Raw genomic sequence first — 72,089 nt, forward strand, 5'->3', positions numbered from 1 at the left:
TATGTGTGTATCTGTGTTAATGTGACTGTATATATGTGTAAGTATGTATGTATGTGGAAGTGTATGTGTGTATGGGCATACATCCAAGCAAGCAATAGATGAACTAAAACATAACTAATTTGATTTTGTTCTCCAATTTGATTATTTTGACATTAAATTTGACATTCATTTTGAGTTCACAGCAATTCCCACTTTAGTGATTAAGCCTTTTAAAACAACATAACACTGGACTTGACAGAAGTACACTTAAGTAAAATAAACATAAAGCACATTTCTCTTAAGCATTCACTGTTAAGTCATTACATTTATTAAGCAGATACTGTGAAGCAGATGCCTCATGTTGTAGAAGTATTTTCCAGGTCATACAGTTTATAATTTGTATTTACAATATTAATTAAGTTAAATTACTCATTATGTGAGACTTTGAAAAGCTGTTTTTTATCTCACGCAGAGAGAAATGTCTAGGGTTTTACTATAATATCTCTTCTACCAGCTTATTAAAGAATGCATAATAACTTAAAATGTTAGTGCAGTGAAACATTTTCAGTCTTAAATGAATATATCAGTGCAACCTTCTTCTAGCAACATACAGTTCTTAAATAATCATCCCTTTTTACATGAAATTTAAAGCTGATAATGCTTAAAGGGATACTATAAGCACCAGGTCAAGTTTACCTCGATGAAGTGGTATGGGTGCCATGTCCTAAACCCTGGTGCTTGAAAAAAAATTGCTATTCTGTAGAATTCAACCCATTCAACTCATACTCCAACTTGTAATTTTCTTCTAGAATAACTGATTTGTCCGCAAGTTATAAATATTTCAACACTCTAGAAGGTGGACTCAGCATGCAGGTTGGTGGAACCCAAATAATGACGTTTGTAGGTAAGCATGCTACTATTTCTTGCCTCCAGGAGCTGTATACAATGAACTATGTGTTGATTTATTTATTTTTATATTATTGTCTAAGGTTTCATAGATCGTTTACACCTTCTCTGCCTGTTCTAATTACTGCAGATTTAGGAGACAGAGAGGATCAATAGGTGAATGTACCTTCACCAGGTTATGCCCTCTGCCAATGCTGCTATTCTCCATCAGTGAAACTACTCCAAAAATTATGAGTTTAATCACTCGTAAACAAAACAAAATTATATATTGCTTGATTGAGTCTCAGACAAAATAGTGCTTTTTGCTTCTTTTTTTTTTCAGGTGGTCTATTAATGTTCTCTACTATTGAAAAGGTTACTGTCAAACTGAATTACTGACTGTAAAATGTTCTTTTATTAAAGTACATGTAGATTATACAGTTATATGACTCAAAAATTACTTGTCCGCCATTACTGTAACTGTAAAATACAAACTGCAACATACGTTTTAGAAATCACTCTTATCAGTCAAGGTATTTTTTATTTTTATTTTTTATCAATGTTGGTTTTATCTCAATTTGAATGTGTGATTTTAATGGTTAATATTGATGTTATGTACAGTTTTATGATCTATAATTATACTGATGATTTTAAGCTAAACTGCTTAAAAATGTTTTCTTGCCCTTTGAACCCATGGTTATGTGCTAACTTTTTGTATTAAAGTGGTTCAGAAATGGGCTCTCCTTATTTTTATTTTTTTATATTCTCAGTAAAATATACTCTGTTCTAAATGCCCTACCCATTTATTATTTTCTTAATTCTGAGCCTTTTTTGCCTTTTTTCTACAGTTCGATTGCTGCTCTAGATTTCAGTCAGAGCCGGTGCCATGGTAAGGATCCAGGCAATGAATGTAGCCTCTTTTTGTGTCTTTTCTCCAGTGATATGGAATTGATGTGAATGCTTTGTGCACATGCCCAGAAATCCAGAACCAATGCCAATTGTACTGGTCATGCACATCATTCGAGGAAAGACACTCGAGGGTGGAGATTATAGATAATACAACATTAAGGTAAGTACTGTGGGAATGTGTGAGTCCAGCACACTTCGTTACAAATGATGAGCGTTCCTTATGGAATTCCATTTTGGGGTGAAATGTTTTTCTTTGTATTTTGTTTAGTGCTATCTTCAAGACAGAGATTGCAGAAACAATAATTACATCATTTTACAGAAGCTAACCTTTTATGTTTGTCAGCCATTACAGATGTCGTGAACATAAAATTTTCCGTTCGCGAACGGCGAACATGAACTTCCGCAAATGTTCGCGAACGGGCGAACGGGGCGAACCGCCATAGACTTCAATAGGCAGGCGAATTTTAAAACCCACAGGGACTCTTTCTGGACACAAAAGTGATGGAAAAGTTGTTTCAAGGGGACTAACACCTGGACTGTGGCATGCCGGAGGGGATCCATGGCAAAACTCCCATGGAAAATTACATAGTTGATGCAGAAACAATGGATCCATTTTTTCCCCATATCTATTGAGGACCTGGAGGAGTCCTTATCTGCAATACATTTAGTTCAAGGGTAACTGTTTTGTTGTCAACTATTACCCACTAAGAGTGTGTTCTATCCACTAGGGGGTGAATCTGTACTTTCTATAGTTGATGCAGAGTCTGGTTTTAATCCATAAAGGGCATAAATCACCTAACATTCCTAAATTGTTTGGAATAACATGCTCTAAAACATCAGGTATGATGTTGTATCGATCAGGTAGTGTAAGGGTTACGCCCGCTTCACAGTGACAGACCAAACTCCCCGTTTAACGCACAACCGCAAACAGTCTATTTGCATAACCGCAAACTCCCCATTTGCACAATGTTGGATACCAAGCTAGCCATGTCCCGTTCCTTGTCCTCACTGATGTCATTGAAGGTCTCTTCCTCCACCCAGCCATGTACAACACCAAGGGTCCCTGAAAGGTGACAACAAGCCCCCTGTATTTTTTTTTAAATGTACACTACTGTTACACCAGATATGAGTTGCACTGGTGTGACACTGTGCCCTGGCAGGCCCTGAAACGCACACATGTGAAGGAAACTGACTGCTATTCTATTACAGTCAAAAAAGTTTTTTTTTTTTTAAATGCAAGCTATTGTGACACCAGATATGAGTGGTGGCACTGGGCAAGTGGGCACAGTATACGCTGTGAGCCTGACACACATGCTGGCAGGCAGGCAACTGCAATTAGATTACACAGAAAAAAAAGAAAAGCAGACTGATGTTCTAGCCCTAAAAAGGGCTTTTTGGGGTGCTGTCCTTACAGCAGAGATCAGATGAGTCCTTCAGGACTGTAGTGGACACTGAATACACTAGCCTAGCTATCGATTTCCCTATTAAATCAGCAGCAGCTACACTGTCCCTCCTCTCACTAAGAATGCTGCTTCCGGGGGGCGGGGTCTAGCTGTCATGGAGGAAAGACGCACTTCGTGTGAGCTCCCTCAATATCTCACTTTAACCCCTTAAGGACCAAACTTCTGGAATAAAAGGGAATCATGACATGTCAGACATGTCATGTGTCCTTAAGGGGTTAAGAAGCTATCAACAAGCGAATTTCACCCCAGAAGGGGATGACCTATGTTGCTCTTACCTGAACGACCCGACATGCTTAATAGCGGTCAGCAACTCGACAGAGTCTTACTTACCTCCGCGTGGCAAGTGTGGCCTGGTGCTCACCGGGCAGGAGAGGCGGCCGATTTCCCGATCCTGGGATGCCCAGGAGCAGCTACTTCCCGGCAGGAGCTCCGTTACCCCCCCCTCGGACCGGTGGGGGGGACCCGGTCCACCCCTGAGAGGCTGTCTGGAGCTAATGGACGCACAGAGCACAGCCGCTCAGGCTGACATACTCATCTGCGACTCTCCCAATATGGTGGCAGCCGCGTGTCCTCCTGGTACCAGCAAAGCATGGCAGGATATTGAGCTGGACAGACTCTCTAATCAATTTTGGAAGCAAATAACAAGCAGGAAGCCCCAACAAGCTCCACCACAGCCCCAACAAGCTCCACCACAGCTAAGCGAAGCAGTCCCCATTAAAATCCACCAACGCAAAAGGTGTTGAAGAGGGGACCGGAGGCACAAACAGAAATGCAGAGCCTGCCCCACGTCAAGCACTCGCCTAGACCTTAAGCCACCACAATCCCACACCGGACGTGAAGCACCACCGGGACAGATCCGACCACCCGACAAAACAAGCTTCCACCACCTCAAGCCATGAACCCGGCACTCAGCCAGAGACTTGCCTTTGTTGTTCCAGGTATCAGGGACTCCCAGGGTCTGCACCTAGCGCCCAGAAGGGATCGGATGAGCACAAGCAGTAAACAGCAGCCTGCCAAGCATGTCCCACTATAGCCGATCCTCCACACCATGCCTTTGATCACATGAACTGCTCTCTGCACATTAACTAATCGTAAAGTAGCAAGCGTTTAAACATATCATTATTTCACCTCCTAAAGAGTTTATTGTCGTAGTTCTTTACATGCCTTTACCTTAACCGTTCATGTATTATGTTATTCACTAGTCTCATCTCATGGGGCGACTCACACTTGATTTATAACTAGTGGTGGAGCTGCTGATATAAATACACAGTTGATAACGTGCAAGCTACACCCTAAACATGACAGCCATCTTTCACAACAATGTACTGCTATATACTCATACCCTCAGTGCAACTAGCCATGATATACACACGTTCAGCCTAGCATGCTCAAATATAACACACTTCTGTCTAAAAAAAAAAAGAATGCAGCTTCCGAATGAATCTAAAATGGATGCTGTCCAGGAGGTGGGAGGGTCTGGAAGGTCTGGGAGGGAGGGTCTGCTGCTGATTGGCTGGAATGTGTCTGCTGACTTTGAGGTACTGTCAGGGTACCTGTAGTCTCTACCTCAGAGGAGGTGAGAGACTTAGACGTTTATCCTCCCAGAGGGGTTGTTTCTTCCGTTCCTCGCGGTTCTCTCGGCCATTTACAAGCCGACCGCGAGGGATCCACTTCCTTATATGACGCGACGCTCAGTAGTCGACGTCATGACGCCAACCCGGGTCGACCTGTCAGTCAAGTCCCGAGCACTAATCAGGACTCGTCGGGGGCTTGATTACCCTCTAGAATCAAGGTATAAAGTAAGGCTTTCGGCATCTGCTCATTGCCCTGTCGTGGTTCTAGCCTGTCTAGTCACTCAGTGCTCTTGTATTCTAGTTGTCTCTTTGGTTCTGACCCGGCTTGTTTGTACTACCCTGTTTATCTCTGTTACCCTTTGACTCTGCTTGTCTCTCGCTTACCTGTCCTCTCGTTCCCTCGACCTCGGCTTGTTCCTAGACCATTCTCTACTTACTCCTTATGTTAAGTCCGGCCATTCTAAGGTCCGGTATACGTACCTACCACCTGTTTGTACTCTGCGTGTTGGATCCCTATCCCGATCCTGACATTACGACAGGGCCAATGGATCCTGCAGGTACAAACACTCAGGTTGGTCCTTCTGACTCTAGGTTCAACGCCATGGATCACAGAATGGACCAGATGGCTCTAGCACTACAGGCGTTACTATCTCGTTCTGGTAATCAACCAGAGGAGATGCGTAATACTTCTATCTCTCCTGTGAGTTCAGGTCTAGAGGTAGCCACTGTAGGTGCTTCTTCCCGTATCACTCCACCTGTACGTTATGGTGGTTCTCCAGAGAAGTGTCGTGGTTTCTTAAACCAAATAGGTATCCATTTCGAATTACAACCCCGCTCCTATCCTACAGATAGGGCGAAGGTTGGATTTATTATCACATTACTTGTTGAGAAAGCTTTGAGATGGGCCAATCCATTGTGGGAAAATGATAATCCGTTAGTATATAATTATAATGCCTTTGTAGCTGCTTTCAGAAGAACTTTTGACCCTCCAGGTAGAAAGGTCAATGCAGCTAGATTACTGTTGCGCCTTAGACAAGAAAACCGAACACTTGTGGATTATGCACTAGAGTTCAGGTCCTTGGCGGCAGAGGTTAAGTGGAATGAACAGGCTTATATAGATGTATTTTTAAACGGGTTATCAGACATAATCCTTGACGAGGTTGCTACTAGAGAGCTTCCTGAAAATTTGGAGGATTTAATTTCTTTTATTTCTCGCATTGACGAACGTTTAAGAGAGAGGCAGAACACTCGAGAGAGAAACCGTAGACCTTTAAACTAGCTCCTTCATTTCAAAGTTCTGAATCCACAACCTCACTTTTTCCAGAACCTATGCAGATAGGCAATACTCGCCTCTAAGAAGAGGAGAGACAGTACAGGAGAAGGGAGGGGTTGTGTATGTACTGTGGAGTCAGAGGTCATTTACGCCTAAATTGTCCTAATCGCTCGGGAAACGCTCGCACCTAAGTTTCTCTAGAGGACAGGCCTTGGGTGTTTCTATTTTGTCCTCTAATCTTAATTATAAAGATCACAGGCTTCTGCTACCCGTTTCTTTAACTTGGGAGAAGGGAGTACTAGAAACTATGGCATTGATAGATTCCGGAGCTGCTGAGAGCTTTATCGACCAAGTTTTTGTTACCAAACACGCTATCCCATCCCAGTTAAGGGAGACACCCTTGGCCGTTGAGGCCATAGATGGTAGACCTTTAGTTGAGCCTGTTATTTTCCGTGAAACCATACCCGTTAAATTAACTGTTGGTATCTTACACGAGGAAGACATATCTTTATTGCTTATTTCTTCTCCTTCTGTTCCCATAGTCCTGGGGTACCCTTGGTTAAAAAAACATAACCCTATTATTGATTGGGAATTAGGGGAGATAATCTCATGGGGTCAGGGTTGTCAGGACAGGTGCTTACGGACAGTGTCACCGCTTTGCGCAGTTAACACACCGATTAATTCTACCTACTCTACAGAGGTACAAATACCGCCCCTGTACCTGGATTTAAGGGCAGTATTTGACAAAAAGAATGCTGATACTTTACCTCCACACAGGTCTTTTGATTGTAAGATTAATCTACTACCTGGTACTATGCCCCCCAGGGGTAATTTATATCCTTTCTCCACTAAAGAGAAGTCTTAGAGGAGTATATTCATGAGAACCTTGAAAAAGGATTCATTAGGAGATCCTCCTCTCCTGCCTGGGCTGGGTTTTTTTTTGTTAAAAAGAAGGATGGTACACTAAGACCTTGCATTGATTATCGAGGTTTGAACAAAATAACCATTAGAAATGCCTACCCAATTCCTTTGATTACCGAGCTCTTTGATCGTCTAAAAGGCTCCAAGATTTTCACCAAGTTAGATCTCAGAGGGGCGTATAACTTGGTGAGAATTCAGCAGGGACACGAGTGGATGACGGCGTTCAATACCCGTTATGGGCACTATGAATACACAGTAATGCCTTTTGGCCTCTGTAATGCACCGGCAGTATTTCAGGACCTGATCAATGAAGTTCTTAGGGAATTTCAACATGACTGCGTTATTGTATATCTGGATGATATACTTATACACTCTAGAGAGATTGAGACTCACCACAGACAAGTCAGAAGGGTATTGCGCAAGCTTCTTCAACATGGCCTGTACTGCAAATTGGAGAAATGCAGCTTTGACCAATCCCAGATAAACTTTCTTGGTTATGTGAAGAAACACGCTGATAAGCACAGAAGGGCGGCTCCGGTTTTTGTTCCAGGTGATAGGGTATGGTTGAGTACTAGAAACATTCGTTTGAAGGTTCCTTCTATGAAATTCGCTCCTCGTTACATTGGCCCTTACAGGGTTCTGACTCGAATTAACCCAGTTGCGTATCGCCTAGCTCTTCCAGCTGCCTTACGCATTCCTAACTCCTTTCATGTTTCTTTACTGAAACCGCTAGTCTGTAACAGATTTTCCTCCACTATATCCTCTCCTCGCTCTGTTCAGGTTGAGGGTCAGGAGGAGTATGAAATCAACTCCATCATCGATTCTTATTGACTGGAAGGGATATGGTCCTGAGGAGAGGACGGGTACCTCAGGAGGATGTACATGCTCCTCGCCTCCGCAGGGCTTTTCACTCCTGTTTTCCATCTCGTCCCGGTTCCTTCCGCCCGGTGGGCGTTTCTGAGAGGGGGGGTACTGTCAGGGTACCTGTAGTCTCTACCTCAGAGGAGGTGAGAGACTTAGACGTTTATCCTCCCAGAGGGGTTGTTTCTTCCGTTCCTCGCGGTTCTCTCGGCCATTTACAAGCCGACCGCGAGGGATCCACTTCCTTATATGACGCGACGCTCAGTAGTCGACGTCATGACGCCAACCCGGGTCGACCTGTCAGTCAAGTCCCGAGCACTAATCAGGACTCGTCGGGGGCGTGATTACCCTCTAGAATCAAGGTATAAAGTAAGGCTTTCGGCATCTGCTCATTGCCCTGTCGTGGTTCTAGCCTGTCTAGTCACTCAGTGCTCTTGTATTCTAGTTGTCTCTTTGGTTCTGACCCGGCTTGTTTGTACTACCCTGTTTATCTCTGTTACCCTTTGACTCGGCTTGTCTCTCGCTTACCTGTCCTCTCGTTCCCTCGACCTCGGCTTGTTCCTAGACCATTCTCTACTTACTCCTTACGTTAAGTCCGGCCATTCTAAGGTCCGGTATACGTACCTACCACCTGTTTGTACTCTGCGTGTTGGATCCCTGTCCCGATCCTGACAGGTACAGGGTCAAAGTTTACTCAATGGTGACGAATAGGGGGCGGACCAAACATCGCATATGTTCGCCATCCGTGGCGAACAAGCTATGTTCCGAGAAACTATTCGCCAGTGAACCGTTCGGGACATCTCTATCAGCCATCACTCAAGTAATGGCTGGTGTCATCAGCACATCTTTCAGTAAAAGCAATAGGCCTGGTCTACACCATAAATAAAAACTAATTTCATGTGCACCTGCAGAAGAATCACACGACAGGTATATAATCAGTACCTGCTATCTGAGAAAGAGAAAGGTGAAGTAGAGAATAGTAACATAGAAACATAGAATCATAGAATGTGACGGCAGATAAGAACCATTCGGCCCATCTAGTCTGCCCAATTTTCTAAATACTTTCATTAGTCTCTGGCCTTATCTTATAGTTAGGATAGCCTTATGCCTATCCCATGCATGCTTAAACTCCTTTACTGTGTTAACCTCTACCACTTCAGCTGGAAGGCTATTCCATTCATCCACTACCCTCTCAGTAAAGTAATACTTCCTGATATTATTTTTAAATCTTTGCTCCTCTAATTTATGACAATGTCCCCTCTAAAGTTCAGAAGACAGCATATACATCCATAGCATGTCAATAAGATATAACTAATACAAATTATTAAAAACTTGTTTCTGTGGTATAAACTGTGATTAGGAAATACAAAAATAAAATGCAAACATGTGTCTGTAAAAGGGAAGGGAAAAGAAAATGTAGAAGGTTTAACTAACCATTTGAAATAATACCTAAAATACACTAACAATTTGCATTAGAATTTAAATTGCACTAATTATAATTTGAATTACACAATTTGCATCTGAATATAATAAGAAATAAGTTAAAAAAAACATGTATTCAGTTTTCATATTTCAAAATGACTCCACTGGTCAGATTTAAAATGTATCAATTCAAGGCAGAATGCTTTTTGGCAATTTTAATAATGCGTGTGGAAAAAAAATTCACTGGAATTGCAAAAGGCTTAAAAGCATATCCTACGGGAATTGTTAACTAGTGAGTGTCTAAAAAAATGCTGATCTCATTATACATGATACATTTTCTATGATCTATATCTAGAATACTAGACAATTGTCTCCTATATAAGAGATAAAGCAATATCAAACAATTAAATTAGATGTTTATAGTCCTCATCCGATAGTTTCATGTCCCTGGATGTAGAAAAGGGTCCACACCTAGATGACCTTTTAGACTCAAACAGCATTGCAAACCAATCTAGGTAATATACAGTATCAGTTATATGCTCTGAGAATGGACTGAAGCTTAATAGATTGCCTGAATTCATGTTGTGTTTATATTTATAATTTAAGTTAGTGTAAGAATCAGAGTTACAGTTGGATTCAGATTTATGTATAAGATAAAAGTTGGTCAAATACAGTTAGGCTTATTATTACTACGGTTAGAATATTGCTTAGGGCTTGAACCACATTTGCAATTGTTAAACTAGTTCAGAATGATATTTGGGGAAAATTGGCAGGTAGGATCAGTTTTTATTGATGATATACTGAGGAAAAAAAAGAAGAAAAAAGTGCTACCGCTAAATCTGGCAGAAATTCATAATGAAACAGTCATGTTAAAGACCCAAAATTTATATGTAACCACTTCAATACCTAAATTGAGTATAAACATTTTTATTTTCATAAATCTTGCAGAATTAAATCTAGCCCATAAAGCCTCACTTACACTATTATAGTCTAGCTCTGATTGCCAACCTGTAGTGGAGCTTAGTGTAGTGGAGGGACATCAGCCTTGGCTTAGGTAAGATTTAGGTAAGTCACTGAAGGGGTTTTAACCCCTTCAGCAACATGGATGGGGGTAGGCAGGGAGGGGGGCACTACAGGGTCTTTCAGTGCCAGGAAAACTAATATGTTTTCCTGGCACTGGAGAATCCCTTTAATCATTTCAAAATTCTTAAGAGGTTAATTAAGAAAAATCACTTAACTCCTGCTATTTACTCTTTATATGGATTTAATTAATAATGCCCCTAATTATCCTTGATGTTTGGTTTTGAGAACAACTGCTCTAAATCATCTAGGTTTCTTTTAAATGTTTTAAATAATATGTAAGTAAGTGTATAATGACGTTCCACCTAATATTCCTGAAATGTAACTGGATTTCTAATGTCATTCTCTAGGTGTCTTTAAATATGACAGATTTTTATTTGGAGATTCAGCGTTCCTGCTCTAATGACTATTTGGTCTTTTCTGATGGACCCACACCAACATCTCCACAGATTGGCAAATACTATAGTATTGCCAAAGTTCCCAACATAACATCCACCAAAAATTCTCTCGTCATTCAGTTTGTCAGTGATGAGCCTGTACAAACTAGAGGATTCCTGGCGAAATACACATTTGGTAAGTTGTGGTAGAACAATATCAGCATCAAAAATGTATTTCTAGCCCTTGGTAGGGGAGAATGTTCTGTATTGGAACATGGAAAGGAAGTATGGGCTATATTTAATTGACAAATAATTAAACATTAATATGTTATTATAGAAGTAGTAAAGAACAGGGAATTACATTTTATATATATTTGATCAGGGCCGGCGCGTCCTATAGGCGACTTAGACAGTCGCCTAGGGCTCACCGGCCCGGGGGCGCCAGGTTTGGGTGGCCTGGCAGAAGGGAAGCGCACAGTGCTCCCTCCTGCCATTTACTTAATGGTATACAGGACCGCGGTACAGGAGCTTCTGTTTCCTGTACCCGGCAGCCAGCTGGACGGGCAGGAAGTAAGCACTCCATCTCCATCTGATGTATTAATGTGACCTTCCTCATAAACATTTTGTATCCCAGAGCTGTGTCTTTCCACTTCTTAGTTTTACAAAGCTGTGCATATTTTAGATAAGTGGGTGAAGCTGTGGGCACTGTACAATCTCTTGTAATTTTCAGTAAGCTACCGCTAGTAATGCCTTCAGGGCCCTTAAAAATACATTTGAGCAAGGTATTTGACCATTTTTATACATCTATTTTTGTCACATATACTGCATGTAAAAAGGCATTTTTGCTGTTATACTAACATTTTAGTACCTGTTTCAAATATTGCAAGAAAAAGGACACTTTATGAGTGCATATCATTAGAAAATAAATATTATCAGAAAATTTGACATGAGTAGGTGATAAAATAGCTACAAAAGTACAAATATATAATAGTTTTAACCTTCTTGCAATTTTAAACAAAACTATGAAAAAAATTGGACCTTCTCTTCATCAATTAGACCTCGGTCCAAGTTGGACAAAACTAACCATAATAACATGTTAATTTTGCAAAGTGGTGGAATAGAGGACACTCTGTAGGATCTGAAGATATTATTTGTCAAACTGTATCAGGCCATGCTTAGCTCAATGGAGACATCCCGTTTCTGCAGAAGAAGTCTGTTACATCACTGGTGCCGAAGGGACTCAGTAAGTTGTCAAACCATTCTCAAACAGTTTGACTGCTTACTCTGGGAGGGCTGTTGTGTTTAGAATGTTTGTTTTAAACACGTATTGCTGGTATAATTAAACCATTCATGACACAATCAGGCAAGTCCTGTTGTATTCTGATCATCTTTCTACTGACACATCATATTTCATGAAATGGTTAAACGTTATTGAAAATGTGAAATAAATACATATTTTAATACTTCTAAATCTTTTTAGTACTTTTTTTTTTACAACATTAAATCATCTAATGTCTCCATAGTGACGGGATTTCCTCATATCTGCACTGTTATAATCCATATGAAAGCTTGGAATATAGACCTACATGACTTAGGCACATCTTGTATGCTCTGCTTCTGTGTATAAAGCACTGACTCAATTTCTATATCAAGTGTAGGAGGATTGAGTGAGCCCCATGGGAGTTCATGCTTTAAATCAGAATGTTCTTGCTGATTGCTGTCACAAAGAATTAGTTTGATGGAACAAAAATACCTTCTCTGCAGACTTGAGATTTTGCATTGAATTACAATTTTTCTGTCAAGCAATGAGAACATTTTACCAAGAATATATTGGTGTATAAAAATATCCAATTACTAGCACCTAGTACCTTTATAGAACGCGTAGGTTAAGCTGTGCCTATTTTTTTATTTTATTTTTTTATGCTGTGCTTTCTCATAAGAATAATTTCAGAAAAATGTCATAGCATTGCATCTCACTCCAATCATGGGATGTTGTTCCCACCTTAATTGCACGACCACAGCATGTTTGGATTTGCCAGCTATTCTTAAAGCCTTTGTTGCTGTGCGACATTCTTTACTATGACACTTTTTGGCCTTTTATCCGTTACAAAATATCCTGTATTTGACTTTTAGCAGTAATGATATTATTGAACAGTATCTGCTCTAGTCTGAGTCATTAAAAAGAAAAGTTTTTTAATGGAAGTGAAGCTATGTAGCATTATGGAGCTTTTATCCACATTAACGGGATGAATAAGTCATTTAAAGCTTTATTATTGAACTGTAACAGTTGACCGGTCAAATAAAAATTAAATAAAGACAAAAAAAAAAAATATATATATATATATATAATTCTTTATTATAAAATTGTGATAGTTAAATAGCTATATCTAAAATAGCAGGCAGCTTTTACAAACACATGTAGAAATGCGGTCAAGTCTAAATAAGTAACAGTGTTATTTGTGTTTATTAGATTTCTTGGCACCAAGCTCTCTGAGATGTGATAATTCAAAGCTTCTGTCTGCAAGTGGCATACACATTTTCTTTGCCTAATAATATGGAATTGTTCCAGTTGGCTGATGCATCATCAGTAGAATCTGTTCAACATTTGGGTCGCAGGTTCAAATCCCTGCAGGGTTGACTCAGCCCTTCATCCTTCCGAGGTAGGATGAAGGGTAATAGTAACAGCCCCTGGAAGTACTTGAAAACCAGAATAATCTGAGTGTACATTTCCTGGTAAAATACTTTGTTATGATTATTACATATTAGAAAATATATTCTATATGTAATGACGCAGAATATATTCTATGCTATGTATAAAGAGAAAGAGTTTTTGTTACCTTTTTTATGTCACAACTTTATTTATTTTTAATTTGATGCTAATTTAAAAAAAATATTCTATAAACCGGACATCATCCCAACAGAGGGATCTAAATAATATAGCAGCTGTCACTCATCTTCCTGATGTCTGTCACCAATTCATGTATGATTTTTATGTTCATATAACATTTCCTGTGTTAAATACTGGGCAATGTAATTGCTATAGTAGCAGCCTGGATGTGCAAGCACCAGTAATGTCATAGAATCAATGGTTTGGGGGCACACCTTCCCTGGCTGCCTCTGACACTGCCTGCATGAAAAAAAAAATATTTTGCAAGTAGATTTTAGCACAGTGTGTTTAATTTAGAAGTGCTTAAATCTGATGTGTTAATTGAATGACACTGTTGCAGGCTGTTAACAGAGTAGTAAATTCTATGTTTAACACATTGCGCCAGGGAAGCTAAATCATTAGACACATTAAAGAAAGTATGTATGGAAGCTCTGTCAGCCTCAGCCACGGGAGGTGTGACTATGGGTGCAAAAACAAGGTCATTTAACACCTAAAATGCAGAGAATTGAGCAGTGAGACTGTAGAACCATAATCTATACACCAAAGCTACTTCAGTAACCTAAAGTTGTTTTGGTGCTCAATGTCCCTTTAAATTAGCACAGTTCATGGAGTGAAGATTATTTAACTTACTAATTGTTGTTAATGTAACTATATCGCATGTCCTAGAATGTATAGGCTTGACTTTAAAACAGTTATTGTGTAAATGATGGAAAGGATCAGATTTAAGAGATGTCATGTACAGGGGAAAAGAATCACTTTACCTTTTTTGTATCTCTCTGCTATGTGTGAATTCAGCTAGACATTCTGAATGCAGAAAGCTTCTGTGATTTTCAGATTTTTTTTAGGCAATTGGGATAATGTAATATTTGTTGAGCATGACTGCAAGTGCTAAGAATGTTATATAGGCCTTTGCTCCAGAGAGAAACATTTTGACATAGATTTATGTGAGTAACAGCTGTGTATGCAGCACTCTACTGTAAATATGATCAAGAAACCAAACCAATGTGACTTTCTGCCTGGAGTCTTAGGGGACCCAAGTGTGTGTTTTGCAGAGGTAGACTTTTAAATAAGACATGGGGAAACATTCTCAGCTCCTCCATTCATTATCGTATTATTATTTTCAAGAAATGTTACTGTATATTCAACAGAATTTGATTATAGCTAAAAGATGGAAACATAAAATATTTTAAACAGAGTGTTTAACCTTTTGGGTGCCACACACCTCTTACACAGAAAGAACGATTTAAAAGGTTGCTCGGTGCTGAACAAACACTGTTTTTCTTTAGTAGAATGACATTTATTTTGTATTGTTATGTTATTTGCATTTTTTTTTCCTAAGCAAAATATTGTTTTTTTTGTAAAGAATAAGGTTATAACATGTCAAATTCACAAATAATGTCAGAAAATTATCTCTTCGTTTGATTTTGAAAAGTTAAGAACAAATGTGTGGTCTATTTACTCTGATAAGCCACAATATTATAACCACAGACAGGTGAAGTGTTTGACGTTGATTATAAAGTTACAATGGCATCTGTCAGGCAGCAAATGAACAGTTAAGTCTTAAATTTCATGTGTTGGAAGTAGGAAAAAAGGGGCAAGTCAAAAGATAACTAGACGACTGGGTCAGAGGATTTCCAAAACTGTCTTGTGGGGTGTTCCTGGCATGCAGTGGTTAGTACCTAACAAAATTGGCACAATAAAGTATCACCGGTGAATCAGTGTCAGGGTCATGGGTGCCTAAGATTCATTGATGCATGTGCGGAATAAAGGCTAGCTTGCCTGGTCTGATCATACAGAAGAGCTACTGTAGATCAAATCGCTGAAAAACAAAATGCTGGCCTTGGTAGAAAGGTGCTAGAACACACAGTGCATCACAGTTTGCTGCATATGGGCTGAGTAGCCCGCAAACAGTCAGAGTGCTCATGATGAACCCGGCCCATTGAAGAAAACGCCTTCAATGGTAACATGAGTGTCAGAACTGGACCATGAAGCAATAGAAGAAGGTTACCTGGTTTGATGAATCACATTTTCTCAGATAGATAGCTAGGTGCACTATATGAAGAGGTCAGGCTGGCGGAGGCAGTTTTACACTCTGGGCAATGTACTGCTGGGAAACATTCCTGTGGATATTATTTTAATACATTTCACCACTTCACCTGTCTGTGGTTTTAATATTGTGGCTTAAAGAGTTGTTCTTTTTAAAATCAAACAAAGAAATTGTTGCAGACCACGTACATCCCTTTATGACAATAGTGTTCCTTGATAGCAGTGGCCTCTTTCAGCCAGTGGCGGATCCAGAGCCTGATCTCGGGAGGGGCACTTGTAGATTATTTAAAGAAATAATTCAGGCACAATACCCACTACAGCTCTGTGTAGTAGTTATGGCGCCAGTAGTGCCAGGATCCCATCCCAGAGTAAGTAGTCAAACCGTTTAAGAACAGTTTGACAACTTACCTGGGGTCTGCTGGGATATAGGGCATAGGAGCAGTGGTATGTGTTAGGGGTGAATTGTGTGTGAAAGGTGCAGTGTGTGTGTGTGCGAGTGCGTGAGGGCAGCAGTGTATGTTAGGGGGCAGTGTATGTGTGGGGCAGTGTGTGTATGGGTGTGCAGTATGTGTATGGGGGGCAGTGTTTGTGGGGCAGTGTGTGTAGTGTGTGTATGGGGGCAGTGTTTGTGGGGCAGTGTGTGTATGGGGTAGTGTTTGTGGGGCAGTGTGTGTATGGGGGGCAGTGTTTGTGGGGCAGTGTGTATAGCATGTGTATGGGGGCAGTGTTTGTGGGGCAGTGTGTATGGGGGCAGTGTTTGTGGGGCAGTGTGTGTATGGGGACAGTGTTTGTGAGGCAGTGTGTGTAGTGTGTGTATGGGGGCAGTGTTTGTATGGGGGGAAGGAGGCTTTTTAATAATTTTTTTTATTTAATAAAATAAATATAGATTATGTCCCCCCTCCCTTCTTACCTTTACTGGGAGGAGGGGGGACATTTCTGGATCCCTGGTGGTCCGGTGGGGGTTCCCAGGTGGTCCCAGTGGTGGTGTGGTGAACTCTATCTCGCGCTCCAGGGCTAGAGTTCACTCTTGCGAGATTTGGAGCGTTGCCGTGGTAACCACGGTAACGCTCCATGCTCACGAGAGTAGGACCCGGAGGAGCTGCAGGCTGAGCTCCCGGGTCCTCTCTCTCTCCCTCCCCTGCCGGCTGCCAGCATGGTGCCTGCAGACCAAGGAGGGAGATCTCTGATCTCTGATCTCCCTCCCCGGTCCGGAGGCACGTTGCAGGGCTGGCACTTGGACAATGCCAGCCCAGCATTAGCTGGCAGGGGAGAATCTCAGGGGGGCACTTGCCCCGTTGCCCCTCCTGGATCCGCCACTGCTTTAAGCAGGAGAATGCTATCTCTGCAACACCTTTAAAAATTGTTCACAAAAGGAACAAAGAGTTCAAGATGTGCCTTGGCCTCCAAATTTCTCAGATCTCAATCCAATTGAGCATTTGTGGGATGCGCTGGAACAACAAATTCGATCCATGGAGTCTCCACCCAGCTTGCAGCTTGCTGATGTTTTGATGCCAGATACCCCAGGACACATTCAGCGATCTTGTAGAGTCCATGCTGCTATGCATCAGAGCTTATGTGGAAGTGCAAGGGGGACCTACACAATATTAGGCAGGTGGTTTTCATTTTGTGACTGATCAGTGTATGGTTACCCGAAGTAAATTAACCACCCTGTGTTAGAATCTGTTTGGGAAGTATGATGATGTCATGTATTCTCTTTTTTTATTTTTTGATAAACTTTATTTTGGAGAGTTTAATACTGAAACATAATAAAGATACATACTAACAGAGAAATTCGTCTGGACAATAATGCAAGAACAAATAGTATATAAAGCATACATTTGGTAACTGGGTTTTTGTTAACATAAGAAATTAAAGAAAAGAAAAGTTACCTGTGCTCTCTCCTTAATCCCTATGTATATTTAGACAAATGGAGGTCATTTAGTTACTCCAATGGCCACTGGAGGGAATGCCCACCTGCCAACATCAAGGCAGACCCCCCTAAGCGGGTCCTACACTGACCGTTCACCTTGCTTCTTTGAGCTTCTGGCAAAGATATCTCTAATGAGACAGAAAGGGGTATTTTTTATATACACCCCTATATATTTATTAACCCTTTATAGGGAACACATGGGATGGATGGCTGCATTGTAACAAAGCTGCGTGATACAAAAAGTGAATACAAATGCAAAAAGAGAAGTCCTGCGCTCACTCGCAATGACCACGGTACACATCAGCCCCAATATATAGTAAAAAACAAAGAAAAAAAAAGCTACCTGCGCTCTCTCCTTAATCCCTATGTATATTGGAGTAACTAAATGACCTCCATTTGTCTAAATATACATAGGGATTAAGGAGAGAGCGCAGGTAACTTTTTTTTCCTTTGGTTTTTACTATATATTGGGGCTGATGTGTACTGTGGTGGTTGCTGTTGCCCAGGAGTGATGGAGTGAGCACAGGACTTCTCTTTTTGTATTTGTATTCAACATAAGAAATTAGGCAAAAAATACCCACAATACATTAGCTCTGTCATGTCGAGAGCAGTAAACCAAAAGAATAAACCACAACATGTATTACATGATATACTTACCAAGAACCATGTAATGTCATGTATTCTGCCCTTTTAATGGGACACCATGTTAGAAATTATGCCCTGTTAAAGGGACACCATAATGTTATTAATTCAAACATGCATACACTATACAACACTATAGTTATATACTACCTATTTAGTTTACTACCTGCGCCTGTGAGGGTTTGAAAGGTAAAAGCTCTTGTTTTGCTGGTCTCTGTTCTGACACTTCAATTCTCTGACTGAAATCATCAGCCTTGATGATCCCTTCCCTTAGGGAAGCATTGGGAGGCTAATGCGCATGCTGGAAAAAACACCTCAGTGTTGGTGATGTTGGTGCTGAGACAGCTTCTCTAAGGTTATCTCTCTGGTAACCAAATATTATTTTTCCTTTATATATGTGATTGACACATAGTGACTTGTTTTTACCATTCCTCATATCTAGAAGGTCCCCATATGTTATCCTTGACGTTTGTGTCAACGCTGAACTTTTGTGACCTTTGTCGAAAAACTGAAAATATTCCTAATGTTATAGTGTCCTAGTTACCATTTAGGTGAATGCATCTCCCACCACAAGGTTTAAATAGAAGTTTTATTTATCTGCTATTCCACGACAGACTGCTCTCTCTGCGGCTTGCCCCACTATCTTGGCTGTGATCGTCAAGCAGGCTAGTGCGCGGCTGTGGCAAAATCCAACTCCAATCAGATTGTCTCTATAAGACCATCTTATTAAAAGTTGTCAGGGTTAAAGTTACTAGAAGTATTTAAACTATGCAATGTAAACATTTTTGTTACTGCAGAACAACAATGTTTTCACTTCCAGGATTAAAACGGGGATGGGAGGGGGGTGGGGGGGGAGGGGGGGGGGGTGGGGGGGGGGGGGTGGCACCCAAACCACTTAATTGAGATGAAATTGTCTGGGGGCCTATAGTGTCCCTTTAAAGTTATCCTTTAAATACATTTATGGAACATGTCCAATGCTTTGGACCTAGAAACATTCATTCTTAAGGTAAGAGAAGAACATGAGGCGTAAAATTATTCACAATTAATAATCACTGTGCTTGATGCAAGTGACTTTGATTATTCGATTATTCGAATTGGAAAAGTTGTATCAGAGGTAATGTAGCTATTAGAATTCACCATACATTCATTTGCAATAAAAGGGGAAATAGGCAAATAACTCTGATATTCTTGAAAATAATGTAATGCATTCTTAATTTCTAGCTCTTCTAACTGAAAGAAATAAAGGGAGCATTGTGCATATAAGAATTTCCAAATCATACTGCTGAATATTAATGTTGCACTTCAAAGTCAACATTTTAATATGTTTGCATTTCAGTGCACGTCTCTGGAATTATCTAAATTGGATACTGAAACTTTACACTTCATTCTGTTGACAGCCTCCGAATAAACTTTAGATAACTAAATCTTTTAGTAGGAATTTTTTGTTGTTATTTTTTTTAATACTTTAGTGTTGCCTTGTCCAGATTCATTAAAGAGGAAAGATAAAAAAAAGTGTTATATTAAAACGTGCTAAGTCACCCTAAAATATCCTCAATTTTTTTTTTGCCGATTAGATTCCCATAATAAAATTAAAGGGACACTATAGTCACCTGAACAACTTTAGCTTAATGAAGCAGTTTTGGTGTATAGAACATGCCCCTGCAGCCTCACTGCTCAATCCTCTGCCATTTAGGAGTTTAATCCCTTTGTTTATGAACCCTAGTCACACCTCCCTGCATGTGACTTGCACAGCCTTCCATAAACACTTCCTGTAAAGAGAGCCCTATTTAGGCTTTCTTTATTGCAAGTTCTGTTTAATTAAGATTTTCTTATCCCCTGCTATGTTAATAGCTTGCTAGACCCTGCAAGAGCCTCCTGTATGTGATTAAAGTTCAATTTAGAGATTGAGATACAATTATTTAAGGTAAATTACATCTATTTGAAAGTGAAACCAGTTTTTTTTTTTCATGCAGGCTCTGTTAATCATAGCCAGGGGAGGCGTGGCTAGGGCTGCATAAACAGAAAAAAAGTGATTTAACTCCTAAATGACAGTGACTCAATTGGTCCTGTGGGCCTAACGCAACTGGAAGCCCGTCGGCTGGGAGATGCAGCCGATTTCCCGGTTCAGGATCCACAACCTTACTGAAGACTCTTTGTTGCCCTTTTACCCCCCTCAGAAACGGTGGAGGTTATCTTGGTTCCCACTGGATCAATGTACTTACCCATGCTGGCTCCTCAAAAGCACAGTGGCACATGCTTGGGAGGCATAGGCCTCAGCAAGATGACAGATGCTCATCTCCCTTCGAAGAATACTCCCATGCAGGTCTCTGGAGATTATCCTGGCCCGGTGGAACAATCTTTTAGGAGACTGGATGAGATTTTCCAGTGCTTTTGAGCAGGACTGGAGAAGCGCGTGACTTCCATTAAGCATCTGTCTCAGAAGGAGGTGAGGAGGGAGAGGAGTGGGGTGCTGGGTGGGACTCTTCTCCTCCAGCACCAGTTTTTTTACACAAAAAAACACCCACAACTCAGAAAGACCGTCCATCGCTGGTGACTGCAGAACACCTGGGCCTTCTGTCGTTCCCTACATGGGAAGTACTCTCTAAATCTGAGTCCGGGGCTTGAATAAGCTGGCCTTCAAAAAGGCCCATGGTTGGAAAAAGGTGTTGTCTCATCTATTGTTTACATGCTCTCATTTAGTTCTATTCCTCAGCATGGTTCACTTTCTCTCTCTTTCTTTACAGAGAACTGAGTTGCTGATATTTTTCCTATTAACTAAAAAAAGTGCAATATTCTCAACACTTCATGTTAGTAATTATTGTCATATAAACCTCTTGAGAAATGTCTAAGCAATCAAGCAATCTTGATTTGTCATGCAAAGCACAACAAAAAAAAATATATTAGTTAAGCATATGAACTTTCTTCAATCACTTATGAACCAGTATATATAATTTCTAAACACCAAAGGTATATTTTTTGGAATTCTTCTACATAGCAGCCTCTATAGCAGTCATAAATACTCATTAATTTACCTGTCCTTCACCTTCTACAGCAAACTTATTAGGTAATTAACACATTAATTGCCTACTCAGTCTGATGTGACAGTTGTTGCAAACTCATTTGAAGAAAGAAAGCTTAAATGTCGTAGAGGACAGATAAGTTGCAACATTGGATGAGACTTAACAGTCACTTTGCGCATATGTTGAAAGTCTTGAACCTGACCTGAATAGTGATAGGTATGACCAGATCGAAATGGGGATAGCATACACTGCTAATTGTGACTTAGTGGGCGTTAAGTGAGTCATTCTTCTTTATTATCATCACTAAATCCCGTCACTGGCTTAAGACAACAGAAATGATCACTTTTAGTTAGGTTTGCTTGAATATGATACAACTGTACATCAAAAGCAGTCAAAACAAACTATGATGCTAAATTCTAACCTGTGCCCCCAACACAGGTAATCATAAAAATTGAGTGGCATACTGCATATGAATGCAAAACTATGGCGTTGATTAATGTACTTTTCAAATGATTTAAATCTGTTAGAAAAAAACTTTCCAAGTTATTTATCAGCAGAAAACACCATTAAAGAGGATTTTTGTAGCTAAATAATTTTGGAAACAGATTTGAATCATTTTAAATGCTTATCCAAAAATAGTATTTATGATTCTATAGTGTTAAACTAACCATTTAGTTTCCTCGGCTTCAATTGCATTGCTTTGAAAAGGTGATTTTACTTACCTTTTTTTTCCCACGCCGCGTCAGTCTCACCACAACTGACTCCACCTCCATGGCTGAGATGATCAAATCTGATGATCTCAGCCAGCCCAATACTTTCCTATAGGATTGCATTGGTAGGCTATTGCACATGAGCTTCAAAACGCTTCACTGCACCAATCCGCAATCTCCTCATGGAGATGCAATGAATCAATGCATCTCCATGGGAAATGTTCAGCATCTGCACACTGTTCAGCACTGGACTAGAAAGAACCTCTAGTGCCCTTCTGAGTGACAGCCACTAGAGGTGTTACTAGCCAGCAATGTAAAAATGCAGTGTTTACATTAAAATGCCTGCAGGAACAGTCTATAGACACAAGAAACACAACATTAAGCTGTAGTGGTTATGGTGACAATAGTGTCCCTTTAAATTGAGGCCTATATATCTTATTGTCTAAATACAGGGATAACACCAAAACACATTAAATAACATATGAATATCAAAGTACCAGGACATAAACTGACATTCCTGGGATAAGTGAGTGTTCCTCATGTTCTAATAAACGTGCCTGAAGTTATTGGAGTATGCTCCCTGGACATGCTCTCTGTTACTGGAATTTATCCCTAATGGACTTGTGCTGACCCATGGTCTAGTGGCTTATGTGGATTGAGTACAGTTCCTATTGGGATATTGTAATTCCTGAGATAAGGAAAATAAAAATAAAGACCTCAAACATTTCGGTAGACCATGCTAATGTTACTTTGCAAAATAGGTTAGTTAGTTAAGCTGGTTATATTAAAAATAAAAATCTCTTAAATCCACCCATGTTTGGAATTTAAAAGCTTCACATATTTTTTATGACAAAAAATGATTTACTGTAAGGTGATTTTGTACGCTAAATAAGAAAGAAAGAAGAAAATCTTTATCATAAGCATCTATTATTATATAAATGTTATGACTGATAAACAATGCTTCTGCCATTTTATTATGAAGGTTATCATTTATTTGCACAGACATTTTGCTTACATAACCATGCAAGGCTTGTTGGCTTTTAAAGTAAACAAAAACGGGACCGAAGAAACAATAGACTTTTTATTATTTCCCAAAAGTGCCTTTTCATTTGAATTGAATCATAGATTTTTGAACATCTAGAAAACTTTTGCATATCTGTGTTCCCAAAGCAAAAGAAAAATAATATTATTTGACAGCTGCTTCACAAGACAATTTGAACAACATTGAATATAAAAACTGTAAAGCATTGTTTTGAGCTGTGTTTAAAACAACCAACACCACATTTTGGGGTGATTAATGATTCATCCAAATGTGCAACTCCGAAACACCATTTGGGACATATCTCAAGACCCATGAAACAAGCAATGAACAAGCCTTTTCATTTGTTTTGTGATTCGGAATAGAGGAGGACAGAAAAAAGAAGAATCTGAATTTTTGGGGGGCTAATAAGTAGTTTTTGCTATGATGGATTATATTTTTCTTGTGAGTAGAATCATTCCCCTCAGGCTTTTTGTTATAAGCAATGTCATTTCAGAGAAAATGCAGTGTTTACATTACAGCCTAGTGATAACACTGGACATTTCTCAGATGGCTACTAGAGGTGCTTCCTTGGGAACTGTTGCACACTATGCAATACTGCCATTCAGTGTCTGCAGCCTCTGCACGCAGACACTGAACTTTCCTCATAGAAATGCATTGATTCAATGTATCTCTATAAGGAGGTGCTGATTGGCCAGGGCTGTGTTTGAATTGTGTTGGCTCTGCCCTTGATCTGCCTCCTTAACAGTCAATCCTATGAGGAAGCATTGTGATTGGCTCAGACCACCACTCCTGATGATATCAGCAGACAGCAGGCAGGTCAGGTGCAGCTGCAGACTTTACATTAAGATTTTACTCTATTTAGGCAGGCAAGGGGATCAGGGGAGGGGATGGGGTGGGGAAGATGGTGGTTTTAACACTGTAGGGTCAGGAATACATGTTTATGTTCCTGATCCTATAGTGTTCCTTTAATCTTGCAGTGTGCTTCAATGTGACTGCTTGTGCTTTGCAGATTGAAATACAGTGTGTCTCAGTTTACTGTACAGGTGAACCCTGCAGGCAGTTTTTTTAGATAAACTCTTTTAAGAAAGAAAATATTTTTTTTCCTGAGTATTCGGTCCAGTGTGCAGCAGTAGCGATACAGTTAGGGTACTGCATCATTGAAGATAAAACCCAAGGGCCGGTAGATCCCTCCTTGTAATAAACTAAAGGAACGGATAAAAGAACAAATTGCAGGACAAAATTTCATCCAACAAGTAATTCGGTCTTCGCTTCATTCATTGTAATGTATATTCGTTCATTGGTATTTCGGACAAATTGACGAATAGTCAAAATTCAGAGAAAAAACTTTTAGGTATTGCCATGCATTAAATGGGGAATTAATTCTTGGATGAAAATATAATTTTGCCTCTTTATAAATCAATTGTAAGACCACACCTTGAATATGCTGTGCAATTTTGGGCATATCCTCTAAAGAAATATATTATGCAGAGCCGGATTAACATAGGGGTTGATGGAGCTGCAGCTCCAGGCCCATGGAATAGGCCCATTTAAAAAACAAACAAAAAAAACACCTTTATTTTATTTTTTTACACACCACTCTTAGGTTTTCCTCCTGACTGGTATTTTTTTGCGCAGCCTGTATTTGAGGCTGCCTGGCCGTCCTGGTATTGCAATATTACCGTCAATACAAATATTTTTCTCAGTATAAACGGAGATTACTCTGCAATACCAGCACCGGCCAGTAGGGGTCACTGTGTATGGAGAGAGGCAGGGGTAGGAAGTTACAGCATATGCCTCCCTGCCTCTCCCTACTCACTGATACACAGGGGAGCAGCTACACAGTACAGAGAGTTCAGACAGCAGCTCCCAGCCTGCAGAGACAGACTACAGCTCAGGGAAGTGATGGATGAGGGGAAAGGCATCAAGGAGACATGGGGACACTGGGAGACGTGGGGACACTGAGACACATGGGGACACTATGAGACATGGGGACACAGACACATGGGGACGCTGTGAGACATAGGTAGACACATTGGGACACATGTCTCCCAGTGTCCCCATGCCTCCCAGCCAGTGTTCCTAGTGTCTCAGTGTCCCCATGGCTCCCAGTATCCCCATGCCTCCCAGTCAGTGTCCCCATGGCTCCTATTGTCCCCATATGTCTGTGTCCCCATGTCTCCCAGCCAGTGTCTGTGTCCCCATGTCTCCCAGTGTCCCTATGTCTCCCAGCCAGTGTCCCTAGTGTCTCAGTGTCCCCATGTCTCCCAGTGTCTGTATCCCCATGTCTGTGTCCCTATGTCTCCCAGTGTCTGCGTCCCCATTTGTCTCTGTGTCCCTAGTGTCTGTGACCCCATTTCTCCCAGTGTCCCCAAATGTCTGTGTCTCCATGTCTCTGTGTCCCCATGTCTGCATCCACAAGTGCTCCCATGTCTCTCAGTGCCCCCATGTCTCCAAGTGTCTCAGTGTCCCCGTGTCTCTGTGTCCTCATGTATCCTAGTGACATGGGACACACTGAGACATGGGAACACTGGGAGAAATGGGGACACAGACACTGGGAGACTATGGGACTGGGTGTCATGGGGACACTGACACTGTGATGCATAGGGACACTGATGCCAGGCTGGCCTTTCAATTCTTTGGACAGACATACCCCCTTTTTGGGCATGTTCGCCCCTTCTGGCAGTTCTGGTCATGTGTTTCGCATCAGAGGCCTACTCCTTTACCCCGTCCATTGGCTTCCTACTTCACTGGACACTGCTGTTGGTATGGATTTACTTGAAAGATAAAAGCATAAATTAGATAAACAGATTAGCATAGAGTATGTGTTTTCTTATAGCTGCATCCTTTGAGTTTCCCTCCAACACCAACTCCATCAGATACATGACGCTTAGGAGGTATGACTGTTTTAGTGTTTTTCTGTAATTAGGCCCCATCATAATTGTCAGCACCAGGCCCACTGGGCTCTTAATCTGGCCCTGATATTATGCCACTAGAAAAGTGCAGAGGTTTTGCCTCTTTATAAATCAATGGTAAGACCAAACCTTGCTGTGCAATTTTGGCCATCTCCGCTACAGAAATATATTATGCCACTAGAAAAGTGCAGAGGTTGACTTCAAAACTGAGAAAAGGAATGTAAGATTTTAGTTATGAAGAAATGTTAACAAATTAAAATCTATTTAGTTGAGAAAAATGGCACATTATACAAATATATTTGGGGCCAATACAAACCATCGTCTGGAAATCTATTCATAAAAAGAACTATAGATAGGGCACAAGGACACCCATTTAGACTTGAAGAAAGGAGTTTTAGTCTAAGGTAAAAATAAAGGATTCTTTAAAGTAAGAATATTAAGGATGTGGAATTCTCCTCCTGAAGCTGTGCTTTTTTTAATCATGGTCTGTACAAATGTGTAGACATGATATTTAGGGATATCGTTTTTAATATGTGTGGCAGCAGCTTCTTGATCCAAGGAGAGATCTGACTGTCATTCTAGGATCGAGTTTCTAGTTTGTTGCAAAACTGTTTGTTGCTTCAAACTGTTTTTTTTTTTTTGTATTCTCTTGGATCAACAGCAAAACTGATGTGAGAAAGGCTGAACTTCATAGATGCAAGTCTTTTTTAGTCTATATAACAATGTAACTATATAAACTGGTGGCAGTCCTGAAACCAGGACTGTGAAAGCAAACTTGAGTCACAGTACTGCCAGTTTGGGAGAAGTCGTCCGCCTGTTTACCCTCCCCATAAACAAGATGGATGCTTTTCTGGAAAAAAAAAAGACATTGTTCGTGGTGGCACACTCTGGACTTATGTTGCAGCAGTGGTCAAGAGACTAAAACATCTACTCAAAACTCATCTGTATGAATAAATTTGTAATATCCCTGAACTGATGCAATCTACTTAGGGTTAAGGTAAAAGTGGCAGTCGAATCCAAAAGCCTGACATTCATACTGCATCAGAAGAGTGTCATGCTGTTTGAGGAAGATTCCCATGTCTTCTGCAGATACGCACTACCAAACAATTTGTTTTTCTTCATTTTGCTTGAATGCATTAATTTTGTAATTTTGGTTCAACCAAAATTTGGAAATTATAAATACGGAACAAAAAGAAGTTTAGGGAAAAGAAATGGTTTATTTTACAAAATTTCCATTATCCCAAAGGATACCAAATTAGGGTGCTTTTTTTTTTTTTTAACAGATAGCTCCTTAATTTAGTATCCTTAAATATGGTAATTCCATGTAAAGGTACCACAGTACAGAGCTATCTACTAAACGCAGCTAAAAGATCAACAATTTGTAAAAGATTTTTTTATTTTAATTCTGATCCTTCAGCTGTTTTAGCGATAACTCCCTAATTTGCTCTCATTATGTGGGATTGCCATATTAAAGGATACCAAATTAGGATGTTATCTACTAAACAGCAGACATAGTAATATTAAGAATAAACCCTAATAATTATAAAATATCACTCACTAAAAGAGTTGGCAAGTCCGGAGACCATAGACACCAAAATCAAAAGCATACTGCCTAAATCAGTCATAATATACAAGTGCACTCCTTGCACCATAACCACTACATTGAGCTGTAGTGGTTATTGTGCTTTGAGCATTCCTGAATTTGTATCCAACATTCCCACAACAAGGCAAATAGGGAAAGACTATATTCTTTGATACCGTCAAAAGGACATTCCCTCGCAGGTCTTTTTTTCTTAGAATGGAATACGTACAGAGATATCAAACATTTGGTGTAAATCTATGGGGAATTTATTGTCCTCTAAAATTAACAAAATTAGTTTCAGAAAAGAGCAAAATCCTACAGATTTTTATCATTGTTTGTCTTTACCCGTAACAAAATGATTTGCATACGCATTCACATCAAGGCTCAAGTTTATAAAAGAGTGAACTTGCCAAATGCTCCATTGAAGGCATTATTGAAGTTTGAACCAATTGAAAAAGCAAATCTATGACAAGTACGTTCCAGCACGCAAATCTTGTTAGTATGTTATGTCAAGTCTTTGTTATTTCATTGAATATTATTTTTGCTATTATTAAATCCAAAGAGTAGTGATAAGACAGCAATGTTGTTTGGTTTATTAATTTAATTGTGCTAATAATTTACAATTCCCTATCCTTTTGTTCCATAACTACAGTGAATAACATTATTGTAATTATGTTTCGTAATGAATTATAGGTCAATTATGTATTTTGTGTTACATTTCTAATGGCTTTATTGTAGAGCTGTTTGAATGAATGCCCTTTGAGATAATTTTGTGAGGTTAAGCAATTACGGGTAAATGCATTCATTTGCTTAACATTTTATCTTGCAGAAATAATTATACAACATAATGGATCGGATCTTCAGTCTTTTTATTCTCCAGGAATAGGATTAAAAGTGCTTTTCAGTGAAAGATCAGGTCTACAACATGAATGCATAGACTGCTTTGTATCGTAATATATTCAGTTGGAGAGAAGTATCTGATACGTGTGTACTGCTACTGAGAAAAAGGCAATTCATTTTATTATAAAACATAGAAACTTCTTTTACAAAAGTTGAACAACCACATAATCCATGGGCTTTTACTTACGACATCTGAAAGTAAACAAAAAAAAAAAAAGCATTGTGGGTGAAAAAAACTCATGCCAAGATCCACACCAAACCACAGTGAGAGAGTTTAAGCATGCGTGGGATAGGCATAAGGCTATCCTAGACTTAAGATAAGGCCAGGGACTAATTCAAAGTATTTTGAAATATTGGGCAGACTTGATGGGCCAAATGGTTCTTATCTACCGTCACATTCTAAGTTTCTATAATTGAGACATGATAGACCGTCATGCAGTCCTTAAGTGGCTACAAATGGAATTGGTTAGCCTGAATTTTGTTTAAACCGAAATTATGTAAATTACACTTGGAGAAATTGAATTTGAGTGAAATACGGTTAATCCAAATTAGTTTTTATTGTCTGATGAAGCAATTTGGACAACCATTTTTTTTGTCCATGCACAAGTCTATACAGTATTATGCTATAATAATAATAATAATAATCATAATAATAATGTTTTAAGTAATTTTAGTATTCTTATAAGTATATGTGTGTTTAAATATGCTTTTTAGTATGTTTGTCTTACTAGACACTTCTTTTAAATGTAATGAGTATATGTTTTCCTTTCAGTATGGACATTCAGATATCTCTATTTTCTAAAGATGCTTGTTCTATTGGCTTTAATTGTATGTAAATAAATGAATTTGGTGATAGCCAATTACAAGTTGGCATTTTCTGACTTTTCGGGCGAGTCCCACCCATGGAATGGACTTAAATATCATTGGTAGCAGTGAGAGGGCAGATCTGAATAAAAGCCGGCTGGATCGGTGAAATGCGTCATCATGTCTGCTATCATCGTCAGATGTCCCCGCTCCCAGAAGAGTATGAAAGCTGATCCTGCATATTCTAAGCCCTAAGAGAGACGGCACTTGGGCTGTTGCAAAGACGGTATTCTGCATTACCTATTCCAGAAGAATTGTATTGACTGTGTTTACTTTGTTCCTTATTGCCCCTATTGGAGCATGTTTTATGTGAAGTGACTTGAAAGAAAAGTTATCAAAAAAGGTTTAGGAGAATATTTGACACTTGCTGATGGAACTTCTGTCCCTTACTGATGTCCCGAACTGTTCGCTGGCGAATAGTTCCTAGCGAACATCGCTTGTTCGCGTTCGCCACGGATGGCGAACACATGCGCTCTTCGGTCCGCCCCCTATTCATCATCATTGAGTAAACTTTGACCCTGTACCTCACAGTCAGCAGACACATTCCAGTCAATCAGCAGCAGACCCTCCCTCCCAGACCCTCCCACCTCTTGGATAGCATCCATTTTACATTCATTATGAAGCTGCATTCTTAGTGAGAGGAGGGAAAGTGTAGCTGCGGCTGATTTGATAGGGAAATTGATAGCTAGGCTAGTGTATTCAGTGTCCACTACAGTCCTGAAGGACTCATCTAATCTCTGCTATAAGGACAGCACCCCAAAAAGCCCTTTTTAGGGCTAGAACATCAGTCTGCTTTTTTTTTTCTGTGTAATGTAATTGCAGTTGCCTGCCAGCCTGTGTGTCAGGCTCACAGCATATACGGTGCCCACTTGCCCAGTGCCACCACTCACTCACTGGTGTCACAATAGCTTGCATTTTAAAAAAACAAATCTATTTTGACTGTAATATAATAGCAGTCAGTTTCCTTCACGCGTGTGCGTTTCAGGGCCTGCCAGGGCACAGTGTCACACCAGTGCAACTCATATCTGTTGTAACAGTAGTGTACATTTAAAAAAAAAAAAGTTTTGACTGTAATAGATTGAATAGCAGTTAGTTGTCTGCCAGCGTGTGTCAGGCTCACAGCGTATACTGTGCCCACTTGCCCAGTGCCACCACTCATATCTGATGTCACAATAGCTTGCATTTAACAAAAAAACTACTTTTGGGACTGTAATATAATAGTAATATAATAATATAATGTAATATAATAGTCAGTTTCCTTCACTAGTGTGCGTTTCAGGGCCTGCCCAGTGCCACCACTCACTCATATCTGGTGTCACAATAGCTTGCATTTAAAAAAAACTAAACTTTTTGGACTGTAATATAATATCAGTCAGTTTCCTTCACGCGTGTGCGTTTCAGGGCCTGCCAGGACACAGTGTCACACCAGTGCAACTCATATCTGTTGTAACAGTAGTGTACATTTAAAAAAAAAAGTTTTGACTGTAATAGATTGAATAGCAGTTAGTTGTCTGCCAGCGTGTGTGTCAGGCTCACAGCGTATACTGTGCCCACTTGCCCAGTGCCACCACTCATATTTGGTGTCACAATAGCTTGCATTTAACAAAAAAGAAACTTTTGGGACTGTAATATAATAGTAATATAATAATATAATGTAATATAATAGTCAGTTTCCTTCACGCGTGTGTGTTTCAGGGCCTGCCCAGTGCCACCACTCACTCACTGGTGTCACAATAGCTTGCATTTAAAAAAACAAAACTTGCATTTTTATATTTGACTATAATATAATAGCAGTCAGTTTCCTTCACTAGTGTGCATTTCAGGGCCTGCCCAGTGCCACCACTAACTCACTGGTGTAACAATAGCTTGCATTTAAAAAAAACAAAACTTTTTTGACTGTAATATAATAGCAGTCAGTTTCCTTCACGTGTGTGCGTTTCAGGGCCTGCCAGGGCACAGTGTCACACCAGTGCAACTCATACCTGGTGTAGCAGTAGTGTACATTTAAAAAAAAAAAATACAATTTTGACTGTAATAGATTGAATAGCAGTTAGTTGTCTGCCAGCGTGTGTGTCAGGCTCACAGCATATACTGTGCCCACTTGCCCAGTGCCACCACTCATATCTGGTGTCACAATAGCTTGCATTTAAAAAAAAACTAAACTTTTTGGACTGTAATATAATAGCAGTCAGTTTCCTTCACGAGTGTGCGTTTCAGGGCCTGCCAGGGCACAGTGTCACACCAGTGCCACTCATTTCTGTTGTCACAGTAGCTTGCACGCATAGTACCACTAATCGAAAAAAAAATGACAGGCAGAGGCAGGCCACCCCGCAGGGGCCGTTGTGTTCGTAGTGCTGTGATTCCCTTTGGCCCTAGAATAATGCCAAGTGTTCAGAGGCCATGTACCCTGAACTTGAAAAGTTCTGAGGACATAGTTGACTGGCTAACACAGGACACCCAATCTACTACAGCTTCCGCTCGGAACCTTGACGCACCATCCTCCTCCAGCTTAGCTTCGGCCACCTCTCAAGTTACCACTCGGCCTGGCGCCACCACCAACACTAGCACCACAGCCGCTTCACTTGATCTGTCAGAGGAGTTATTTACACACCAGTTGGAAGAAATGAGTGATGCGCAACCATTATTGCCAGAGGATGTAGATAACAGAGATATGTCTCAGTCAGGCAGTATTACATGCATACGGTGTGATGATGATGATGTTGTACCCGCTGCTGCTTCCTTTGCTGAGTTGTCAGATACAAGTGAAGCGGTTGATGATGACGATGCGTCCGTGGATGTCACGTGGGTGCCCGCTAGAAGAGAAGAAGAACAGGGGGAAAGTTCAGATGGGGAGACAGAGAGGAGGAGGAGGAGACGAGTTGGAAGCAGGGGGAGGTCATCACAAGGAGCTAGTGGCACAGTCAGACAGCATGCATCGGCACCCGGGGTCAGCCAGAGAGCACGCCAACCAAAGCATGCTTTTGCCACCACCAGAATGCCTTCATTGCAGAGCTCAGCAGTGTGGCATTTTTTTGTGTGTCTGCCTCTGACAACAGCGATGCCATTTGCAACCTGTGCCAAAAGAAACTGAGTCATGGGAAGTCCAACACCCACCTAGGTACAACTGCTTTGTGAAGGCACATGATCGCACATCACAAATGCCTATGGGATCAACACATGAGTACAAGCAGCACACAAACTCAAAGCCGCTATCCTCCTCCTGGTCCAGCATCTTCAGCCACGTTAACCACTGCTGTCCTCCTTGCCCCCTCTCAACCATCCGCCCCTCCGTCTCTCGCCTTGAGCAGTTCCTGCTCATCTGCCCACAATCAGGTGTCTGTCAAGGACATGTTTGAGCGTAAGAAGCCAATGTCACAAAGTCACCCCCTTGCCCGGCGTCTGACAGCTGGCTTGACTGAACTCTTAGCCCGCCAGTTTTTACCATACAAGCTGGTGGAGTCTGAGGCGTTCAAAAAATTTGTAGCTATTGCGACACCACAGTGGAAGGTACCCGGACGAAATTTCTTTGCACAAAAGGCAATCCCAACCTGTACTCGATTGTGCAAAATGAAGTAATGGCATGTCTGGCACACAGTGTTGGGGCAAGGGTCCATCTGACCACTGATACCTGGCCTGCAAAGCATGGTCAGGGCAGGTATATACCCGTACACTGCGCATTGGGTAAACCTGCTGACGGCTGCCAAGCATGGAATGCATGGCTCTGCAGAGGAGTTGGTGACACCGCCACGACTTGCAGGCAGGCCTGCTGCCACCTCCTCTACTCCTCCTACTCCATCCTCTTCCATAACCTCCTCGGTTGAGTCCTCTTCTGCTCATCTTGCTCCACATCAACGACACCCCCCCAGCTCCCCAGGTACTGTTCCACATCCCGAGTCAGGCAGTGTCACGCCGTCTTGGGGTTGACTTGCCTGAAAGCAGAGAGTCACACCGGACCAGCACTCCTGTCCGCCCTGAACGCACAGGTGGATCAGTGGCTGACTCCGCACCAACTGGAGATCAGCAAAGTGGTTTGTGACAACGTTAGAAATTTGTTGGCAGCATTGCATTTGGGCAAGTTGACACATGTGCCGTGCATGGCACATGTGTGTAATCTGATCGTACAACGCTTTGTGCATAAGTACCCAGGCTTACAGGACGTCCTTAAGCAGGCCAGGAAGGTGTGTGGCCATTTCAGGCGTTCCTACACGGCCATGGCGCACTTTTCCAATATCCAGCGGCGAAACAATATGCCAGTGAGGCGCTTGATTTGAGACAGCCCGACACGTTGGAATTCAACACTCCTAATGTTCGACCGCCTGCTCCAACAAGAAGAAGCCATTAACGAGTATTTGTATGACCGGGGTGCTAGGACACCTTCTGCGGAGCTGGGAATTTTTTGCCACGTTACTGGATGCTCATGGATACTGGATGCCTTTTGAGTAGGTGACAAACCTCGTCAGTCGCACCAAGGCACCATCAGCGACATCATACCATTTGTTTTCTTCCTGGAGCGTGCCCTGCGAAGAGTGCTGCATCACCATCAGAAACAGCCTTATCAGCATCGCTTGCTGGACCTGCGGCAACGCTGGAAGAGGATTGTGAGGAAGAGGAGTCAGAGGAGGAATGTGGCTTTGAGGAGGAGGAGGAAGACCAACCACAACAGTCATCCCAGGGTGCTCGTTGTCACCTATCTGGTACCCGTGGTGTTGTACGTGGCTGGGGGGAAGAACATACCTTCAGAGAGATCACTGAGGATGAGGAACAGGACATGAGTAGCTCGGCATCCAACTTTGTGCAAATGGGGTCTTTCATGCTGTCGTGCCTGTTGAGGGACCCTCGTATAAAAAGGCTGAAGGAGAACGACCTGTACTGGGTGTCCACGCTACTAGACCCCCGGTATAAGCAGAAAGTGCCTGAAATGTTACCGAATTACAGCAAGTCGGAAAGGATGCAGCAGTTCCAAAATCAATTAAAAAGTATGCTTTACACAGCGTATAAGGGTGATGTCACAGCACAACGGGAATCTAACAGGGGAAGAGGTGAAAGTAAACCTCCTCCTCCCACGACCACGCCGGCAAGGACAGGACGCTTTACAGACGTGTTGTTGATGGAGGACATGCAGAGCTTTTTATGTCCTACGCATCGCCACAGCCCTTCGGGGTCCACCCTCAGAGAACGACTCGACTGACAGGTAGCAGACTACCTCGCCTTAACTGCAGATATCGACACTCTGAGGAGTGATGAACCCCTTGACTACTGTGTGTGCAGGCTTGACCTGTGGCCTGAGCTATCCCAATTTGCGATATAACTTCTGGCCTGCCCCGCTTCAAGTGTCCTGTCAGAAAGGACCTTCAGTGCAGCAGGAGGTATTGTCACTGAGAAGAGAAGTCGCCTAGGTCAAAAAAGTCTAGATTACCTCACCTGTATTAAGATGAATGAGGGATGGATCCCGAAGGGACTGACAGTGGGTGATACATTCGACTAAAAAAGGCCTGATGAGGGGGACGTAACAGGGTGTCGTGGCTGCCTGCCCGCCGTGTGATATTTCAATCCCTAGCTCACCCCAGTACCTTGCCCTGTCGTGGTTTTCTGTTCCTGGTTTCCTGAGAGTGCTTTATCATTGTGAATCTGATTTCCTGGTATCCTGATCTTGGCTTTTCCCTGGTTATTCTGAATTCTGTTTTCCCTGACTTGGCTTGTGTAAATGGTATTGTGTATTTTCTGGCTTCCTTGACCTCGGCTTTCCCTTTGACCATTCACTGTCTCTAGCGTATTAGTCCGGCCATTCTAAGGTCCGGTTTACGCTCTGTCCTTTTATTTTCCTTTTCTTGCCTATGTATATGTTTACATAGTTTCTGCGTGATGGACCACACTAGTAGTCGTGACATTGGGATAAAACTGATAAGAATAGTACTACTTAACACACCACTCCTATCTGGTGGCACATTAGATTGCACACGCAGTGCCCCAAATTTGAAGTAGGAGGACCGACCAAGCATTTTTTCCATCTCCCGGTTCCTAAAATCGATGCCTTATATACACGTCCCCTGATAGGGGACGTAACAGGGATTAAACTGAAAGGAATAGTACTACTTAACACACCACTCCTATGTGGTGGAACATTAGATTGCACGCGCAGTGCCCCAAATTTGAAGTAGGAGGACCGACCAAGCATCTTTTTCCATCTCCCGGTTCCTAAAATCGATGCCATATACACGTCCCCTGATAGGGGACGTAACAGAGATTAAACTGATGGGAATAGTCCTACTTAACACACCACTCCTATCTGGTGGCACATTAGATTGCATGCGCAGTGCCCCAAATTTGAAGTAGGAGGACCGACCAAGCATATTTTCCATCTCCCGGTTCCTAAAATCGATGCCTTAAATACACTCCCCTGATAAAGGACGTAACAGGGATTAAACTGATAAGAATAGTCCTACTTAACACACCACTCCCATCTGGTGGCACATTAGATTGCACGCGCAGTGCCCCAAATTTGAAGTAGGAGGACCGACCAAGCATCTTTTTCCATCTCCCGGTTCCTAAAATCGATGCCTTATATACACGTCCCCTGATAGGGGATTTAACAGGGATTAAACTGATAAGAATAGTACTACTTAACACACCACTCCTATCTGGTGGCACATTAGATTGCATGCGCAGTGCCCCAAATTTGAAGTAGGAGGACCGACCAAGCATCTTTTTCCATCTCCCGGTTCCTAAAATGGATGCCTTATATACACGTCCCCTGACAGGGGACGTAAAAGGGATTAAACTGATAGGAATAGTACTACTTAACACACATTATAATAACGCAGAGAGAGGCAACACAGAGAGAGGAGTTTGAAGAAGAGGAGTCAGAGGAAGGTGGCTTTGAGGAGGTGGAAGACCAAACACAGCAGGCGTCCCAGGGGGTTGTTGTCACCTTTCGGGGACCCTTGGTGTTGTACGTGGCTGGGTGGAGGAAGAGACCTTCAATGACATCAGTGAGGACAAGGAACGGGACATGGCTAGCTTGGTATCCAACCTTGTGCAAATGGGGAGTTTGCGGTTGTGCAAATGGACTGTTTGCGGTTGTTTGCGGTGCGTTAAACGGGGAGTTTGGTCTGTCACTGTGAAGCGGGCATAACCCTTACACTACCTGATCGATACAACATCATACCTGATGTTTTAAAGCACGTTATTCCAAACAATTTAGGAATGTTACGTGATTTATACCCTTTATGGATTAAAACCATGACTCTGCATCAACTATGTAATTTTCCATGGGAGGTTTGCCATTGATCCCCCTCCGGCATGCCACAGTCCAGGTGTTAGTCCCCTTGAAACAACTTGTCCATCACTATTGTGGCCAGAAAGAGTCCCTGTGGGTTTTAAAATTCGCCTGCCTATTGAAGTCTATGGCGGTTCGCCCGGTTCGCGAACATTTGCGGAGGTTCACGTTTGCGAACCGAAAATTTTATGTTCGCGACATCACTACTGTCCCTGCGTGGGAATACACAGGGCCAGCTCATCCTATAAGCGACTAAGTCGCAGTCGCCAGGGCGCAGCGGCTCTGGGGGCGCCATATTTGTTTCACCCGGTAGGTGGGAAGCATACAGCAAAGAAACATAGGGTAAAAACGTTTAAAATAATTTGTGAGATGTGAACTTAAAAGCTGACTCAGACTAGAAGCGTTGAATGGATAAAAGGTGGTGGTAGTTGAATTAAAAACGCCAACTGTTGACTTCCTTTCTTTAAAATGCCCAGGATGTAGGTTCTCTTTAAAAAATGTTTTTATTTGTACAAAACAGCAGCAAAGCTTTAGAATAGCAGCAAGTCCACTCTCCTCACACTGACGCATTTCAGCCGAAGCTTTTTTCAAAGTGTACATCCATTCCGTCTGAACTTGCTTTAAATAAGAGTCCTTTTGGCGCCATTCTTAATTCGTCTTGAATCCTCCCCTTTCTTCCTCGACGCAACCGGCAACCGGGCATCCTAGCGTCCATAGTTACCCCCTTACTTCCGTATTCGTACGCATGACGTAGGGGTGTGGGAGGAGCCTCTCTCCGAGAAACTTTTTCGGCATTCACAAAAGTCTCTTATTCACAATAATCGCATAAAAACATTGAAAAATGTCTGTATCATTGGTTTATCACCTTGATACTACTGTCCTAATGGGCACATGAATACAGCATTTTATACTATCTAAATTTATCCACATTCTAACAATTAAATTTTCTATCAGTTAAAAGATATTCTTTCGTTCACTTCCTATAATTGGCATTCATTATCAAAACCGAAAAAGGAACATAAAATAGAAGACATTATACTTTTGTTGAAAAACAAATAATAAAGAGGGGAAAAAAGGAGATATATTAAAATAGAATCATTTAGCATGTTACATATTTTTCAACTTCATTAATCACTCCCTGAGATTCTAGAGGAGAGAGATATTTAAAGTGATAGCATGCAATTAATAAACAGGTTTAAAAGTCTAAAAAATCTTAAAAATTGTTAAAAAATTAGTATTGATGTAGAATTATTTAAAAATCTTTATTGCACCTGTATTGAATTATTGTACTAACTCCATTTTAATTTTACATAACCTCACATTATGACAGACCCTCCATTTTGTCTACATTACATGACAGAATTTCCTAACAGCATTTAGTATAATGAATAGAGACTGTATTTTCTAAAAAGACATAGCTGACTCCGGAATTATTGAATCTCCTGTAACATGCAACAAAGTATAACCAAGGCCAGAGCCAAGGCCATGAGAAGCAGGCCGAATGAAATGTTCTATTCATAAAAGAACCTTACACCTGACCACGAGTCTGACATCACTAACTGCCCAAAATGACGCTCAAGCCCCCCTTCCCACCGAGTAAGCCTCATGCTGGGAGAGATGGCGCTTGAGCCATCTGTCCACACCCGTGTCCAGAACAATACCACCTCCCGGTGGGAGGACACCTAGCTAGTCACTCAAATCCCTGAGCCAATTAATAATATTGATGGGTGGACACTGATATAGCCACTTAACATTTAATCCAATTAATGATGTTTATTTGTTATTATCTGATATTCAATGATGATGTCATTTTGCCTTTAAAAGGGTCTGCATACCCGTTTTCTAACCAGATGCCATTAAAGTTTCTGAAGTGCTTTTAACCTGAACTCCATGTGTCAGTGTGAACTTACTTCTGCGTATACGCAATTTAATCATCTCAGATTTGGACAGGAACAGATAGACATTTAAACATATTTGTTTATTTCTAAATTAATCTACATCAGTATAATATAACATAATAAAACTAGATCAGATATACATGTTAATTTCAAAGTCGGCATTGAGTCCCCTTGGAATTAGTGTGTCTAAATCAAAGATCCACCTCATTTCTGTTTTACTGAGCGCGCTTTCTTTATCACCACCCCTCCAATGCATTTTAATATGATCAATGGCAAAAAAATCTAAATAACCCGGATCTCCGTTATGTTGTTCCATGAAGTGTTTAGACACGCTATGATTTAAAAATTTCCTCTGGATGTTGTATATATGCTCCCTAACTCTTATTTTAAAGGGGCGTGATGTCTTCCCTATATATTGCGGTCCGCAGGGACATACTAGCATATATACAACGTCACTGGTATTACATGTCATAAAATGCTTAATATTATACTCCTTTCTTATATTGGGAGAGCCAAATTTTAAGGTTTTTCTATTGTTCCCCCTTCGGGTCTTGCATCCCTTGCAATTTCCACAATAGTAAAAACCTTTTTGTTCTTTTAAAAAATTATTTGGACAATCTCTCTTTTCCTTATCCAAAAAACTTTGTGTTAAAATTTGCTTGAGATTATTAGCTCCCCTAAAGATGAGTCTCGGTTTTTCACCTAAAAATGGCCGAATTTCGTCATCTATGTTTAAGACGTGCCAATTTTTGTTAATAATCTTACGTAATAATATAGCTATAATAATCTTGGCTTTTAAGTGACTCAGGAATATGTGAGTTTGACAATTTGTTCACATTTCACAAATTATTTTAAACGTTATTACCCTATGTTTCTTTCCTGATTTTATATATTTACAGGATTTTCAAACTTGAACAAAAGGGTACATCTTACTTACATTTGTGTGCTCTCACCATTTACTGTTTTATTTTCACTGATTTTATGTGTGGTGGAGTGACCCCACAGGTGATTGAAGCACCCTAATTTAATATTGTTTTTTAACCTAATATACACATTCCCTATTTATACGGGAAGCATACAGCGCTCCCTCCTACCGGGTCACTCAGTGTTGTGTTGACTGGCGGTGTGTAGCATGAGTTCTGTGAATTCTGTTTCCTGTACCTTGGCGGATTAAAAGGAAGTGCTCTCTCAGTGAGCATTTTCTGTCAGTCGGGAAGGGAACAGGAAACAGAACTCATGTACCCTGGTCCCCGGCCATGCTACAAAGAGGTAGGAGGCTCACCAGGGAAGTGAGGGGAGACGGCACAAAGGGACACTGGGTGGGGAGAGACAGCACTAAGAGACACTGGGGGAGAGACAGGACTAAGGGACACTGGGGGGGGGGAGACAGCACTATGGGACATTTGGGGAAAGACAGCACTAAGGGAGGGGGGAGAGACAGCACTGTCTCTCCCCCAATGTCACTTAGTGCTGTCTATCCCCCGTGTCCCTTAGTGCTGTCTCCCCATGTCCCTTAGTGCTGTCTCCCCCAATGTCCCTTAGTGCTGTCTATCCCTCCTTGTCCCTTAGTGCTGTCTCCCCCCCAGTGTCCCTTAGTGCTGTCTCTCCCCCTCCCTTAGTGCTGTCTTTCCCCCAGTGTCCCGTAGTGCTGCCCCCCCCCCAGTGTCCCTTAGTCCTGTCTCTCCCCCCAGTGTCTCTTAGAGCTCCCTCTGTGGCCGCCAGAAGGTGCCAGCTCCCCCATGCCAGCCAGCACACAGGTAGAAATGTGTCATGGTGTGTGTGTCTGTCTGTGTCATGGTGTGTGTGTGTGTGTCTGTCTGTGTCATTGTATGTGTCTGTCTGTGTCATGGTGTGTGTGTGTGTGTCTCTGTCTGTCATGGTGTGTCTGTCTGTGTCATGGTGTGTGTGTGTCTCTGTCTGTGTCATGGTGTGTCTGTCTGTGTCATGGTGTGTGTGTGTCTCTGTCTGTGTCATGGTGTGTGTGTGTCTCTGTGTCATGGTGTGTCTGTCTGTGTCATGGTGTGTGTGTCTCTGTCTGTGTCATGGTGTGTGTGTGTCTGTCTGTGTCATGTGATGTGTCTGTGTCATTGTGTGTGTCTGTCTGTGTCATGCAATGTGTGTCTGTGTCATTGTGCGTGTGTGTCATGTAATGTGTGTCTGTCTGTGTCATGGTCTGTCTGTGTCATGGTGTGTGTGTGTTTGTCATGGTGTGTGTGTGTCCATGTCTGTGTCATGTAATGTGTGTCTGTCTGTGTCACGGTGTGTGTGTGTCTGTGTCACGGTCTCTCTGTGTCGTGGTGTGTGTGTGTCTGTGTGTCATGGGGTGTGTGTCTTTCTGTGTCATGTAATGTGTGTCTGTGTCACAGTGTGTGTGTGTTTGTGTCACAGTCTGTCTGTGTAATGGTGTGTACGTGTGTGTGTCAAGGTGTGTGTGTGTCTTTTTAAGGTGTTAAGCTGTGTGTGTGTGCGCGCGCCTGCTAGTGAGTGGGCTTGCTTGTGTGTGTGTGTGTGTGCCTGCTACTGAGTGAGCATGTGTTTTTATGTCAATGACCTTATGTATATCAGTGAGATTGTTTGCCTATGAGGCTGTGTATCAATCAGCTTGTGTCACTGAGATTGTCTGTGTCTGCATGTGAGTATGCTTACTGTATAATTAAAAATTGTACTCTGAAAGGACCAATATTTTATATTGGAAAAAGCAATATATATATATATATATAATCAATCATCTAGGGTGGCAAGACATAGCCTTACATATTACATGTGACAATATATGGCGCAATGACTTATGGGGCTGGCATAGATTTTTTTTCCAGGGCTGCTTTCAAATCCCCAGTCCGCCCCTGACTAAGGGACACTGGGAGGGGGGAGGAAGACACCACTAAGGGAAAGCTGGAGGGGGAAGGTGGGGGGGGGGAGACACCACTTAGGGAAAGATGAGGAAGGAGAGACCACTAAGGGAAAGATGGGAGGGGAGAGACCACTCATGTTGCACTTTTTCTACACCTTTCTTATGATCTGATTATTGGTTGTATTTATTTTGTATGCACTTTTTTGGTAATTGTGGGCACTTTGGTTCACTGTATGCGTTTAAAGTTTTAAAGTCACAGTGCAATTAATTTTCTAAAAGTCTTAAAGATATAATACATTGAATATTTTAAGGTCCTAAAGACACAGTGCACTTTTGTTTGGTTTTCTTGTTTTATATATACTATCTTTTTTGCACCTTAAAGGTAAAGTGCACTTCATATAATTTCATAAAAGTGGGAATATTTAAAGTTACAGCACACCTTATTATTTGTTGTTCTATATATATATATATATATATATATATATATATATATATATTATATATATATATATTATATATTATAAGGTTTATTAGAGATTGCTAACAGAATGCAGTATGTGTAGGAATTTAAATGAGAAGGATTTACGTATAATAGTCTCGCAATAAATGAAAAAAAAAAGTTTATTTTTTTTAAATGGTAAAAATAACATATTTTGGTTGGCATAAAGTAAATATTTAACAGAAACACACTGTGAATGCAAGCATTACTTTTCAGTCATATTTCTTATTTTAATTCCCTTCCTTAGATAGGAGAAAATGCTACCTACTTAAATACATGCAGGAAAAAAAAACATATATATCAAGAAAACATTAAAAAGCAACCTATAAATCATAACACTAGTAAAAGCCCTAAAACAAATAGTATGTTTGAAATAATGTCATCAAAATAACATAAGTAAGAATGTTTATAACTTAGAGAAAACAGACAACACTTAAATTATATCAAATGCTTGTTTGTACTTTAAATCCCTTACTAGTACTTGGAACAGCATTTATAGCTGTAGGATATATGCATTTCCCTTTGTGTCCCACTATTCTTTTAATATTCTAAAAGTTACTAAGTGCACATTATATTTTATTTAGAGTTTTTTTAAAGAAAAATGTTTTGTGGTAAGGATAGCATGACAAAGTTTTAGTTTGCATGTTTTGATGCATTGAAAACATTTTTTTTTTAGGTTTGAATGTGTGGCAATATATCAGTCAGTATATATTTGTGTCAGTGTATGTCTGTGTGTGTCAGTATGTATCTGTGAATATCTCAGTATGTCTGTCAGTGAATATATGTGTGTTAGCATGTCTGACTATGTGTGTGTGTCAGTATGTCTGTCTGTCAGTGAATATATGTGCATTAGAATGTCTGACTGTGTGTGTGTGTGTCAGTATGTCTGACAGTGTATATGTCTGTCTAAGTATGTCTTGAATGGTTCCAGTGTGTTGGGGTGAAAGGGGTGATTGTGTGGGGGAAGGAGGGGCTGCAAGATCCAGGGGGCCCAAGAAAATGCTTTGCCCAGGGTCCTTTTAATATTATAGACGGCACTGTGCCGAGAAAAAACACAACTATATTGTGTACCTACTTCTGTTATTTTTATGTGATTGGTACCTTTTACAAGTATTGTGCTCCAGTTCCAATTTTCTTTCTGTTGATTTATTTAGGCCCTGTTTCAGAAATGAAAAGTATATTTACCTTCATAACCTGAAAATGCATTGTTTTTATGACAGTACTTACCTAATATTATTCCTGAAAAGGTTAAAACATATATCTTCAGAAACAGGGCCACCTTCTCAACCCTGCATTAAAGGATAAAATGTGGTAAATAAACAAAACTAAAAAAAAAAAAAAACTGTCTAACTGCTCAAAAATACCAAAATCCTTTCTGCTGGTGTGGACCTCATTGTTATGCACATTTGCTCCACCAGAACAGTGGTCATGTGGGGCCCAATTGGCTTGATGGGGAGTCATTAGAGATTAGTATATTCCGTTTTAGACAAATTGCAATTAGTCAAAATTTTGGGCAATTGGTAATTTGTCCAAATTTTGTAACTCTTTTGTAACTCTTAAATACTATATGCCTTTGGGCATGGGTTCTGAAATTCAATAATTTTGGGTGGACACATTACTGTTCACCTCCTGCCCCCACCCATGGGCAATAGGTGGGAGTTGTATAAAACGAAAACATGTGATTGACATTCTAAAGCCTTCCCTATCCCCACCCAGTCTGTCTGGTAGACAGCCACTAGAGGTGGAGTTAACCCTCCAAGGATTGTGATGTCGCGTAGCGTGCCGATACTATTTTTTTAAATTGAGGTGTGTATGCTGCCGTATTCAGCTTGTGTTATTTTTACTGTAATTGCTTTGTATCGTTGTATTTGTGCGTATATGAGTTTTTATATTGTATATGTTCAGGAGTAGTTTGTGGTATCGTGTATGATACATATGAATGTGGGCTGTGGATGAGGGCTGCTTTTGGAATTGTGTGTGGATGGATATGTCACATTGTATGTTTGGTAGTGTGTGGGGGCTGTTTGGGGTATTGCAGTGTGGTAGTGTGTGGGAGCTGTTTGGGGTATTGCATGTGAGAGGCTGCATGTGGGGTTGTGTGCATGTATGTGGATTGTTAGTGGTGTTGCGTTTGTGGGGATTGTGTGTATGTTTGTGTGTGGGCTGTTCATATTATTTTTATGAGTGGAGGGTTATTCTGCATTTCCATGTATATCTAGCAGTGTGGGTAGCTTCCCTAGGTTCCAGTGGGGACCGGGCCGACCAGGTATAGCTCAAGTATAGGAGCTGCAACAGCAGCTGCAGGCTGCTCTGCTACAGTGTGGATTCCCATTCACAAGTGCTGGGAGGAAGTGATCTGAGATCACTTCCTCTACGTGCTGCAATGCATAAATTGAGGATTGTCCTTCACCACCTCTTCGTATTAGCAGATATCTGAAGTTTTACTGGGACTCCTGATAGGAAAGAGCCTGTTTGGCTCTAGCAGCCTTGAGTGCCGTGCAAAGACACCTCGAGTGCCGTGCATGGCACTAGTGCCGTAGGTTGCCTACCCTTGCTATAGTGTCACGTTAGTAGAAATTGTATACTTCTTGAAAGGTTTATTACATATATATGCAGAGTGAACAGTATTTACATGGTTAATACAGTTTATTTTTACAAAGAATAACAGAAATATATTACACATAAAATTATCTTGGCAATATCTATCAAGATTTAAATATATATATATATTGTTCTCACAAACTAAAAATCTATACTTGAGCTAATAATTCTAGCAAAAATGATAAACCCCAGCACTAGAGTATAATATTTTGGAATATCATGGCTATATCAAACTTATGAAAACAATAAAACAATAAAACTGTAATAATAAAGGCAGAACCGCTAAAATACCTATAAAACCTTTAATGTTTAATAATGCTAATGAGATGAATCTATCATTAAGCATCTCATCCCGTATATACAAAGCTGAAACCGTCAGGTAATCCATATTAATATATATATTTAATTAATGTGTCTATAGCAATAAAATGATCGTCGCTTACCTAGGTAACATGGAACCTTTCCCTATTGTGAGAGCTCCGTATTTCATTGCGGTTTGATTTTGGTTTTAACGCCATCTGTTTGAGTCATCTGTTTATGTTCTGATTTTATTATCTCTATGTATTATTAAATTGTAAATGAATCAAGAGAAGAGGCACATCTGTGGACAGTTAGTGGTTAATAGTATGACATACTGCTCAAATTGTAATTAATTACATTTCACTGCTGTGTATGTTTGTAATTGTATAATGAATACACATTTGCATAATTGCATATTAAAATCAGTTTGAGTCATGCAGTCTTAAAATAATTTTGATATAAAAATTAAACTGCTGAAAATAGCACTTATTCTGTATCTCCAAAGAGCCAAGATGTGTTGTATATGTGTATATTAAAATAATTAAGACCTGGATCTGTATCCGTAGTGACAGCCTTTAAAGTTATGTTATTTTTTTACTTCCTACAAATTACAGATTTTATTATAACTAATAATAGCGTCAGTTGTTTTTATTGTATATATATATATATATATATATATATATATATATATATATATATATATATATATATATATATATATATATATATATATATAGGAAACATGGGGGGATGGTTGCACTCACCTAAACATGCTTAAATGGGGTGCTGCTGGGGGCCATATTATACAATAAATACACAAGATCCAGCGCACTCTCCTATCTACTAAACAGCAACTTCAATATTGACAGATTTTATTCGTTTGTAAAAGTTTTTTTTAAAAAACACCTAATCTAGGCAAAAAAATGGGGATTTAGTTACATTATATGATCATACATTGCATAAGCCTGCCACAACGTCAATGTACCCCATCTTTGGCAGGTCCTACTCTCACAGTCTAATGTCTGCTCTTATGAGATTAACCACTTACTTGGGAAAAAATTCCATCTGAGGCTCTCTGCAGTACAAGGCTAAATAGGGACCTGAGATGAGGCACCTGTAACAGGGTGGGGTGCATAACCAAGGAGTTGGCTAGACTCCCAAATATATATAGGAAACATGGGGGGATGGTTGCACTCACCTAAACATGCTTAAATGGGGTGCTGCTGGGGGCCATATTATACAATAAATACACAAGATCCAGCGCACTCTCCTATCTACTAAACAGCAACTTCAATGTTGACAGATTTTATTAGTTTGTAAAAGTTTTTTTTTAAAAAACACCTAATCTAGGCAAAAAAATGGGGATTTAGTTACATTATATGATCATACATTGCATAAGCCTGCCACAACGTCAATGTACCCCATCTTTGGCAGGTCCTACTCTCACAGTCTAATGTCTGCTCTTATGAGATTAACCACTTACTTGGGAAAAAATTCCATCTGAGGCTCTCTGCAGTACAAGGCTAAATAGGGACCTGAGATGAGGCACCTGTAACAGGGTGGGGTGCAAAACCAAGGAGTTGGCTAGACTCCCAAATATATATAGGAAACATGGGGGGATGGTTGCACTCACCTAAACATGCTTAAATGGGGTGCTGCTGGGGGCCATATTATACAATAAATACACAAGATCCAGCGCACTCTCCTATCTACTAAACAGCAACTTCAATGTTGACAGATTTTATTAGTTTGTAAAAGTTTTTTTTAAAAAACACCTAATCTAGGCAAAAAAATGGGGATTTAGTTACATTATATGATCATACATTGCATAAGCCTGCCACAACGTCAATGTACCCCATCTTTGGCAGGTCCTACTCTCACAGTCTAATGTCTGCTCTTATGAGATTAACCACTTACTTGGGAAAAAATTCCATCTGAGGCTCTCTGCAGTACAAGGCTAAATAGGGACCTGAGATGAGGCACCTGTAACAGGGTGGGGTGCAAAACCCCACCCTGTTACAGGTGCCTCATCTCAGGTCCCTATTTAGCCTTGTACTGCAGAGAGCCTCAGATGGAATTTTTTCCCAAGTAAGTGGTTAATCTCATAAGAGCAGACATTAGACTGTGAGAGTAGGACCTGCCAAAGATGGGGTACATTGACGTTGTGGCAGGCTTATGCAATGTATGATCATATAATGTAACTAAATCCCCATTTTTTTGCCTAGATTAGGTGTTTTTTAAAAAAAACTTTTACAAACTAATAAAATCTGTCAACATTGAAGTTGCTGTTTAGTAGATAGGAGAGTGCGCTGGATCTTGTGTATTTATTGTATATATATATATATATATAGCCAGCCATATTACACAACTTTGCATCTGAATGCTATACAGTACGCATGATAACTTGCTGCTATCAGCCCTACGTAAAACATTGATGAAGCTATAAATTCAAGTTAATGAAAGCTGGATTACCACTACAATTATCTTGTACGCGACATTATTATCTTTTTAATGAATTAAGTTACTGCTGCCTGTAAGAGGTAGTGTATCTGAATAGCACAGCTTTACATGATGACATCCCATTCATACATTCTTGATTACTGTAGGAAAACGGGTAATGATGCTGATAGGGAAAGAGGAGAACCGGAAATAAAAAATAAGAATATTTACAATTTTCAAACCCAATTTTAATTTAAAAGTAAATTTTAGCCTACAAAACAACCAGATGTTCATTCCTGTCTAATGTGTCTGGTGTATTGTTTTATTACTTTAACTATCAATTTTGATTTGTTTAAAAAATAGTGTTATTTTAAATATATACTGTAAGAACAATCAGGATGTGGAATTCTCTGCCCGAAGAAGTGGTTTTATCAGAGTACATACAGATGTTCAAACAGCTACTGGATGCATACTTGCAAAAACAGGATATTCAAGGATATAATCTTTCAATGTAGGGTAATAACTGCTTGATCCAAGGATAAATCTGACTGCCATTCTGGGGTCAAGAAGGAATTTTTTTCCTGGCTTGTTGCAAAATTGGAAGTGCTTCAAACTGTGTTTTTGCCTTCTTCTGGATCAACAGCAAAAAACAAATGTGAGGAAGGCTGAACTTGATGGACGCAAGTCTCTTTTCAGCTATGTAACTATATAACTATGTATGTAACTATGTATGTAACTATGTATGTATATTTATTTAATCTGTTCACTAACAACTAACAACCATTTAGCATGTTCTGCTATTCAGGGAATACCTGGCTATTTAGGGTTGCCTAAACAAATAACATTATATAATATTACAACACAGAAGCAGAAATATAATTTGTCATATACAGTAGGCATGATATTAAGAAAAACAATCAAATACAATACTTATGGACATTTGCAATTACAAAGAATGTGCTGGTATTTTTAGAATTCAGGTTCCTAAAAAGTCACCAGAATTTGATAAATGATGCCTGTGTGATGAAATAAAGAAGACATACAATACATGTCTGTACATGATAGTGTACTCTTATACAGGGTTGTGCATGGGTATTAACTTCCAGTAACAGTGTTTTAAAAAAAGAAAGAGGGGGAAAAAAAGAAAAGAAAGGAAAAAAAGACTTACCTTAGATCCCTGAGCCAAGGCCATGTTTTTCCAGGGGAAGAAATGTGAGGAAGCTAGGCCTAAGGCAGGGTTTAAGGTAGCACAGGGTTGGCCGTGCCATCATTGGTCGTATATCCCACACATGCATTTGTGCTTACAATAGACATCTTTTATGCACAGATTTTATTAACATTAGCAGCTCGGACCCTCTGCACCAACTATCTTTGTAAGTGGAGTGTTTTTTTAACTGAAAAGTGCACATACAGACTCCAAGTACCATTGGCCTCTTCAAATCACTGAAGTTATTATGGTGTTTTGAATAAGAATTCACATATGTAATTTGAAAAGGCTCATGTACATTAATCCATATATCATATGTGGTTATTAAATGGGTTTGTGAATTGGAGATATTAGAAGAGCACAGTATAGAATGTTTGACATGACTCTATGATGGAAAACATTTATATATTGTTAAATATTTCTGAGTACATAACATCTTACACTAAGCAGTGGGGCTCTATTGGATTCTTTCAGTAAAGCTATATGCCATTTGTGTCAACATTTTATTAGAGTGGTGTTGTCACTCGCCACCCCTTAAAAAAAGTATTTCATAAAAATAGAATCTTTATGAAATACTCATATTGACAGTGATACAATTTCACTAAACTTCCAACCCAGTCAAGTACTATACAGAGACACAATTTGGACTACTTTGTCTCTGTATTTTTCCTACATCTGACACTTTTAGACACTGGGAGGAGCTACAGCTGTCTAAAAGTGTAAATCTCCTAGCAGTCACCAGTGACAGCTGCAGTTAATTGGCTCTGTCTCTGGAGGTTCCTGTGGTCTTGTTGGATCCCCTATAGACCTCAATGCTATAACCTCTCTCAAGCGTGAGTGTGCAGCAGTGTCATAGTTTATTGGCACTGAATCTAGGAGCTGAAGGAGACTGGCCGGAGACTGGCCGGAGACTGGCCATGAGACTGGCCATGCCTGCAAGGACCGATTCAGGTGAGTTAATCACACATTTACCGGCCCCTAGCCCAGTGGTGTATCCTGGTTTTGTGCTGCCCTAGGCAGGACAAAACTCAGGCGCCCCCCTCCCACCCACGCCACCCTCACCCAACCCTCCCCCCCCACCCGCGCCACCCCCACCCAACCCTTCCCCCGTCCCGCCTTCTAAATACACACACACACACATTCACTGACAAATACGCATACACTAGGTAACAGAAACACACACACTAGCAGACACACTCACTAGCAGACACACACACACACTCACACTAACAGACACACACACAGTCTAACAGACACACACTTACAGACACACACACTAACACACACACACACTGACACACACACACTAACACACACACTAACAGACACACAGACACACACACACACATACAGACATACACATACACACTAACAGACACACACACAGACACACTGACATACACACACTAACAGACATACACACACTAACAGACATACACACACTAACAGACATACACACACACTAACAGACACACACACACAAACACACACACAGACACACACACACAGACATACACACACAAACACACACACAGACATACACACACACACACACACAAACTAACAGACACACACACAGACCCACTAACAGACATACACACACTTACAGACATACACACACACACAGACACACTAACAGACATACACACACACACACTAACAGACACACACACACAGACACACTAACAGACATACACACACACTTACAGACATACACTTACAGACATACACACACACACACTAACAGACACACACACACAGACACACTAACAGACATACACACACACACTAACAGACATACACAGACATACAAACACACTCAATCACTCACATATTTAATAAATTATTATTTTTTTTAATTTAACCCCCCCAGCCTCATTACCTTTGGGAAAGCTGGGGGGGGGGATATCTGTCTCCCTGGTGGTCCAGTGGCTGCTGGGCAGTGCGTGTAGGTGGGCGGCCGGCGAGGGAGCACTTCCTCTGAGCGGTCTGCTCAGCTCCCTCGCACGCCGCAGAGTGATGCTGGGAGGCGGAGCCGGAATATGACGTCATATTCCGGCTCCCAGCCTCACTCTGCGGCGCGCGAGGGAGCTGAGCAGACCGCTCAGAGGAAGTGCTCCCTCGCCGGCCGCCCACCTACCCGCACTGCCCAGCAGCCCGCCGGCCGCCCAGCATGCCTTGTTAGCCGCAAGGCTAACAAGGCATTTGCCCTGGGCATTTGGGGGCGGCTTTTTTTGCCGCCCCCTGAAAAATGCCGCCCAAGGCAAATGCCTTGTTTGCCTTGCGGCTAATACACCCCTGCCCTAGCCACCAGACAACCATCGGAGATGTCACCATAGGATGCTTTAACCTAACACTTTGTTACACACTAAGTTAACCAGTTTAATTGTTTATCAAAGCAGGTATTGTTTATTTAAACATTTTTTAAATGTGTACTTAAATAGAAATAATTTTTTAAATGGACACAATTTTGAATAAAAGCAAAGAAAACCATTTTACAACGTGCTTATTCTCGAAGAGAAAAAAAACTGAATCCATTGTTCCTTGCAATTCTTTCAAAATAAGATAAATACATTTTTATACACAACATACCCAATTACAGGTTGTGGCTGTATTTGAGGATTGACTAAAGTGCTATGAACGTGAATTTGTTATATATTCTGTCTTTTTTGAATATTTTTATATGAACATTTTCCATTTTACTCAATTCTAACATATGCAACAAGGAAAAAAAAAAATGAGTTTTATGTAGATATTTGTGGAATTGAAAAAGAGACGTACACATAGTAATGAAGTCTGCCGTTATTACAGCAATGAATAAAACATTCACATTAGAACACATGTGGGCAATTGTAAACATTCAGAAAAACAGCTGACAGTACAACTGCATTAAAATGAACTCCCAATTATTTACAGAATCAAATTGCAGCTATATTCTAAAAGTATTCTACATTTAGTTATTCCTAGCACAACTTCAGTTAGCATAAGTAAAAGTATAGGTTTACACAGAGCATCAAATATTAAAAAAAGAAAAAAAAAACAGCAGTAGAATCATATTGCTTATTGTAGCTCTTATTTTCTTCTCTTTTACAGATAGATAGATAGATAGATGATAGATAGATAGATACAAAAAAGAGCAAAGCACTTGACGGCTCTGCAATACAATTCTTTGCCTACGTACTATTTGTATATAAATAAATAAATATATATATATATATATATATATATATAGAAAAGAGAATTGACCGCACTCCAAGGACTTCTTCATAAAATATAACTTTTAATGTTCCAAATAAAAATATCGACGTTTCAGTCTAGAGATTCTAGACTTTCATCAGGACATAGTACACATTTACGCAAACCCCCTTTATAAATACCCACACCTAGCAATCAATAAACTCACCTCTCCTGGGTCTGGACCTCCCCTCCAAGCGTCCCGGATCATTTTCGCGCCGAAAATGACGGTCGCGTTCCGATGACGTCATCATGCGCCGTTGCGCATGCGTCATGACGCACGCGTCATCATTGTGGCCAGCTGTTTATACTGGGTTACCATGGGGACCAGACGCCGAAACGGCAAAAGGGCATCAACTAAAACAAAACACCAAATGATTCATTATTTACAACACAAATATCAATATTACTAACGAACTTCAAAATTAAAAACAATAATACACTATTGGCCGGGGGTTAACCAATCCAGGTATAAAGTAAAATAAATTACTGCTGGATTGGCTTAAAGAGACAGAGACAGACTGTGTCATACAACTGTAACTGCCAAGCAGCAACTATCAAGCAGAGCAGTCATAATTAACTGCTATAAACAGACATCGTATTTTAATGAGTCCAAAGGACCAAAATGTCTATGGCCCATGTCCAGTTCTTATTTACAACCACACTACACAACTACAATTTACATATTTACAGATTTCCAAATTTAATATATTGTATCTCAAAATCAATCACAACTAGGGATGCCAAGTATACTAGTCTCCCGAGATCACCACTTAATGTACTGAAAATATATCCTCTAGGGTCTATTTCATATGGCTGTATCATTTGGAAATTATAATCAAACACCATTCTGGTCACTCACGTATTTTGGGTCCATTCCCCAAGGTTATAATTAATTAAATGGCCGTAGAGAATACCGACTGTTTGTTTAGACTGTGCAACAAGGAACATCTAGCTCTGACTCCGTAACAGGACTTGTATTATATCTTTTTCTTTCAATGGACCCATACCTTCCAAGAATTGTACCCCCCAAAGAAAAAGTAGCTCATATTCGAGAGTATATACATTTGTAGGTACCATGCCAGTAATTCTCAGTTACCCAATAGGGACAATTTACATATTGCATGTATGGTCAACGGGTCCTTCATCGATAACTCAAGGGACTCTCCACGTTGGCCTATCCGACACATATTACTCATCCGTCATTTGAGCATTGAGTCCGCCGGCCTATCCCCACGGGTGGGCCCACGGACCAAAAACCCCATCTGGAGTCAATGTAAGAATGTCTGGATCACAGAAGGCAACATAAGAATCTATGGATAACAATAAGGCAATTAAAGGAAGACTGCTAACGAGTATTTCTCATTGAGTCCTTTAGGTGTAATTGTTTCCAAAGTTCTAATCCAATAGATTTCCTTCTGCAGGAGCATTTTCTTCCTGTCACCTCCTCGTCTTGGTGGTGGTATTTGGTCAATTGCCATCAGTTTAAGAGTTGTAAGGGCATGCCCAGCTTCCAAGAAATGTCTTGCCACGGGTAATTCGGAGCCATTGTCCCGATACGCTACCCTGATACTTTACCGATGGTTTCTAATACGTTCCCTCAAAGGCAGGTCTGTTTTGCCAACGTAGGCCAATCCGCAAGGACATGTCAATTTATATATGACAAAGTCGCTGGTACATGTAAGGCGGTGGTTGATGGTATATTGCCTACCAGTTAGAGGGTGTGAGAATGTGCGGCCAGGGACCATATGTCCACATGTAACACATCCCAAGCAGCGATAACATCCCAAATTACTGGTCACTGTTTTGGTCTCGTAGCAGTGGCTACCCGTGGCAAGACATTTCTTGGAAGCTGGACATGCCCTTACAACTTTTAAACTCTTAAAATGAGAAATACTCGTTAGCAGTCTTCCTTTAATTGCCTTATTGTTATCCATAGATTCTTATGTTGCCTTCTGTGATCCAGACATTCTTACATTGACTCCAGATGGGGTTTTTGGTCCGTGGGCCCACCCGTGGGGATAGGCCGGCAGACTCAATGCTCAAATGATGGATGAGTAATATGTGTCGGATAGGCCAACGTGGAGAGTCCCATGAGTTATCGATGAAGGACCCGTTGACCATACAACGGTAACTGAGAATTACTGGCATGGTACCTACAAATGTATATACTCTCGAATATGAGCTACTTTTTCTTTGGGGGGTACAATTCTTGGAAGGTATGGGTCCATTGAAAGAAAAAGATGTAATACAAGTCCTGTTACGGAGTCAGAGCTAGATGTTCCTTGTTGCTCAGTCTAAACAAACAGTCGGTATTCTCTACGGCCATTTAATTAATTATAACCTTGGGGAATGGACCCAAAATACGTGAGTGATCAGAATGGTGTTAGATTATAATTTCCAAATGATACAGCCATATGAAATAGACCCTAGAGGATATATTTTCAGTACATTAAGTGGTGATCTCGGGAGACTAGTATACTTGGCATCCCTAGTTGTGATTGATTTTGAGATACAATATATTAAATTTGGAAATCTGTAAATATGTAAATTGTAGTTGTGTAGTGTGGTTGTAAATAAGAACTGGACATGGGCCATAGACATTTTGGTCCTTTGGACTCATTAAAATACGATGTCTGTTTATAGCAGTTAATTATGACTGCTCTGCTTGATAGTTGCTGCTTGGCAGTTACAGTTGTATGACACAGTCTGTCTCTGTCTCTTTAAGCCAATCCAGCAGTAATTTATTTTACTTTATACCTGGATTGGTTAACCCCCGGCCAATAGTGTATTATTGTTTTTAATTTTGAAGTTCGTTAGTAATATTGATATTTGTGTTGTAAATAATGAATCATTTGGTGTTTTGTTTTAGTTGATGCCCTTTTGCCGTTTCGGCGTCTGGTCCCCATGGTAACCCAGTATAAACAGCTGGCCACAATGATGACACGTGCGCAGTGACGCGAGCATCATGACGCATGCACAACGGCGCACGATGACATCATCGGAACGCGACCGTCATTTTCGGCGCGAAAATGATCCGGGACGCTTGGAGGGGAGGTCCAGACCTAGGAGGGGTGAGTTTATTGATTGCTAGGTGTGGGTATTTATAAAGGGGGTTTGTGTAAATGTGTACTATGTCCTGATGAAAGTCTAGAATCTCTAGACTGAAACGTCGATATTTTTATTTGGAACATTAAAAGTTATATTTTATGAAGAAGTCCTTGGAGTGCGGTCAATTCTCTTTTCTATATTTCTGCCGATCAAGCACCGGGCATTCAATTGGAATATACAGTGAGTGCAGCACCTTTCGAATTTTTTTTTAATATATATATATATATATATATATATATATATATATGTATATATATATATATATATATATATATATATATATATACACGGTATATACTCGAGTATAAGACGAGTTTTTCAGCAAAATTTTGTGCTGAAAAACCCCAACTCGGCTTATACGCAAGTCAATTGTCTGTATTATGGCAATTTACATTGCCATAATACAGACTGGGGGCTGTGGGGGCTGCAGAGCATTTACTTACCTCTCCTGCAGCTCCTGTCAGCTCCCTCCTCCTCCGCGCCGGTCCGTTCAGCACCAGTGGCGTCTCTAGGATTCATTTTTAGGGTGGGCACATGGTGGGCCAGGGACAAAAGTAGGGGGGCACATTTAACCCCACCCTCACCGCAGTTTGACCCCGCCCCTGCTGCATGTTAAGCCCCGCCCCCGACACAGTGTTTTTTTTGTTGTTGTTTTTTTTTATAATCCCTGGTGGAGAATTCATTATTTTCCACCAAGGATTATTAAAAAACAAGCACATTTCCCTTGATACAGTCCATACACACACACACAGACTGCTGAGTCCTTACACACACAGAGAGACAGACTACTGACCACACACAAACACAGACACACAGACTGCTGAGTCCACACAATTGCTGAGTCCACACACACACACACACACACAGACTGCTGAGTCCATACACACACACACACACTGCTGAGTCCATACACACACATACACACACAGACTGCTGAGTCCATACACACACACAGACTGCTGGCGGGTCCATACACACACACAGACAGTGGTGGATCCAGAACAGATACATACACATACACACTGACACTCACACATACACACTGACACTCACAGATACAGATACACACTGACACTCACACATACACACTGACACTGACACTCACATATACACACACTGATACACTGACACTCACAGATACAGATGCACACTGACACTCACAGATACACACACATACACACTGACACTCACAGATACACACTGACACTCACAGATACACACTGACACTCACAGATACAGATACACACTGACACTCACAGATACACACACTGACACACTGACACTCACACATACACACTGACACTCACAGATACAGATACAGATACACACTGACACTCACACATACACACTGACACTCAAAGATACAGATACACACTGACACTCACAGATACACACACTGACACACTGACACTCACAGATACACACACATACACACTGGCACTCACAGATACAGATACACACTGACACTCACACATACACACTGACACTCACAGATACAGATACACACTGACACTCACAGATACACACACTGACACACTGACACTCACAGATACAGATACACACTGACACACTGACACTCACAGATACAGATACACACTGACACTCACAGATACACTCACAGATACACACTGACACTGGCGGATCCAGAACAGATACATACACATACACACTGACACTCACACATACACACTGACACTCACAGATACAGATACACACTGACACTCACACATACACACTGACACTGACACTCACAGATACACACACTGATACACTGACACTCACAGATACAGATGCACACTGACACTCACAGATACACACACATACACACTGACACTCACATATACACACTGACACTCACAGATACAGATACAGATACAGATACACACTAACACTCACACATACACACTGACACTCACAGATACAGATACACACTGACACTCACAGATACACACACTGACACACTGACACTCACACATACACACTGACACTCACAGATACAGATACAGATACACACTGACACTCACACATACACACTGACACTCAAAGATACAGATACACACTGACACTCACAGATACACACACTGACACACTGACACTCACAGATACACACACATACACACTGACACTCACAGATACACACTGACACTCACACATACACACTGACACTCACAGATACAGATACACACTGACACTCACAGATACACACACTGACACACTGACACTCACAGATACAGATACACACTGACACACTGACACTCACAGATACAGATACACACTGACACTCACAGATACACTCACAGATACACACTGACACTCACAGATACAGATACACACAGACACACACTGACACTCACAGATACAGATACACACAGACACACACACATACACACTGACACTCACAGATACAGATACACACAGACACACAGATGTACACATACCTAAACATACACACTGGCACACACACAATTTGCAGCTTCCATAATGTTAACCACCCACCCTGCCCCTTCCATACCTTTTGGTTGCAGGGAGGTGACTTTCTGGGGCTGACTGATCCTGGTGGGAGTCTGAAGCAGCAGAGCTCTCTCTCCTCACTCCCCCTTCTCTCTCAGCTGCCTCCTCCTTCTCTCTCAGCTGCCTGCAGCCTGTGTCTTCACAGCCCATGCGGTCTGTAAGCTCAGCTGTAGGCCCGGTCTGCCAAAGGGCTGCAGCACCCGACCGAGCCCCTAATGAGGTAGGTCCACAGATGGCAGCTGCACTATTTTCAGGGGGGGGAGGGGCAAGTTGCCGGAATTTGGAGGGGCTCGGGGGGGCACAGCATGATGTAGGGGGGGCCATGGCCCCCTCTGCCCCCCCCCCTAGCGACGCCACTGTTCAGCACCTCTGTCAGCTCCCAGTGTAAGTCTCGCGAGAGCCGCGGGGTCATAGCGCGGCCGCGAGACTTACACTGGGAGCTGACAGGGGAACTGACCGGACCGGCGCGGAGGAGGAGGGAGCTGACAGGAGCTGCAGGAGAGGTAAGTAAACTCTCTGCCAGCCCCCTCCTACACAGTGCCCATCCACTGGACCATCAGGGAGTGAGAGCCCCCCTCCCTGCCATGTATCAAGCAGGGATGGGGACGAAAAAAAATAATAATAATAAAATAAAATAAAAAATAATAATAAAAAACAATAATTAAATAAAATAAAAAAATAATAATAATAAAAAAAATATTCAAATAATTAAAATAATAATAATAATAAAATTGCCCACCCCCCACCAAGGCTCTGCAACACATACACACACACTGCACTCACACACACACACACACACACACACACACACACACACACACTCTGCATTCATACACACACTGCATTCATACACACACTGCACTCATACACACACACTGCACTCATACACACACACTGCACTCATATACACACACTGCACTCATATACACACACACTGCACTCATATACACACACACTGCACTCATACACACACTGCAATTATACACACACTGCATTCATACACACACACTGCATTCATTATATACACACACTGTAGATAAATATTCAATTAATATAATTTTTTTAGGATCTAATTTTATTTAGAAATTTACCAGTAGCTGCTGCATTTCTCACCCTAGTCTTATACTTTTTGGGGTAAAATTAGGGGCCTCGGCTTATATTCGGGTCGGCTTATACTCGAGTATATACGGTATATATATATTTTTTTTTAAATGATTCTTTATTTCGTTGCATGTGCTTACATGAAATATCGTACATAGATGACAATTTTACATATACATATTAACAAAGGCATTAAGAGTAAATCGTTAGTTATTATCTATTACTTTGACAATGTCTAACATACCCTGGAATATTTGTTGTACACATACTTCTGACATATGAAAATGGATTGAATAATATTAAATTTTTTTGTACATCGAGAATGGCGTGTATAAATATGGCTATTCTAGACCAGAATTTTTGGATCTCCGGACATGTCCACCAGATATGTGCTGTGTCACCGTTTTTCTGGTGGCATCTCAAGCAATGACTTTGGGAGTTTGGGAATTATTTCTTGAGTTTAGATGGTGTGTAATGCCATCGTACTATTCTTATGTAATTGTATTCTTGTGTGGCTACATTGATAGAGGTCTTGTGGATCATCTGTTAGTGTCATGTTGAGATCCTTTTCCTTGCTTTTAATCATGTGACTTGGGTGGAGTACATGGTAGAGATTTGTTTTCTTTTACGTGTGTGTGTGGAGCATGTCAGTTCTCTAGTACCTGTTTGATGGAGTTGTCCCACCTGAAGAAAATGGGTGAGTTGTTTGTAATGGAATTTTTGTAGTTGCGTATGCATCTTACCTGGTAGTAGATTAGTTAGAGGTATAATCCCTTCATCATCTATGAGGGAGTTTAAGGTTAGGTAAGGGGTGTTATGGTATTCTTTGTATGTGGTGCCCGATTTGCTCGGTTTAAAGAGTGGATTATGTGAGACCGGGTATAGCAGGGAAGGGTATGACGAGATGTCAATGTGGTGTCTGATGTGTGACCACATCCTCAGGGTTGGAGTGATGGTTGGTTGTTGTGAGTGAGTAAGAAAAGCTTGTCTCGATTTGGGCCATGGGATTGTGTAGATGGGGATCCAAAATAATGTATCCTCTATTTTAACCCATTGCTTGTCGGTGTTGGTGTCTGTCCAGTCATATACCCTTGTTAAGAGTACCGCGTTGGTCTAGTGAGTAGCTGTCAGGTCCTGCTCTGTTCTGTGGAGATGTCTGGTCTTGGCTTCTAGTATCCAGTACTCTTGTTACAATTCTTGTTTAGTTTTTCTTGGTTTTTGGTTTTCTATTCTATGTCTGGTTTTCTTTATGCTGGGATTTCTGGGTTCATTCCTGTAATCCATCCCTGGGATTCCCAGTCTCCAGGTTTCATTTAAATGTTTGTTTTATCTTGCCACACCCATTTGTTTTCCATCATTCACTCTGTTTCAGTGTTCCTGCAGGCAGCTCCTCAAGGCTTCTGCCCTTTCTTGCAGGTAAGTGCTATATATGTCTTTTGGTTGTTTTAGCATATATTAGGCAGTGTAGGACCTGCCAGATATGGGGTACATTGGCGTTGTTGGCAGGCTTATGCAATGTATGATCATATAGTATGACTAAATCCCCATAATTTCCATATGTAGTACTTAGTTATTTCTCCTCTTGTTTTGCCTATGTTATCTTGTCTTGTTTTAGTTTGTATCCCAGTCCATGTACAGACCTGTCTAGTCATGTCCATGTTATGTTTGTTTTCCTCATGTCTTGTGTATATGTTCTGGGTTTAGCTTACTATCCTTCTCTGGTTCTGGGTTCTATTAGTTCTGTCTTGTTTTCATGTTTGGTGTCTATCTCTAGTCTTGCCTTGTTTCTAGTACTGGATACAATTTTGGTGGAGAGCCTCCCTATTAAGCTCCTGGGAGGTCTGCTTAATTTCCAAGCTCCTAGTTCCTGGTATCCGCTGAAGCTGATTCAGGGTCTTGGTATGTGGCTGCACAAATGCTGGTGCTCAACACCAGGGGGCGTTCGGTTACCCTGCACCAGACCCTGCTAATCACCCTCCACACTGTGACTCCTACTCTGAACATCAGGCATACTGGGTCGCGGTCCTGCTCCGCCGCCTGGACACTGTGTCTGGGTTCCGGACACCGGACCGTCACCCTGACAGTAGTGTGTATGATAACCTGGGGTGTTTGTGTGACCATATGAATGTTGTGAATAGTTTACGTATCGACAAGCAGAATTTTTTGGGGAGAGTGATAGGTAGTACTTGGAGGAGATATAATATTCTAGGTAGAACATTCATCTTCAGGATTTTTATCCTAGAAAACCATCCAAAAGGTTGTGTATGTCATGTTGTAACATCCTTGGAGATAGTTTGGGTTAAGGGTGGGAAGTTACAGTCATTTAGTGGCGTTAGAGATGAGGTAAGTGTTACTTCCAGATATGTTATGTATATTTTGGCCTATGTGAATTGGTATAATGATAGTATCAGAGTTTTAGTTGTATTTGAGATAATTAACAGTAATATTTCACATATACTGAAGTTTGCCTGAAAATTAGAGATCTTGCTGTAGGTCCATTTCTTGGAGTATATGTGGTAGAGAGTGTGTCGGTTCCGTGACGGTGAACAGCATGCCATCTGCGAATGCAGATACTTTATGTTCTGTTTCACCTACTCGGAAGCCCTTGATTTGTGAGTTGTCCCTTACCTCTTGGAGGAAGGATTATAAGACTAAAGTAAATAGGAGAGGGGATAGGGGACACACCTGTCTGGTGCCGTTCGAGATATGAACCTGGTTCGACAGTTGTCCATTAATTCTAAGCCTCTCCGTCGGTTTAGAGTATAGTGCTCCCATCCACCGGAGCCAGCTCGGGCCAAAGCCCATCTGCACCAGTTTTGCAAGCATGCGGGACCAAACCACCCTATCGAAAGCCTTATCGGCATCTATGGATAGTAGCAGAGATTGGGTTTTGGTCAATATGGAGAGGTGTGTAAGGTTCAGAAGTTTTGTAATGTTGTTTTTGGCCTCTCTTCCAGGTATAAACCCAGCTTGGTCAGGGTGGACTAGTCCTGAAAGGAAAAGGAGCAGTCGATTAGCGAGAAAAAGAGTTTGAAATCCATATTTGTGACGGAAAAAGGTCTGTAATTTCCACAGGTGGGAATCTTGCCTGGTTTTGGCAGCAAGGTGATAGTGGCATCTAGTGTTTGGGGTGGAAGGGATGTGGCTGTGAGTAGAGAATTAAAAGCATCTAGAAAGGGTTGGAATATTTGTTGGGAAACATATTTATAGTATTTGGCTATGTAGCCATCTGGGCCTGGACTTTTCCCCAGGGGGAGGTATTTTATTGCTACCACCAATTCGTCTTTCGAAATAGGTAAGTCAAGGGAATCTTTTACGTTGGGTTTGATAGTTGATTGTATCCTTTGTGTGTGGAATGTTCTAATGTCCTCTGAGCAGGGTGGAGTGTCTCTAAGATTGTAAAGGTTATGATAAAGGTAATGGAATGCTTTCTTAATGTCTGACATAAGGTTAGACTTTGTTCCCTTAGAGGTTGTTATGGTTGAAATTAACATGGTCTGTCTCTGTTTCTTTAACGCCTGTGCTAGTAGGCATCTGTATTTCCCACCTTGTGTGTTATATTTGCTTTTAGTCAGCAATATTTTCTTCTTAATTTGGGCACCCATAAGCATGGCTAGTTCTGATCTCTTGTCTGTCAATTGCTTATATGTTGCTATGTCTGAGTCAGTTTTGTGTTCATCTTCCAGTGTTCTGATGTCTTTTAGTAATGTTGTGGTTTGTGTTTCCCTCTTTCATTTGTTGGCAGAGGCCAATTGGATAATTATACCTCTGACCACGCGTTTGTGTGCTTCCCATATGATTGGGTATGAGGAGTCTGGATGTTTATTTATTGCGAAGTATTAGTCTAGGATAGATTTTAGTATCTGCACTATGTCTTTGACATTAAGTAAAGTGTTGTTTAGTCTCCATTGGGTTCGAGATGGGGAGAGGGTCGGGATTTGGATGGCAAGTGACAGGGTTGCATGGTCAGACCATGTTATTGGGCCATAAGAGCATTGTTTGATTAGGTGAAACATGTCGATTCTTGTGTATGTGCCTGTAGAGTGTGAGTAGAAGGAGTAATCTCTGGTCGTTGGACGAAGTATTCGCCAACATTCAAACATTTGTGTTGTATCTAGGATTGTCTGAATTTGTTTGCGTGAGGAATTTTGATATGTTTGTGTCGTTGATGTAGAGTCTATCTATGGATGTATTGACGTCTTCCCCCAACAGTAGAAGGCCTTTGGTAAATTGGTCTAGTTTGGTCATGATTTTGCATAAGGTGCTGCTTTGTCACGTGTTAGGAACGTGGAGATTCACAAATGTAATCATTGTGTTATCTATTAGCCCCTTCATGAAAAAATATCTACCGTTATAATCTCTGTAAGTGAAGGGTAGGTTGGCCCCTACCAAGATCGCCACTCCCCTGGATTTGGATTTTATATAATTACTAAAGAAACCCGTGGGGTAGTGTCTGTCCCTGAGATTGGGCGCTGAATCTTTGTGGAAATAGGTTTCCTGGAGAAAAGCCACCTAAGCTTTAAGTTTGTGGACTTCAGTGAGTGCCACGCGATTCTGGAGAGTTTAGGCCTTTGGCATTGATTGAGGTTACTCTTATCTCCGCCATGTGTAGTGCAGTTGGGGGAGAGGTGTTTATCACCTGGGATTGGGATATCATGGGGTACGAGATGCCAGTACAGTTAAAATTGGTACAAACAATTAAACAACAATAAAAAATATACAATCCAACAATATTCAGTCAAAAACCATTGTAGATACTGCTATGTGAACTGAGATGTTGTAATTGAAATGCTGGTGTCGATCCCTGAGATTTATCATAGTCTACAGGGAACTGAGTTGTAGTTTGTGACACTACTATTAAGTGAGTAGGGGATCAAGGAAATTGAATCCTGGAAGCCACTGCTTGGTTGTGTGGCTGTTAGTGCATTTGGGATATGTGGGGTTGAATGAGTGAATTTAGAAAGCAATTTAGGACGTTTTGGTGATTGTGTAGTGAGTGTTTATGATTGAGTGTGGGCATTCAGGAGTAAATCCTTCCATTGGTGTGTGTGTGTGATATTGAGGTAAGATTGAGGTAAAATTGGTAGCTCCCAATCTAAAGTGGATTTTCCAGACCAGCAATATCAATCAAAGGAGAAAACATGAAGTAGTGTGGAGGTTACTGTGTGCAATTTTTTTTTTTTTGGGGGGTGGTTAAGTCTAAGATCTGTTGTGACCTGTAATGGTTACTGATTGTGTAATTTAGTACATCCCCATATGGTGAGCATTTAGACAGATTTATAGAGTACATTATTATACGATCTGAGTTTGTCTGTTCTTATTCTTATCCTGGAATTATATAGTTCAGTTCTGTGTTTCATAGCCACAACTCTTGTGTTCGGTTGTCGAAGGTCTGCGAATATAGTCCGTCAGTGTTTCTTTCGTGTCTCTTGTCTTGGTGGATTTGGTCCTGGACACAGTGGCCCACATGTTGAATTTCCGACTCAAGGCCTTCCAGCCTGGTTTGGAATGTAGTCTCCAGTTTCCCCAGCATGTCCACCAGGTCTTTTCGGGAAGGGAGAGTTTTCAGTATCTCCCTTATGTCAGGCTCAATACAGCCTGATGAATTCTCCGAGGGTGCCGGGCTAGGAGGTGCGGACTCAGGTAGCAAGGCCGCCGGAGCCATATTGGAGTCAGAGTTCTTGGGTATCCGTTCAGCATATTCTTTAAATAGCTTTGTTAGGGAGCCGGATTTCCCCAAGGTCGTCTTCCCTGATGTGGAGTGGCCAATTTGGGAGCGTTTAGGGTTACCCATTGTAGATTGGTACCTCTTATTTTATTGATTTACCGTCTGTTTTGCCGGAGCTCAGTTAGTGTGGGTCCATCTCTGTCGGCAGTTGGCCATGCCCCCTATGTATATATTTTTGTGACATTTGTCACACATTTGTGCTTGAATGTACAGGCATTCATGACCTTATTGAATGTCCTAAAACACAGTATAGACAAAAAGTAGAAATTCTGATAACTTCACTAGATTATCATTCTCTTCATCAGCAAAAAGAAAAAAGCTGGTCACTTAATGGTGCCTAATCTCTAATAGTAAGAGGCAATTAGAGGAAGGAAACTTGAAAAAAGGGAAGTAGTAGATAGATTATGGTTTATGTTAAAGGAGCATGTAAATTCTTTTGAATGTTTAATGGAGTTCCATGGCCAGCATCTTAAGTGGATTCTTGGCCCAAAAGAGTAATTCATTCAAAACTGAGATTGTCTAGAACAAGTGTGTGATATAGAAATGATTTCATTGGTAGCATCATTTCTTGAATGACCTAACTGAGTTCCACTCTTGTGAACCATTCACACAAAGAGGAAAATGTGCTGAAATCAATCAGGAGAAATCAATTATTTAGCTGTGTTCAGATAGGGAAATATGAATGTTTTCTATATCTAGCAACCACAGTGATACAATGGAGATAAATGGACTCAGAGTAGAAAAGTCCAGGTCTCTCTGTGAATCTATAGACTGCATCCTCAACCAGGCATCAGTACTGTGATTGTAATGGAAAACTCTCCTGTATCTAAAAGTGAGACATCGGGATCAGTGTATCTTCAACAGGAACTATCATTATCTTCAGCATAGTACAGTAGGGGTTTTATGGAAACAGTTATAGGACTGAAATTCCAATGATGATTGCCATGAAGTCAGAGGTTCACTGACATTAAAGGGAAACTATAGTGCTAAGAAAACAAAGTTGTTTTCCTAGCAATATAGTGGGCTACAGTGCACCTCGGCTCACTGTCCCCCCAGTAGACAGCCACTAGAGGTGGAGTTAACCCATAAAGGTAATTATTGTAGTTTATAAAAAAAATTGCAATAATTACAATTGCAAGATTAAAGGGCCTGGGACAGTGCATTCGGACCACTTCAAGTGACCTGGGTGCCTATGGTGTCTCTTTTAACTTTTTTGTATGATTGCCAGTTTGGGTTACATATGAAGAGAGCTGATCCTCTCTTCATTACATGTTAAAGAGTGTCTAGTGAGATAAAGTTCATGCCAAGTGTTTTTAAGATACAATGCAATTTTGGCTTCATTCTGTATACTAAGGGGTGATAAAACATATATAAAATATCATTACTTGTGCCTAGAATTAGCAATTTTCCTATGACAGGTCAATACTTAGAACCTCAGGCTAAGTGGAAATGTCTGCCTCTTGATACTACTATTATTTTAACTAGTTTGACTTAACTTTTTTGAGGTCTTTTTACCAAAAGGCAAGTTTGTCAAGTTAACAATTGAACTTTAAAAATTAGAATGAAATTAGTTGGAAATGTACACTCCCTCCAGACTTTTTAAACCTAAACCCTTTCTTGGGCACAATACTTCCCTTTCATTCAAGTGTGTATACCTTCTTAACATTTTTGATTTCTTTTTTGTATACCACTACTCTCTTTGCTCTGGAATTGTCTGTTAAACAAGGCTGACAAAAGATAAGTCTATGATATGTTTTATTCAAATCACCTTTTGTCATGTAACAAAGATATAATGCTCAATGTAGTTAGTGTTATTGTGATATTTCAATTCCTGTCATGACAATGTGTCACTCACAAAACTTTTACAATATATTTGATTACAGAGTACCTTCTATATTGATATAAAATTGGTATTAAAGGGGTTTATGTCTATTCTAAAAAAAAAAAAGTTTATATCAAACCTGTTCTGTTCTGCAACTACCTGCATACAGGTGATTAGCTTAATGTATTAGCTGTTAATGTGAAACAATTTGATTATAAGCTATTTTAAAAATGTGTTTTCTTTTCCAAACAATAAAAAAAATCTCCTTGTAATTCTATCAATAATAAAACAAATTGTATTTGACTAAAAATTTAATTTTAGGGGACAAAAACACCAATAATATTTTGATGCAATATAATTTCTATGAACTCAACAAATACATGGTTAAATAACAAACATCAATATTTAATGTGAGATATGGCAAAATTCACTAAACAGTGAATTATGGTGAATTGATGTCCATCTTTTAATGTTTGGGCTAAGTAAGTTTGAGCTGATATTTTTGATCAAACCACTCCAAAATTGCATTTAATAAAAAACAGATAAAAGTGTCTGCATCCTAATAAAACTATGGCCACTGCATAGGCTATGGCTATGGTGCTTAAACTGTCACATTAAAGGGACACTAAAGTCACATAGACCACTTCATCTAATATAATATTGCAGTATTTTAGAAACTGTCTTCCTGACAGTCACTAGATGCGCTTCTATGGCAATGACTTAGTATAACTTGGTCATATGATCACTGGTGTATTTAGCCTAAGGCAAACTAGGCATTTGCTTTGGGCGGCACTAACCAGGGGCGTCAAAAAGTGCCGCCCCTAAACGCCCTCTAAGGCTTCCCTGCTTTTTCCCTGTCCCTGTGGTCTCTTGGGGCTGCTGTGTGGCGTCCGGCTGTGTTAGACTCAAAGGCGGTGAGGGAGCTGTGATCTCCCTGCTCTTCTCCCCCCCCCCCCTGCGCCGTTTGCTGATGCCGTGGGAACCGGAATATGATGTTCCGGATGCCAGCATCAGTAGACAGCCCACGAGACGCGAGGGAGCAGAGCAGAGAGATCTCAGCTCCCTCGTCGCCTCTGAGTCTAACCCAGCCGCACGCCTCACAACAGCCCCACTGGACCCCAGGGTCAGATCCATGCCAGCTCTCCAGGTAGGGAGGCTGGATGGAAAAATTGTATTTATAATAATTGTAATAATCTGTGAGTGTATGTGTGTCTGTGAGTGTATGTGTGTGTGTATATGACTGTATAAGAGTGTGTGTGTGTGTATGAGTGTATATGTGTGTGTATGAGTGTATATGTGTGTGCATGAGTGTATGTGTGTGTATGTGTGTGTGTGTGTGTGTGTTTGTCAAATCAGTGAGAGTTTGTTTGTCATTGAGTGTGTGTGTGTGTGTGTGACTATCAGTGTGTCTGTCAATGAGTGTATGTCAGTGTTTGTGTGTCTGTCCGTGTGGCGTGTCTGTTAATGAGTGAGTGTGTATCAGTGAATGTGTGTGTGTCAAATCAGTGAGTTTGTTTCTGTCAGTGACGTCTGTTTATGTGTGACTTTCAGTGTGTATCTGCCAGTGTGTGTCAGTCAGTGAATGTGTGTGTGTCAAATCAGTGAGTTTGTTTCTGTCAGTGACTTCTGTCTGTTTGTCAGTAAGTGTGTGTGTGTGACTGTCAGTGTGTATTAGCCAGTGTGTGTCTGTCAGTGTGTGTGCTTGAAGGGACACTATAGGCACCCTGACCACTTCAGCTCATTGAAGTGGTCTGGGTGCAGTGTCCCAGTCTCCTTAACCCTGCAAGTGTAAATATTGCAGTTTCTCATAAAATGCAATAAGTACCTTGAGGGGTTAACTTCAACTCGTGTCTACTAGAGCAACTTCTGAGTGGTTAGGCGACCAAAAGTCACCTTACTGATGATAGACGTCCTCACGCTGTGCATGAGGACATCCTGCGTCTGCTAAAACCCATAGGAAAGAATTGATACAATGCTTTCCTATGGGGAATCCTAATGCAAATGCAGAGGAGAAGCCTGACCCAGCGCAGAGGGACACCAGAGCTGGATTCAAGTAAGTGACTAAGGGATTTTAACACCTTCAGTGCCGAGTGGGTAGCGGGGGGCACTATAGGGAGATAGTGCCAGGAAAACAGTTTTTTATTTTTCCTGGCACTATAGAATCCCTTTACAATGAGTAGAAAAAGGTGGAGTCTAAAGAGGAAGGGGTGGGTTCTTAATCAGAAAGAGGTGTGACCTTAACAGGAAGGGGTGGGGTAAAATTAGATTAGGGGTGCCCAGGTTTAGTCATACTTAGGGCAGCACAAAACCAAAATACACCACTGCATTTGATGTGTGTAAGCCCCTAAGAAAGCACTGTGTGTGCTTCTTGATAATGTTGCGGGCGGTGGAGATATAAGGTAAGTAAAACTTTGATTTTATTAATGTGTATGGGACACACACACACACACACAGACCAATAAAGGACTAGGGCCTGGGGCATTGTAGCATTAGGAATATCGTTTTGTAATCCTGACACTAGAGTGTTCCCTTGAATTCCTACTTGTAAGGTTTTTTGTTACATAAAACATAACAAAATATTTATTCTAAAATGAATATTTCCTGCATTAATGTAATATCTACAATGAAAATTATTCATCAAAATGAGATAAGATGTATATGCTTTTAAATATGTATTCATACTGATATTTTCATTGAAATCATTTCCTCTTTATTTTCTCTTAAATGGTTTAGACTAAATACATAGCTTTCAATTTGATATTTCTTTAGTTGATTGTCTCCAATTAATGGTGACAGTGCGATTAAATGGATAATTAATTTAAAATTTTACTATTCACCATAACCATTTGGTAAATTAAACATTCTATGCAAATGGTTGCAAACTGATTTACAGCTGTGGGAACATAAATTGTGTTTTAATTGTTTGTGCTATGATTAAGTTAAGAGACAAAAATGTTTTTGTATTATAAATCTCGTCTATTTGTTGTATAAATCAATCTGCATTTTGAAGCCAGACACTAAGATTGCTTCAAGTTTACACATTTTAAGATGTAATATATCATTTGAAGAGACACTTCAGGCACAAATGTAAAATGTGTGTTTGTGTATTGTATTTGTATTGTTGCCACAAGCCCCTGACGAAGTCATTAAGACGAAACGCGTAGGGTGGCAGGATTTCTACATTTGCTGATTCTTTTAACTGTGGACTCTATTATCTACTTTGTCTTCATACCCTGATGGTTATTCTTGTTCCTGACTGGGAAGACGTCAAGTGATTTGATGAGCCTTTTTATTACTGTCATTTTGTAAGTGCATACAATAAAGTTATCCTTTTACTCATACAGCTATACACTATGTTTTGTTTCTGTGCTTTGTCAAAAGCTTCCATTCTGGAATAGGAGAAGAAAAGAAGCACTCAAAGAGATTTTGTATACCCCGCCTTTCTATTCTTACGTTTGTGAGTGCATTTTAGTTTTTTTCTTTTCATTTTTGTTTTTTATCTACACTATTGTGGTCTCCCTTTGTATTTTTAGGTTGTGCATTTTATATTGTTCTACACTATGGACCCCAACACAATTTAAGTGCATTTGATAGATATTGAGCCTTTACTGGTATTATTTGCCACAATTATACCTCTCCAAAAAGGTCTTGTATCATACAGCAGCATAACACCATAAACCAGGCTTCCCCAAACTCCCTCCAGATGTTGCTGAACTACAACTTCCATGATTCTATGAATGAAATAGAGAGGCTGAGAATCATGGGAGTTGTAGTTCAGCAACATCTGGAGGGCCGGAGTTTGGGGAAGCCTGAATGCAAGTACCGTGGATGGGTACTCAGCTCAGATCAAAGAGATCAAAATCGTTTGAGCTCCTGCTATGACTCCACCGCATAGTTATTATAGGTCCTCATATTACCTTGTCCCTTTTCCACTTCAAACTGTTTTATACATACAGATAATAAGAGGAGAGTAACAGGCTGATTGAGTGGATTCAGCAGATCACCACACTCTAATCATTCATTGTCTAAGGCAGCTATACTGTACCTTCCAGTTATGAAGGACATCTTCCATTAGTGCACATTTGGTAGGCAACAGGAAGTTAGTAACTAACTCACAAATGACATTGAGAATGGACTTAATGCCCACAATTACTTTCACATTAGCAAAGCTTTTCTTTGTGCAATGAGCAAAATCCGATGCAAAAGTCATGGAGGTAGTCAGCAAGAAACATGGATTTCTCATGATGAAGGCATAGAAAACCCACTGCTCTAGAAAATAGATCTAAATTGCATGTATTGTACATGAGTAATTTACTTGCAATCCAAAAAAAAAGCTATGTTTATAAAACAGCTGCACAGCATTTAAACACGATGCACATTATGTTAAAATGTATCTTATAGCTAAATTAGGCTAATTGATTGGTTGTTTAATGTGATTCTCAGCATTTTTCTCCCAAGCACATTATTTGCTTTAGATTTGGGTATTGTGTGAATGACGAAATGTGGACAGGGAATTTCAGGAAATGTTTAAGACCTTATACACAGTTATAACAGCATTTCCAGATATTTCCTCACACAGCATTTTCAAACCTCAGTTCTCAATTTTGTCCCTTTTCATCTCTCGCAGGTGAGACTGCAGAAAACCTGTATAGCTGCATTCTAGAAAGGTGGGCTGTAAACACACTACACAGCAGGTACACTTTTTATGTTGTGAAAGCCTACTTTGTACTAGTAGAGCTTCTTGTTGTAGCTTTGCTTACTGCATGTAAGCAGGGACGTTTTAGCCGCATTTGCCTTGGGCGGCATTTTCCAAGGGGCGGCAAAAAAAGCCGCCCCCAAATGCCCAGGGCAAATGCCTTGTTAGCATTGCGGCTAACTGACAAGCCGGTCAGGCGGGCGGATGGCGAGGGAGCACTTCCCCTGAGCTCTCTGCTCAGCTCCCTCGCGCGCCGCCCGCAGAGTGAGGCTGGGAGCCGGAATTTGATGTCATATTCCGGCTCCGCCTCCCAGCCTCACTCTGCAGGCGGCGCGCGACGGAGCTGAGCAGAAAGCTCAGGGGAAGTGCTCCCTCGCCAGCCGCCAGCCCGCCAGTGCCGCCCAGCAGCCACTGGACCACCAGGGAATGGGAGAACCCCCTCCCCCCACGCATTCCCAAAGGTAAGGAGGCTGGGGGGGGTTAAATAAAAAAAAAAAAAAAGAGAAGTGAGTATTAATGTGAGTTAGTGTGTGTGACTGTGTGTCTGTTAGTGTGTGTGTCTGACTGTGTGTGTCTGACTGTGTGTGTGTGTGTCTGTTAGTGTGTGTCTGACTGTGTGTGTGTCTGTTAGTGTGTGTGTGTCTGACTGTGTGTATGTGTGTGTGTCTGTTAGTGTGTGTGTGTGTCTGTTAGCAAGTGTGTGTTTCTGTTAGCTAGTGTATGCGTATCTGTCAGTGAATGTGTGTGTATTTAGAAGGCGGGCAGGGGGGAAGGGTTGGGTGGGGGTGGCACGTGCCGGGGGGGGGGGGGGGTGCCTAGGGCAGCACAAAACCAAGATACACCACTGCATGTAAGGCACTGTGGTTATATACAGACACTATTTGAATGCACAGACAATGTTTGTATTTGTAGGAGGCTAAATTCCTCCCCAAAATATTTAAGCTCCTTACAAATACGAATAGGAAGTGTATTGACCTTTTTATTGATCTGTTTTTGTCATACTTACTGTATGGGAAAATATAGCATTCCAAATAAAACAGTTCATCTTAATTTTTTCTGTCAAGGAATACATAAAATAAGGCTTCATTTTATACATGTTTAATGCTTTAGATACTGATTCATGAAAATAGTTATTTCTCCTGTAATTTTAAGCTAGTATTACATCTGCTGTTTCAAACAAATATGATGCCATTTTCAAAAATGTTTTTAGAAAAGGACTTTATAGTGAATTAGCTGTATGACTGGGTGGATCAACACCCTATCAACCTTCACCTGAATTAAATTATTTAGGAGGGGTTTTACTGCCCACCACCCATTTTCTACGCCTGAAATGACGGGTTGTTTGGTAACTTAACCCCTTAAGGACACATGACATGTCTGACACGTCATGATTCCCTTTTATTCCAGAAGTTTGGTCCTTAAGGGGTTAAGAGCAATTTTTAAAGTTTTGCTTTTGTTCATTGGTAATTTCCCACTTAAAGGGACACTTCAGACCCCAAAGCCCTTTAGCTTGCTGAAAAGCCTTGTGGGGGAAGA

This window comes from Pelobates fuscus, chromosome 4, assembly GCF_036172605.1.
Source record: "Pelobates fuscus isolate aPelFus1 chromosome 4, aPelFus1.pri, whole genome shotgun sequence".
Lineage (NCBI taxonomy): Eukaryota > Metazoa > Chordata > Amphibia > Anura > Pelobatidae > Pelobates > Pelobates fuscus.